The 65,744-nt window shown below is 36.0% G+C and overlaps 8 protein-coding genes across 8 annotated transcripts in view; 4 read left to right on the top strand and 4 right to left on the bottom strand.

Moving 5' to 3' along the window:
• The window catches only part of LOC144571950 (heterodimeric geranylgeranyl pyrophosphate synthase large subunit 1, chloroplastic-like), a 1,305-nt gene extending 308 nt beyond the window's left edge, over positions 1 to 997 (top strand). The window contains exon 1 of the mRNA XM_078321344.1: positions 1 to 997. This exon is cut by the window's left edge and continues 308 nt beyond it. Within this exon, the coding sequence (XP_078177470.1) occupies positions 1 to 827 (827 nt within the window). The 3' untranslated portion in view covers positions 828 to 997.
• Positions 998 to 9,869: 8,872 nt separating this feature from the next.
• LOC144571949 (cellulose synthase-like protein D1) lies at positions 9,870 to 14,664 on the top strand. Its single transcript, XM_078321342.1, has 6 exons — positions 9,870 to 10,593; positions 10,817 to 11,612; positions 12,011 to 12,389; positions 12,622 to 13,024; positions 13,182 to 13,722; positions 13,858 to 14,664. Exons 1-6 carry the CDS (start codon positions 10,061 to 10,063, stop codon positions 14,275 to 14,277), a joined length of 3,072 nt encoding a protein of 1,023 aa, XP_078177468.1. The 5' UTR covers positions 9,870 to 10,060; the 3' UTR covers positions 14,278 to 14,664.
• A 308-nt stretch (positions 14,665 to 14,972) lies between these two features.
• On the bottom strand, positions 14,973 to 19,901 carry LOC144571986 (cellulose synthase-like protein D1). The gene is made up of 6 exons (XM_078321378.1): positions 19,357 to 19,901; positions 18,472 to 19,267; positions 17,948 to 18,326; positions 17,102 to 17,507; positions 16,308 to 16,848; positions 14,973 to 15,580 (listed from the first exon to the last, which is right to left on the bottom strand). The coding sequence occupies exons 1-6, from the start codon at positions 19,899 to 19,901 to the stop codon at positions 15,167 to 15,169; spliced, it is 3,081 nt and encodes a 1,026-aa protein (XP_078177504.1). The 3' UTR covers positions 14,973 to 15,166.
• Positions 19,902 to 21,549: 1,648 nt separating this feature from the next.
• Positions 21,550 to 27,320, bottom strand: LOC144571813 (ABC transporter E family member 2). Its single transcript, XM_078321191.1, has 12 exons — positions 27,058 to 27,320; positions 26,566 to 26,651; positions 26,368 to 26,465; positions 26,149 to 26,266; positions 25,972 to 26,061; positions 25,413 to 25,717; positions 24,623 to 24,818; positions 24,352 to 24,537; positions 23,743 to 24,012; positions 23,025 to 23,270; positions 22,753 to 22,894; positions 21,550 to 21,931 (listed from the first exon to the last, which is right to left on the bottom strand). The coding sequence occupies exons 1-11, from the start codon at positions 27,158 to 27,160 to the stop codon at positions 22,775 to 22,777; spliced, it is 1,818 nt and encodes a 605-aa protein (XP_078177317.1). The 5' UTR covers positions 27,161 to 27,320; the 3' UTR covers positions 21,550 to 21,931; positions 22,753 to 22,774.
• Positions 27,321 to 30,095: 2,775 nt separating this feature from the next.
• On the top strand, positions 30,096 to 30,786 carry LOC144571951 (large ribosomal subunit protein eL27-like). The gene has a single exon (XM_078321345.1). The coding sequence runs from the start codon at positions 30,189 to 30,191 to the stop codon at positions 30,594 to 30,596; it is 408 nt and encodes a 135-aa protein (XP_078177471.1). The 5' UTR covers positions 30,096 to 30,188; the 3' UTR covers positions 30,597 to 30,786.
• A 5,376-nt stretch (positions 30,787 to 36,162) lies between these two features.
• On the top strand, positions 36,163 to 43,007 carry LOC144571839 (ABC transporter G family member 28-like). The gene is made up of 15 exons (XM_078321218.1): positions 36,163 to 36,411; positions 36,487 to 36,563; positions 36,706 to 36,966; positions 37,077 to 37,140; positions 37,498 to 37,644; positions 38,007 to 38,041; positions 38,182 to 38,255; positions 38,356 to 39,293; positions 39,416 to 39,712; positions 39,937 to 40,173; positions 40,542 to 40,754; positions 40,973 to 41,121; positions 41,244 to 41,533; positions 41,808 to 41,932; positions 42,679 to 43,007. Exons 1-15 carry the CDS (start codon positions 36,164 to 36,166, stop codon positions 42,833 to 42,835), a joined length of 3,312 nt encoding a protein of 1,103 aa, XP_078177344.1. The 5' UTR covers position 36,163; the 3' UTR covers positions 42,836 to 43,007.
• A 606-nt stretch (positions 43,008 to 43,613) lies between these two features.
• Positions 43,614 to 49,906, bottom strand: LOC144571277 (putative disease resistance protein RGA3). The gene is made up of 3 exons (XM_078320510.1): positions 48,721 to 49,906; positions 46,223 to 48,324; positions 43,614 to 43,886 (listed from the first exon to the last, which is right to left on the bottom strand). The coding sequence occupies exons 1-3, from the start codon at positions 49,774 to 49,776 to the stop codon at positions 43,763 to 43,765; spliced, it is 3,282 nt and encodes a 1,093-aa protein (XP_078176636.1). The 5' UTR covers positions 49,777 to 49,906; the 3' UTR covers positions 43,614 to 43,762.
• Positions 49,907 to 53,144: 3,238 nt separating this feature from the next.
• Positions 53,145 to 55,057, bottom strand: LOC144571773 (uncharacterized). The gene is made up of 4 exons (XM_078321147.1): positions 54,664 to 55,057; positions 53,722 to 53,952; positions 53,467 to 53,617; positions 53,145 to 53,366 (listed from the first exon to the last, which is right to left on the bottom strand). Exons 2-4 carry the CDS (start codon positions 53,816 to 53,818, stop codon positions 53,255 to 53,257), a joined length of 360 nt encoding a protein of 119 aa, XP_078177273.1. The 5' UTR covers positions 53,819 to 53,952; positions 54,664 to 55,057; the 3' UTR covers positions 53,145 to 53,254.
• Between the last annotated feature and the right edge of the window lie 10,687 nt (positions 55,058 to 65,744).

Consider the following 65,744-nt stretch of genomic DNA (forward strand, 5'->3'; position numbering starts at 1 on the left):
TTCCCGATAGCAACCTCCTGCATGACGCTATGCATTATTCCCTAATGGCTGGAGGAAAACGGGTTCGACCCACCTTATGCCTTGCCGCATGCAAATTAGCTGGAGGCCTTGAGCCATGGGCACTACCGGTCGCCTTGGCCATAGAGATGATCCACACCATGTCGCTGATCCATGATGATTTGCCATTTATGGACAATGATGATCTTCGGCGTGGCAAGCTGGCATGCCACAAAGCCTTCGACGAACCAACAGCTCTTCTTGCCGGTGATGCCATGCTGTCACTAGCATTCGAAACAGCTTCTAACTTGTCATCCTATCCTGCTGACGTGACACCTGACCGTATTGCCCGTGTAGTTGTTGAGTTGGCCCGGTGCAGTGGTACTGGGGGTGTGGCAGAAGGCCAATTGGTGGATATCAAATCCACAGGTCTTAGTGAACCAGTACCATTACACAAACTTGAGTACATCCATTTGCACAAGACATCTGCCTTGCTGGAGGCGTCGGTTGTTACTGGGGCAATTATTGGAGGTGGGTCTGATGAACAAATCGATCGGTTGAGGAGGTACGCTAGAAGTACTGGGTTGCTTTTTCAGGTCGTTGATGACATACTGGATCTGACAAAGTCATCAGAGGAATTGGGCAAGACAGCTGGGAAGGATTTGGCTAATGATAAGACAACTTACCCGAAGCTTATCGGGTTGGATAAATCACGCGAGTTTGCGGAGAAGTTGTTAAGGCAGGCTAAGGAGCAGCTGAATGGGTTTGACTCGGAATCAGCTGCTCCTTTGGTTTACCTGGCAAATTATATTGCTTACAGGCAGAAATAGATTTCAGGTTGTGTGTAATATGTGTGGTTAACTGGAGTGTTGATTTTATTTTGTTTTTCAAGATAGGTTTCCTGATACTAGAATCAGATTATCACCTTTATTTTGAAATGGACAAAAGAATTATTTTGTTTGTAAGGTCTCTGTGAATGCATATGCTAATGTTATATAAGTCATTGATGATGAATAAATAGGAATTAATTTTGGGGAGACATCAACAGCTGCATGAAATCATAATTTGTGCAAACAAACCCCTTTTGCAAATTGCAATTGAAGGATCACATGAAGAAGATTTATGTTCTTTGTGAAAAAGGTTTCTTAACATGATTATTTCTGGCATTCTGTGAAACTTTGAAATTCTGAAATTTTCTAGATGTCTAACTAGGAGGCATTATTGAAGTCTTTATTCATGTTAAAAATTTAGAGGAGTGTGTACATAACAGATGGTATCGTGCCACCTGGTGCAGAGAAGTAATGTACCTGTTCCGACCAATTTGGTGTTATTTTTTATACCAACATTATATGGCTGTAAAACCTGGTGCAGAGAAGTCTTGGTGCCGTTTCAGGTATCTGGAGCCCATAAAATTCAAGCAATACAAGTTGACCAGGTAAGTAACCAAATTTTATCTCTCTCATTATTTGCATAATTTTAAAAGGTATCATCCTAATATACACTACTACTAGAAAGTAGTTGTAGTAGAAATATCAGACTGTCACATCATTTTGAAGTAAATATAATCAGGTTTTGTTCACTAGTCAACTTTGTATATTTATTTCAAAGTCGGACTGTGACATCATTTTGGAGTAAATATAATCACGTTTTGTTCACTTGTCACATCATTTTTAAGTAAAACTAGGGTGTTCTTAAGTTCACAAGGTGTTTGGTGAGCTTAACTCCAAAATATATTATATTGGTTTCAAACAACAAATCTAAGCCGTTGAAATCCATCTAATTCATAAGTGATTAATTTACATGTAAATATTTTAAGTTTTCAAATTATTTTAGTATAAAGTCAAGTGGTCAAAATTAGAAGGTTTATAAATTAATTTTAGTGCATTCAATTTTTTAACACTTTCTGACCACTTGACTTTATATAAAATTAATTCAAAATTTAAAAAATTTTACATGTAAATTCATCACTCGTGAAGTAAATCGGTTTCAACGGTTTGAATTTATTATTTGAAACTAATCTAATAAGTTTTGGAGTTAAGTTCACCAAACACTTTGGTGAGCTTAAGAACAACCTAGTTCTATTCCTTTATATTTGGGACTTCTACAATTTTGCTTTGACTTCTTCTAATTTCGGGTTCTCCTAATTTCAAACTTTCATTTTATTTGACTTCTCCTAATTTCTCCTAATAGATCTCTACTGAAGCAAGAGTGGTTAGAAATCAATTTATTATTTTTCCATTTTGGTATTTCTTGTTTTCTAATTTGTGGTTGGATGAAAGTTTGAAAGTTAAAATTAGAAGTTAGAGCATTATAATTTGTAATTTTGGAATAAATTAGGGTTATATTTAAGGTTAAATTTGTACTCGATTAGCTAATGGGTTTAAATCCAATAAGTTATTTGAATTCGATTTTTGTCTGGCATAAATCCTATGTCTGCAAAACAATTTAAACCTTTTTGGAATATCTGCTGTCTGAAATGTTATTTATGTTTGCATCTAAATTCTAAAATCAAACATTTGAAGATACTTGCAGATAACAAAAACTTCTAACAATTTTTACCTGTGCTTAAGTTATCAATTATTTTGTGAAAACAAAATTTATTTGAAACTCAAGCAAGGAGATTTTTGTTGTAAGTTATATTCTGAGTTTTGTTGAAATGACCACAATCTAATTGGAGTTTGTTAAACATTACTGAGTCATAGTCTTGGCTATTTTTTTTTTTTTTTGCAAATAAAGAAAAACTTTTGAGTATTTTGGTAAAATTGGTAAATTGGCATATGTTGATTTGTAAAAAAATATATTTAATTGCACTTATATATTTACAGAAAATCAGACCGTTGACATTTGATGCTTTTGGCATCGGTAGAAAAAGTCAGCCGATGGTAATGTTTGCTTGTTCAATTAAAGTACCTGTTTAACACTTCTTATATCGGACAATTCAAGTCAACCCGATGGTAATATTTGCTTGCTCAATTAAAGTACCTTTTTAACACTTCTTATATCGGACAATTCAAGTCAAGCCGATGGTGATGTTTTGGTTACTTTAATTTTAATCAAAGCAGCAGCCGCAACTTCTGTATATGAACCGATTCATTTTGAGTTGTGAAGAGCCACTTCGTTGTTTTGAATTGAGCACTGTTTCTATGTTGCCTCTAGACCTTGAAACTTGTAAAAGAGTGTGTGAGAGAGTGCTATAATCTCCTTGTACTTGTAAGACTCTTTAATTTAGTGGATTTGTGCCGTGTACTCCTGTGGTTTTTTTCTGAAAGGGTTTCTACGTAAAATCTTGTGTCATCTCTAATTTCTTGTGCTTACTTGCTTATTGTCTTAGTTTCTCTGGTAATCCATTTATTTGCTAACCTCTATTTTTTTCCCCAACAAGTGGTATCAGAGCCAATTTACACTACTGTCGGATTTGATCGGTGGTTCAAGGACAGAGGTCGCTCTTTCATTTGCTCCGTTGTAGTTTGAGGTAAATTTCTAAAATGGAGGAGGGTAGTAGTAGTAGTACTATGATTAAATTAAACTCAACAAACTACTATATTTGGAAGTTCAGAATGGAGAATATGTTGTTTTATAAAGATGCTTATGAACCAGTAACCGGCTTTAAACCAGTTGATGTTACTGATGTCGTTTGGACTACTAGAAACCGAAAGACTGTTGCATTGATTAGGTAGTGGGTTGATGATTCTGTGTTTCACCATGTGTCAATCAAAACTGATGCCAAGAAATTGTGAGAAAAACTTGAAAGTTTGTATGAACGCAAAACTGTCCAAAACAAAACATTTCTCATTCGAAAACTTGTGTGTTGGAACCTTATTGCTACACATAAACAATTCAATTCTATATGCCACTATTGATCTACCTATGCCAAAATGGTCATCATTCAAAATTCATCAATTCTTAGGGAGCAGACGCAATACCTGACTCCATTAGCGTATTTATGCAAAACTTCTCTCAAAAGCGGTTGATGAACTTATAAGACGGCAAGAAAAACTTCGTGCCGATGTAAAGGTTGAAGCGTTGGCGGCCTCCTTAGTGGTAGGATAAAGCCTTCTAAAGCTACAAGACTGCCCTTGTGAGATCGTGTTCACAATTCCTTAATGGTCTCACCTCTCTATTCTTTAATGGGGAGAAGTAAAGAAGGCCACATAATTGATTAGATGACGGCTAGAAAATTCTGCAACTTTTCGTATATTATTGTGTTTTGGGGACCAACCTATTTATAGAGATGTAGAGTCGACATATTGCCAAATCCTAACCCTAAACCAATTTTCTGGCCATATGCCAACTTAAAAAAGGTATTTTGTGCTATTGCATCAAAAACCGTGCAGTCACATCAAAATCCGTGCAACTGCTGGAAAATCGGTTTCCTTAATTGCAAATTTTAGAATCAGTCCATCAATAATTTGATCTTTGCCTAAATTGTTCTACACATTTGTAGACCACATCCTAATGAATTTGATTGTCTATTTCCTTATTTGATCACTTTAATTGACAACTATATATGGCAGTAAACAATGCATAATTAAATTATATATATGCTCAATGTTAGCATTAAATCCAACGAGGTTAACAATAAATTCAACATTATGAACATGAATTATCTTGAGGGCTCATCTGTGAGTGAGCATTTAAGTCGATTCCAAGATTGTGTGAATCGGATGTCAATTATAAAATTGACTTTGAAAGAAGAATTGTAAGCTTTGATCCTTTCGAGTTCCTTATCGAAGAATTTGGCTAATAATAAGACAACTTACCGAAGCTTATCGGGTTGGATAAATCGCGAGAGTTTGCGGAGGAGTTGTTGGGGCAGGCTAAGGAGCAGCTGAATGGGTTTGACTCGAAATCAGCTGCTCCTTTGGTTTACCTGGCAAATTATATTGCTTACCGGCAGAAATATATAGATTTCAGGTTGTGTAATATGTGTGGTTAATTGGATTATCACCTTTATTTTGAAACGAACAAAAGAATTATTTTTTTTGTAAGGTCTCTGTGAATGCATATGCTAATGCTATATAGGAAATTCTTTAAGCTGTATTGAGTTATTGATGAATCTCCATTCTATTATTAAGCACGTTAAGTGTCCGATCCGCCAACGGCTACGATTGAAAGATGAAACTTCGGATTTGATCTCAACCCTCCAATTACATAATTTGTCTTCTTTTGATTAAATACATCTAATTTATGTATATAAATCTAAATTTAGTTAAAAACATACTCACCACATGTGCTGCCACACAATACGTTACAACTAAAATTGAACAAATATGAAATTTAGCGATATATTTATCAATTTCCTTATTTCTTTGTTTCCATATTTATTCTCTTCAATTAAGAAGACTCCACCTTCCATTTTTTTATTTCTTTGTTTTCTTACTTCTTCTTCGTTTCTATATGGATCACAATGAAAATCATTTTTTTTTATTTCCTTATTTCTCTTTCTTTGCTTCTATACATATTGTTGTGGGCAATTTAGAATATATTTTCAATATATAATATATCAATGTGTGTGTGTGTGTGTGTGTGTGCGTGTATTCTAAATTGGAAACAAAGAAGAAGAAGAATATAAATTGAAAACAAAGAAGAATATAAATTGGAACGTGTGTGTGAATATATATTTCTCTTATAATATGTGTGTGTGTGTGTGTATATATCCTATACATACACACGATAACACTTTTTATTTATGTTTTTTGATATCATTATATGTCGAATTGTTGTATAATATTTGATATTAGATTCGAATCGAGCTATTATTTGATATCACCGGTACTTAAAAATAAAGAATCATCTCATCATCAAATTGTTATCAGAGTTCATGATTTATTAAAAATACAGAATCATATAAATTTTCTATTAACATGTGTCTTAATTTTAGATAATTATTATTTTCATTGATATATTTTGTTTTTATAATATGTCCCCGTTGCAACGCACGAGTATGATACTAGTAAATAGAAATTGATTTTGGGGAGACATCAACAACTGCATAAAATCATAATTTGTGCAAACAAACCCCTTTTGCAATTGATCAGCTGTAGACAGTGATGATGCTTCATCCCGGTCCAATGGGACTCTGTGCACCATGGATGGCAAGGCTGAGATATTGTCACAGTTGAGCGGGATAATGGCACCAGGAACAGGAAGGCGTCTGTTGATGGCTTGAAGGATCACATGAAGAAGATCTATGTTCTTTTTGAAATAGGTTTCTTAACATGATTATTTCTGGCATTTTGTGAAACTTTGAAATTCTGAAATTTTCTAGAAGTCTAACTAGGATGCATTATTGAAGTCTTTATTCATGTTAAAAATTGAGAGGAGTGTGTACATAACATATGGTATCGTGCCACTTGGTGGAGAGCATAGTGACAAACGAATAGTTCGGATTCAGTTCGGCGATGTCAAAAATTTGTGATTCGGATATAATTCGAAAATGATTCAGTACAAGTGTATAACCAGGAAGTAAAAAAAAACCCACCCAAATTTAAATTGCTATACAAAATTTATTTAATTCCTAGACACAAAAGATCTTAATATCAGGACTACTAAATATCACGCATACTTTTTTGAATTTGTATCCTCTGAGATATCTCAAACTTTGCGTGACATTATGAAAAATCTCAACTGTTTAAATACGTTATACATGAATCTCAAAGTACACATAATACTGACCCCCTACATCACCCCCGAATAGGCACCGGACACGTCGGTCACGCAAAAGTTGAGATATCTCAGAAGATACGCACCCTACTTTTTTGGGATCCAATCCTCTATCTGTCAAGAGGAGATCTGAGCAGTTCATTCTATAAATCTCAGCCACTCATCAAAACAGATATCAATCTCAGCCTTTAATAAATAATTTTGATTTTATACATCTGTTTCGTGTTGTCAAACGTGTAGAAATCTAAATTTAGTGAGTTATATCCATGCTACATACAATGCCACACAGAAATTGTATCACTGAATCTCCTTTTCTCTCTTTATTTTCCACGCATTTTCTCCTTTTTTCACGCACCAATTCAGAAACGAAGGAACCAAATCTGCTGCGATTTCAAAGAATCATAGTGATCCTGCGATTCTACATCTACCCTTTCATTTGCTTTGAGTTTCGTGAACAGAAAATAACTTCTCTCGAGATTCATAGATTCCAAAAAATGAATGGTAAGATCTGGAATTGCAGGGACCTGTGATTCTTTAGAATCACAGCAGATTTATTTCCAGCAAATGAATAGGTTGTCAGATGGGAAATGACAAACTTACAAGGAGCTTCTTGTTTTTCTTCTTATTTGCGAAATGATGGATAGTGGCAGTTAGATGTAATTATAGATTTCAATTTATCTTTCCTTTTAATTTAGAGGCTTATTTTCAATTTCTAAGTTTCTCTTTTATGGTACTGTAATTGTTTGAACTATATCGTTTAATGTTTTAGTATTATTTCCTAAAAAAATGTCATGCTTTAGTATTATTTCATTTTATTATATGTTCCGAGTTCTTTGTTATTATAACATAGATTGTTTTCTTATATTATTCATGTAGATTATAATATTATTCAATTGTCTTTTATTAATTATATTAAATTTCAATGTCTCTACTTTCAATTTTTTTTAGATATTTTTACGATGAAATACTAATGTTCTTGTTTGCTTTCATTATTAACTACTATATGATTATGCAATCAATTTTTAAATTAATTATATTTTAAAAAATAACTAAAATAATATTTCGATCCCATTGCAACACACGGACACTTGACTAGTCCCATCAAATAGTCTCTCTAACATGCTTCACTTTTTTTTGTTTGAGCGGCAAGCTTTTTGAGAATTAAGATAGGGAATAGGGATGATCACGTGGCCTGGCAGCAGGCTTTTGTTTTTGATTCTCTCCTCACGTTTCTCTCTTCTAGCAATAAGTCAGACAAATTTTTACAGAAAAAAACACGAATAATTCGTAAAATACGCGTTTTATTCGGTCAAAGGTTCGGTCAATGTATAATTACGTTGTTCGGTTCAGTAATAGCAAGAAAACAAATTATTCACAAATTAAACGCGGACCTTATCACTATACTGCAGAGAAGTAATGTACCTGTTCCAACCTATTTGGTGTTATTTTTTATATCAACATTATATGGCTGTAAAACCTTGTAATCCTACATTCCTCTAAAATCATGAAAAAGTCTTGGTGCTGTTTCAGGTTTTGGGATCTGGATCCCATAAAATTCAAGCAATACAAGCTGACCAGGTAAGTAACCAAATTTTATCTCTCTCATTATTTGCATAATTTTAAAGGTATCATCCTAATATGCACTACTCCTAGAAATTAGGAGTTGTAGAAATGTCAGACTGTCACATCATTTTGGAGCAAATATAATCACATTTTGTTCACTTGTCACATTTCTTACTTTGTATATTTATTCCAAAGTCGAACTGTCACATCATTTTGAAGTAAATATAATCACGTTTTGTTCACTTGTCACATTTCTTACTTTGTATATTTATTCCAAATCCTATACTTTATATTTGGGACTTCTGCAAAACAATTTAAACATTTTTGGAATATCTTCTGTCTGAAATGTTATTTATGTTTGCATCTAAATTCTAAAATCAAACATTTGAAGATACTTGCAACAAAACTTCTAACAATTTTTGCCTGTGCTTAAGTTATCAATTATTTTGTGAAAATAAAATTTATTTTAATCTAAGCAAGGAAATTTTTGTTGTAAGTTATATTCTGAGTTTTGTTGAAATGACCACAATCTAATTGGAGTTTGTTAAACATTACGAGTCACAGTCTTGGCTTTTTTTTTTTTTTTTTTTTGCAAATAAAGAAAAACTCTGAGTATTTTGTTAAAATTGGTAAATTGGCATATGTTTATTTGGAAAAAAATATATTTAATTGCACTTATATATTTACAGATGCTTCCTTAAAAAACCCACTGCTCATCATTCAATGATAATAAGTTATTTCTTTTGTGTCATCTTAATTTATTTTCTGGCTGGCAAACTGTTATTATTTGTTTAGATTTTTGATGTGTTCCTGATCATCTTTTTCCTGTTGTTTAAGAAAAATCTACAAAACGAAAGTGTTTGGGAGTCCGTGTTGCTTGGATTGTTTGCATTATTTCTTTTTATTTTCATGTGATTGTACCTGACAATATGGTCCATGTTATCCACAAGGTGCTCGATGATTTGTCCGAGCGTTTTTTATGGTAACTGCAGAACATATAATTATTATACGACAACAACTCCGCCTGTGTAGTTTCTGCACAGCCTGTCTCAAGTCAAGATAAAGGAGGAGGGTCGTGATAGGCATGGCGAGCCAACGATAGACTAATGGTCGAAAAACAGTTATTCTGTTATGAAATGAAACCCATAGATAATTATTATGGTAGTGAAAATTCTCTAGCAGAGAGTGTGGTCCAAGAGGGATTGCTGTGGAGTATATACTGTTAATTTCTATTTTCAGTATTTAATTTTCAATGCTGTGTGATGTATAAACCTTTACATTCCTGTACCACTTGACAGCCACTGTCAAGTTTCTCAAAAAAAGAAAATTCTCCAATCTTCCTCCTAAAGTTTTTTCTTTTCTTACTATAATGATCAGTAAAGCTGGTATTGTGCTATTCCTGTGCATGTGAAGAAACAATATGTATGGATCGATTATTATGTTAAAAACTTTGTAGCGCACTTGTCGTGAGACAATCTGATGCCGTGTCTTCTTTTGTAGTTGTTTGCTCCCTAATCACAAATCTCAGCCAGTGCTTCCGTCAGCTGTATGAAATCCTTTTTATTATGTAGAAAATCCATTCTCTAAAAAAAGCTTCAGCAAATGAGTTAAAATTAGTGGTTCAGTTCGGAAAGAGAATGCAAAAGTAAAAGTCTCCATAATTGGAAAATAGTCAGCAAGGATTGTCAATGTAATATGGAATAACCAGGCTGTTTCAAATTTCATTGCCCATGAGCTCTTAAAAAAACAAAACAAAGAAATGGCTACAGATCTATCATTTCAAAATCAATGTTTCTCAAATAAATAAAGTTGGAGGAAAAAGGAAACGGTAATCACAATGGCAACATCACCTTCTGGAAAGATCAAGTTTGCAAGGAGAACATCGAGTGGCCGAATTGTTAGCTTGCCACGAGATGAAGGAATTGATTTTGTTCCTGAACTGAACTCATCCTCAGGTGGCCCTTCAGATTATATGAATTACACGGTGCAGATGCCACCTACACCTGACAACCAACCTCAACCAGGCCCCTCGCCATCAGACAACAATCCTAGGACGCAATATGGTTCAAACAATACGCGTGTGATTAGTAGAAGAGGAGAGGGGGAAACTGATGGCCTGGGCAGGAGCATGTCCGTGATGAAGTCGAGTAACATGTCATTGATTAGAAGCCAAACAGGAGATTTCGACCATAACCGGTGGTTGTTCGAAACATCGGGTACTTATGGTATTGGAAATGCATTCTGGCAGCCGCCTGATGGTGGGTACGATGATGAGGACGACGGTGTGACCAGGTTTGACTTCATGGACAAGCCTTGGAAGCCACTCACTAGAAAAATCAAGGTCTCTGCTGCAGTCATGAGTCCATATAGGTATGCACAAACCATAGTATTTGGTAAAATTGAAGCCATTAATATGATGACACAACAGCTTATGAGCCATCAAGCTGATGGAAAAACAAATTTAGAGTAATGTTCATTTTGAAATCCAGTGTTACAAATTCCAATAAAGACCTTAAGACATTTTTTTTAATCATTTTTTAGTGTTTTGATTCTTACATATGATCTTATCAGTGAAAATTATGTAAATGCACAGGTTGCTAGTCGTTATTAGGTTGGTAGTATTGATCTTTTTTCTGGGGTGGCGCATAACAAATCCGAATGAAGATGCAATGTGGTTGTGGGGGATGTCAATTGTGTGTGAGGTCTGGTTTGCATTCTCTTGGCTACTTGACCAGTTGCCTAAGCTCAACCCAATCAATCGCGCTGCTGATCTGTCTGCTCTCCGTGAAAAGTTCGAGACACCCGGCCCTTACAATCCACAGGGCCGCTCAGACCTCCCAGGCCTTGATGTATTCATTTCCACTGCTGACCCCGAAAAGGAACCACCTCTTGTAACAGCAAACACCTTACTTTCTATTCTCGCAACAGAGTACCCGGTTGAGAAGCTCGCAATTTACATTTCAGATGATGGGGCTGCCATGTTGACTTATGAGGCCATGGCTGAGGCTGCTGCCTTTGCTGAGGTATGGGTGCCCTTTTGCAGAAAGCACTCTATTGAGCCTCGCAACCCTGATTCATACTTTAACCAGAAAGGTGATCCTACCAAGAATAAAAAGCGGCCAGACTTTGTTAAGGACCGACGATGGATCAAGCGTGAGTATGATGAGTTTAAGGTTCGGATCAATGCTCTTCCTGATACCATTCGCCGTCGCTCGGATAGTCTTAATAAGAAGGAGGCTCGTGAGAGGCGCAATGCTGGTGGGGAAACTCCAAACAATTCCAATCCACCTGTCAAGGCCATTTGGATGGCAGATTGGACCCACTGGCCAGGCACTTGGGCCAATCCCACACCTGACCACTCTAAGGGTGACCACGCAGGCATTCTTCAGGTTTAGCTATAGCTAATTTATCTGGCAATATACTTATAATTGTGGCAAGAAATATTACAGAAAATTCGTTTGAAATGGTTTTTAATTCACATGAAGCAAAGAATTGGTCGCGTATAAATATAATTTTTTATTTCTAATATTGGAAAATATAAATTGAATGTACTTTCTTAATGAACTACTTCTAATTTCAAGTTTCCATCTGATTCTTTAATGAAACAGGCGGTTGCCAGTGGACCACTATTTTAAATAAAAGAAAGCAAAGTTTGAGAAATTTTCAAATTTAAAATGTTCTCATTTGTCTAAATATATTAACAAGTAATTTTTTACTTATACAAATAATAATCTACATATCAACCATTAAGTTGAGATTTATCTAATATGCATACATTGGTTCGTAGGTTTTGATCAAGACCCCATCCTTTGAACCAGTTGAGGGCATGTCAGGTGACCATCCATACCTCGATCTTACTGGTGTAGATATCCGACTGCCTATGTTCGTATATGTCTCTCGTGAGAAGCGCAAGGGCTATGACCACAATAAGAAAGCCGGTGCTATGAATGCCCTTGTACGTGCCTCAGCCATCCTCTCCAATGGCCCATTCATTATTAACTTTGATTGTGATCACTACATCTACAACTCGTATGCCATCCGTGAGGGCATGTGCTATATGATGGACCGTGGCGGCGACCGTGTCTGCTACGTCCAATTTCCCCAGCGGTTTGAAGGAATCGACCCATCTGATCGCTATGCTAATCACAATACAGTTTTCTTTGATGGTAATCTCAAATATTTTACTTCCATTCTTTAGTAGATACTTGTGCTTAATGTTTGGAAACTCTGATTGTGGTCTTACCCTGTGTTCTGTCGTAACTGACAACACTACAACGAATTTAGTGTTTTCATTGGATAATTAGTGTTGAAGTTCCCTGTATATCCACCTTTTGAGCAGGAACTATGATTGATTTTAGAATCATCTTTATCTAAATTTCATGGGTCCTTTTATAACAGGTAACATGCGTGCACTTGATGGATTGCAGGGTCCCATGTATGTGGGTACTGGGTGTCTCTTTAGGCGATACGCGCTCTATGGTTTTAACCCACCGAGAGCACATGAGTACTATGGATTGTATGGTCAGAATAAAAAACCTGCCTCATCATCGCCTGACAATGTCGGAGTGAGCAAAAAGGATATGGAGATGCTACCCCTTAATGAAGCAGAGCTAGATGCACCAAAGAGGTTTGGCAGCTCAAAGAAATTTATTGACTCTATTGCTGTTTCCGAGTTCCAGGGACGCCCACTAGCTGACCATCCCTCAGTGAAAAATGGGCGCCCTCCAGGTGCACTTCTCATGCCGAGACAACCTTTAGATGCAACCACTGTTGCAGAGGCCGTCTCTGTAATTTCATGCTGGTATGTCTTTTTCTATTGTTTAGCCCCTATATTTATTTTACATGTATCATGCATTCAAGCACTTGAAATAACTAATTTTGTTGTTTGATATATGCTTGCAAACCTTGTCGTGTTGATATTTGCTCATAATCCTACAACAATAATGTTATTACATCAGGTACGAGGACAAGACGGAGTGGGGAGATCGTGTTGGGTGGATCTACGGTTCTGTGACAGAGGATGTGGTGACAGGGTATCGTATGCACAACCGTGGCTGGCGCTCAGTGTATTGTGTCACTAAGCGTGATGCCTTTCGTGGCACCGCACCGATCAACCTGACTGATCGTTTGCACCAGGTGCTCCGTTGGGCCACAGGCTCTGTCGAAATTTTCTACTCCAAAAACAATGCCTTTCTGGCAACCTCAAGACTGAAGTTTCTCCAACGAATTTCATATTTGAATGTTGGAATATATCCCTTCACCTCCATTTTTCTTGTCGTCTATTGCCTCCTACCTGCCCTTTCACTCTTCTCTGGATTCTTTATTGTCCAATCTCTTAATATTACTTTTCTATGTTACTTGCTTCTGATTACTATCACCCTCATGCTCCTTTCTCTCCTTGAGGTCAAGTGGTCTGGCATTGCCTTAGAAGAGTGGTGGCGTAATGAACAATTTTGGGTCATTGGAGGTACTAGCGCGCACATTGCTGCAGTAGTACAGGTATAACAGAGAAATTTAGAAATTAATAAGATACTATCATTCAATATAATTTAACATGCCAAATATTAAATTATAACTTATTTATCTAAATCATAGGCGACTTCGAATTTTTTTTTAACATTGTAAAATTTATAGGGTCTATTGAAAGTCGTTGCAGGAATAGAAATATCATTCACCCTGACATCAAAATCAGGTGGGGAGGATGAGGATGACATCTTCGCTGACTTGTATGAGATCAAATGGACGAGTCTTTTTCTACCACCATTAGCCATTATCACTGTCAACATAGTTGCCATAGTGGTAGGGTTCTCTAGAACCGTGTATAGTGAGATACCACAATGGAGCAAATTTTTGGGAGGAGTCTTCTTCAGTTTTTGGGTTCTTGCACACATGTACCCGTTCTGCAAGGGGCTAATGGGAAGGCGTGGCAGAGTGCCGACAATTGTTTTTGTTTGGGTCGGTCTTCTTGCTATTGTAATCTCCTTGCTTTGGATTACCATTAGCCCGCCCTCAAGCAGCGCAGATTCTTCTAGTAGCGGAAGTATTGAGGTCTAATCCAAAGGTGAATGAGAAGGTTTTGTACAATGCTAATTTTAGAAGAGATAAGGTATGGTAACAAATTGAGGTTAGAATAGCAAGGATTGAATTTGTTGAAAGATAGATTCAAAAGTCAGATGGTTTCAGTGTTTCTTTGCTGAGGTATATGATGAAAATATTATATAGATATTGCAGACTTAGGTAAAAGGTAAAATTTGATATTGTTAATTCACTGAGTTATAATGTGATATGGAGAGCCAAGAGCAGGCCTTGGAAAAATCACTGGTCAAGTTGTTTTTACACTTTTCATTTTTCTGTCCATTAATTACTACTTTTTTTGAATAATTTTCTTTTTGTTAGGCTCATTATATAGGAATATTATCGGATTAATGTTTTCTTATGAATATATATCAGATTACCAACTCCTTGTATGCTCTTTTACGGATGGTTGAAATTAATTTTGGAGCACCAATTAGGCCTACAAATTGGCCATTTGCCAACTAGATATATGTTCACCTTATTTTTCTTTATCATGGATTCTTATGCTTGTAGGTTTTTATTTTAATTTTTTTTTCTCAATTAGGGGTAACTCTAAATGAAGCTTTTATTGAAGATTTTATTAAACGGCAACAGGAACACTATTTTGTTTGATAATTACTCAAAACAATTTGTACTGATGGGAACAAGGAATCATCAAGTTTCATCAATAGTTTCAAATATAATCTTTATTTAATGTCAATAATTAAATGTTATTTACATAAAATCAAGCAAGATATTTACATACACATCCGAAAATTCATATTTACAATAGTTTTGGTGGCCGCATTTAATTTCACTTGCACCTACCTCGTGTCCTAATTAAAAGCCTTCATTTCCATAATTAACATGACTTAAAAAAAATCTATGTTCATAATGTAATAGACCCGTCTCCGTCCTTGCTTGCATCGGGTGGACTAATAGTGATCCAAAGCAGTGAGATAGTAATGGCGAGGAGCCCGCACCAAACGTAAATGATTGTCGGTGTCCGTCCCCTTCGTCCCATGAGCCCCTTGGCGAAAGGGTACATGTGCGAAAGAACCCAAAAGCTGAAGAACACTCCACCAAACAGCTTTCCCCATTGCGGTATCTCACTGTAAATTGTGCGAGAGCACCCGACAAAGATTGCAGCAATATTTATGACGATGATCATGAGAGGTGGAATGAAGAGACTGGTGTACTTAATGACATAGAGATCTGCATAAATGTCGTCCTCGTCCTCTGCGGCAGATTTGGAAGTAAGGGTGAATGAGATCTCAATGCCGGCGATGACTTTCAGAAGGCCCTGTTTGTACCATTGATGTTAGGTTTGCAATTTAGCCATCCAAACTATAGAAGTTCTATAGCCCATTTCCTAATGGGAAATAAATCTGCTGTTATTCCAAAGGGATCACAGCCGTTCACTGTTGTTGAGATTCGGGCACGAAAAACCTTTTCCTTGAGATTTGTGCATGAAAAACTTTGAACGGTTGGGATAGGAATAACAGGGTCCTATGATCCCCTTTGGAATAACAGCAGATTTATATCCTTTCCTAATGACCGTTTGTGTGGAAATTATATACATGACATGTCCCAACTAATTGACCGCTACATATTCTTTTTATTAACCAAAATTTTTAAGTTTGTTTTCATATTAAAAAAAATGTCTATTAGACAATGATCAATAAGAATTTGAAAAGTATTTCATACTATATATGTAAGCAGATGTTTTAGCGCTCTTGTATATATGATCAAACTTTTCTATATATATATCTATGAAATTTTTGACTGACCTATTTTTGGCATATATTTGGAGTTAATTTTATCTTTACAAATATCTTCTACTTTCTAGATATACTTGTTCCATTTTTTTCATTTGAGTTAGGTGTGCACATATGGTCAAACTAAACCATACATGGTTCTTGTTAATTACTAGTTTTCTGATCTATTTCACAAGTTAAAAACAAAAATAAAAAATAAAAAGATAATTGACCAGTGGCAAATTTTTAGGATAGTAGTAAAAATTCTGAAACCTGCAATACTGCAACAAGGTGAGCACTGCTGCCACCAATAACCCAAAATTGCTCATTACGCCACAGTTCCTCCAAGGCAATGCCTGACCATTTGACTTCAAGAAGAGAAAGAAGCATGAGTGTAACTGTGATCAGGAGGAGGTACACAAGGAACATGACATCCAGGGTTTGCACAATAAAATGGCCCGAGAAGAGGGAGAGCGCTGGGAGGGTGCAATAAACAACTAGGAAGATCGATGTGAAAGGATATATGCCGACATTGAGGTAGGCGACACGTTGCAGGAACTTAAGGCGCGTGGAGGCGAGGAAAGCATTGTTGCGGGAAAAAAAGATCTCAACTGACCCAGTAGCCCAGCGAAGTACCTGGTGGAGACGGTCAGTTAAGTTGATAGGAGCAGTTCCACGAAAGGCGTCGCGTTTCGGGATGCAGTATACAGAGCGCCAACCACGATTGTGCATACGATAGCCCGTTACCACATCCTCTGTTACCGAGCCATAAATCCATCCTATACGATCCCCCCACTCAGAGTTGTCCTCGTACCTGTATTAGAGAAGCACGCTCCATATCTCATTTCCCAAATTTATGTGTTTATTCGATAGAAAAGTGATAATTTGAGGGAACAGAAATCAAGGAGATCATTTTCTATTTTTACTTAATGACTTATATATTTTAGTAATTGAGAGTCATTTTCTATGTCTTTATTCTTGAACTTCATAATTACTTTATTTTTTTCAAAATCTGATAAAAGTCATAGTTCGAACCGTATTATGGTAAGTTGGTTGTTTGTACTTACCAACACGAGATGACCGAAACGGCCTCGGCAACTGTTGGAGCATCAAGCGGACTTCTTGGTCTAAGCAATGCCCCCGGTGGCCTTCCATTCTTCACTGACGGGTGATCTGCTAGGGGCCTCCCTTGGAACTCTGCCACTCTGATTGACTCAACAAACATCCTTGAGTTACCAAACTTCTTCGGTGCATCCAACTCAGGAGTCTCGGCTAATGGCTGTACCACATCCTCCATAGTAAACCTGAGACTCCCGGTCGAAGAAGTCGAAATGGTCCTCTTGTGTTGGCCATATACACCTGTGTACTCATTTGCCCTAGGTGGGTTGAATCCATACAGTGCGTAACGCCTAAAGAGACATCCTGTTCCGACATACATTGGTCCTTGCAACCCATCGAGTGCACGCATATTGCCTGTTCAAATAATAAAACTATTTGTTAATATGTAATCTTAAGTCAACTGTACCTTTCAAGTAAGAGTTTACTATTTGTTAATATTTACTCTTTTTTAAAAAGTAATGTTTGGTACTGTTCTAATTAAACTTCAGATGACATCTTGAAAACACACTACTATAACTAGGTTCTGAAATAAGAGTTTTTATCGAAAGAACTAATGGGTAAGGCTACGGTGCTATGGGTTGCATAGAGGGCTACGGTGCTACGGCTCAATATTCGAGTTTTTAAAATCCTAACGGTCGATCCGAACCATTCATCTTGTTCTCCATATTAATATGTGTTTGGAGACCAAATTTTACATTTTTTGGAAATTTTTCACTTTTTTTTAGATAGGTAGAAAATCAAATATCTGAATGGTGCAGAATCTAAATAGTACAATGAAGTTTTATTGATTATACCATCAAAGAAGACTGTGTTGTGATTGGCATAGCGATCAGACGGGTCAATCCCTTCAAATCGTTGTGGAAACTGTATGTAACAGATGCGATCACCGCCACGGTCCATCATGTAGCACATTCCCTCACGGATCGCATACGAGTTGTAAATATAGTGATCACAATCAAAATTTATGATGAAAGGCCCATTAGAAAGGATGGCAGAAGCTCGTACAAGGGCGTTCATGGCACCGGCCTTCTTGTTATGATCATAGCCTTTTCGCTTCTCACGTGAGACATAGACAAACATGGGGAGTCGGATATCTATACCAGTGAAGTCGATGTATGGGTGTTCACCAGGTATACCGTATACGGGGTCAGGTAGTGGGGTCTTAATCATGACCTGTTTGTGCAATGTATACAAAATTGAAGGTAAACATAATTATTTCTCAAAGTTTCATTATGAATATATAATTATCTTGTAATTGTTGAAATTTTTGAACTTATTATCCTCAGAAAATTAGATTGGTTTTTTTTTTTCTGTATACCTGAAGAATGCCAGCATGATCACCCTTGGAATGGTCAGGAGCCGGGACTAACCAAGTGCCTGGCCAATTTGTGCTATCCGCCATCCAAGTTGCCTTAATTAAGGGATTTGAATTATCAATAGAAACAACAGCGTTAACTTCTCTTTCATGAGCTACTTTCTTGTTTAGAGTGTTAGAGCGACGGCGAATTACATCAGGTAAGCCATTGATCCTGACCTTGAACTCATCGTACTCACGCTTGATCCAGCGACGGTCTTTCACAAAGTCAGGGTTCTTTTTGTTCTTGGTAGGATCATTACGGATGGAGAAGTATGCCTCAGGATTGCGTGGTTCAATTGAATGCTTCCGGCAAAAGGGTACCCATACTTCTGCAAAAGCAACAGCCTCTGCCATGGCTTCAAAGGTTAGGAGCGCAGCCCCGTCATCCGAGATGTACACTGACAACTTCTCAACTGGGTATTCGGTTGCAAGAATAGATAGGAGGGTGTTGGCTGTGACAAGAGGAGGTTCTTTTTCTGGGTCAGCAGTGGAAATGAACACATCCATGCCCGGGAGGTCAGAACGACCATATGGATTTTCAGGGGTAGGTTTCTCAAACTTTTCACAAAGAGCATCCAGATCAGCGGCTCGGTTGATAGGATTGAGCTTAGGCAGCTGGTCAAGTAGCCATGAGAATGCAAACCAAATCTCGCACACGATCGACATCCCCCATAACCATATTGCATCTTGGTTCGGATTTCGAACCCGCCATGTCAGGAACAAGATCAACACCACTAATCGAATCCATACTAACAGTCTAAATCAAAATGACAAATTACAAACAAACAAAAATGAGCAAAGGAAACATTTTCTTTTATTTCACTTTTTTTTTTTTTTTCTTTTTACCTGTAAGGGCTCAAGATGCCATTGGGAATCTTGATCTTGCGTGTAAGGGGCTTCCATGGCTTATTTAGAAAATCTGCTTGACTCATTTCAGCAGATTGGCCAACATCTGGTTGTTGCCAATATGCATTACCATAACCATATGTGCCGTGCGAATCAAAAAGCCATCGGTTGTGGTCAAATTCGACCGTCTGGCTCCTAACCAACGTCGACTTGTTGGTTGATCTCATGATTGACAAGCTCCTTTCAGGAATCTTTTTCTCTTCTCCCTTGTTTCCTAGCCTCGAGTTCGGCCTATGGTCCCCATGTTTTAATTGTGTTGCACCTGGTGCATCTGTTGAATCAGTGGCAAGAGGTTGATTGTCAGGCGTAGGTGGCATGGTGACCATGTAGTCGCCATAGTCAGAGGCTCCACCCGAAGAGGTTGATATGTATTCTGACACGTGTGCAATGTTAACTTCCTCTTCACGAGGAAGGCTCACAACTCGACCACTATTGGTACGCATACCAAACTTTACTTGAGGCTTAGGTGATGTTGATGATGCCATTGTTGTTTCTTGGTCCTTCAAGGATTTCAGTTTTGCATATTTATTCATTGATTTTCCTTTTTTGTTTTCTCAAGGGTTTAACAATGTTAAGAGTTTTGGATAGGAACAGAGAGAGAGAGAGAGAGAGAGAGAGAGAGAGAGAGAAGCGGGTCAGGGGTTATAACTTATAAGCAGGAAGTAAAAGGATTGCTAATTTTGGTAGGAAACAGGTCAAGTATTTCACAACAGTTCAGTTCGTTAATCGCGCATTTTTGCCACCACATATTCGGAAATTGACTTAGTTGAGATAACCAAATTCTCAGTTATATACTGAACTGGTACTACAAACGAAATTTTTACAATGAACAAAACGCACAAAGAGGTACTACACAACTATTTTTTTTATTAACACAACAATTTCAAATTTTTTATTTGTATAGACAACTTTGTCCCTCTTTTATTATTGCTATAGCTTGCCTTATTTGATTGTGCAATCAATACTTAATTTCTTTATTTTAATAATTATGATTCATTTTATTTTCAAAATCAAAATATTTCTCTCTAGATGACATTCTTTCCTAAAGAACGAAAGACAATAATTAAAATTTAAAACTCATAATTAACGAGCTGAAAATTCAATTTGCGAATCAACAAAAAGAAAATTTATATTTAAATTAACATATAATAAATTGTAGATTTTATTAATTGAAATGATCAGATTTAAACATAAAATTATCTAAGATTTAATTAAATTATACAATTTACAATTAACAAAAAAATATTGTCAACATAATTTTCAATCAATTGAGTAACATAATTAAAAGTATGAAGCAATTACATCTATAGAAAAAGAAAAAAGAAAAAACTAAGTGGTAATTGGGACATGTTATTTCAAAATTTGATTGGGTAACATGCTAATTTTTTTTTCTTCTTTTCATTGTATAGTATACAATTAGAAGATAACATAAATGAAGGATAACAAATTTAGAAGTTCATATTTAAAAAAATTGTTAATTAAAAGAAGAAATAAATGACTTATTGATTGAGAAACAAAATCAGGGGTAAAGTTGTCTATTTATTAAAATATTTAAAACTTGTTGTGTTAATAATAATTTTTGTCGTGTGAATATCAGCAACCGGAGTTGAGCACGGAGCAAACAGCTGGTTTTCTTGTGAAATATGCTGTTAAAGTAAGACTTCACCCGAAAAAGGTCCATTAATCTAGAAGTCCCATTTTTTTTTTTTTTTTGTACAATTTATTGTCAAGCAATAATTCACTGGCTTCTACAATTGTTTAATTCGGAAAACAATACCAAAACATCGATATGTAAAAGATATTTATTATGCTATTTCTGCAAGGACACATTTTTCATTCCCCCAGACAAACAAAAAAATTATGGGTTTTTTTTTTCAATATTTTCTACTTTTGAGCTCTTTTTTCAAGCACATCGATTTATTAATTGTCAACCATTACAATTTACAAGCAATCCAGCTAACTGTATTTGCATCGATTACCATTCAAACTTGAAACCAAACAGCCACCAAGTTCTAAAAAAATTATGGAGAAGTTCATTGAAATGCACTTTGCGCAACTGACAATTTGGTACGGGGAATTCTTAACTACCCTACTGTTTGAAGGCATTCAAGATAAAACATCTCACAATTCTAAAAAAACTCGGTAATAAAATATTATTTCTCCCGCAGAAAACAAGCACAACAAGAAAATCTCTTCTATTCCGACTAGACCAAGATAGCAAAACGAAAAGGTCGAGCACGTGACCAAAAAAAACTCAGCCAAGGTACTAGACTCAAAACTATAAAATACATCTCCAATGTTTGATAAATTTAATTAAATATCAATTTGCACCTCTTGGTGAAAACTTGCCTCAATGAAAAATCACAGAAACATTCTTCAAAAAGGCAGTGTATGAACAACTGACTAATCGGGCTTCTATTGTATTATACCTCAACAACAGGAATTGATGCAAAATCTTTCTTCAACATAGATTAAGCATTACCTCCACTGCTCAATCATCAAAGGAAGAAAAATCCTACAATCAATACAACCGAATCAACTATTAAGCAATTAGCATAATAGCACAGTTCATGTTTATATTAAAAAAAAAAAAAAAACATTCCAGACCCTAAGAAACACGGTCATGCTAGAGAATGTCTGATACAGGCTTTGAACTTCATTTGGCTCAATCAAGACCCGCATCTATTGCACTATCAATTTCTGAGCTTCTTGCTTAATTCAATTAGTCCTCAACACTTTCAAATATTAGTTTACTTGCTATTAAATAAAATACTTATTAATTACTAGCCCCAAAATCATTAATTAGGATTTAAAACTTGACAATTTACAAGCCTCACATTAATTATACAAGTCATCATGATAATGTTCATCTGATACCAATTTATTAAAAGAGAACCTAACTGAACTATTACTTGGTGGACTAATTGAACCAAGAAGAAGCTCAATAATCAAGGGTCTATATCAACCATGTGCAATAATCAAGGGGCTTAATTGAACCAAAAACAAGTTCAGGTATATGACTGCACCAACTGCAATAATTGAAGGGCCATCAGACTGTCCTCAAAGTAACATGTACAAAGCATGTATGTAATGTTAGGAGATAAAAAGAGTGAAAGATCTTAGTTTGATCATCTTTTGAATAAAATAAGGGACAACAAGGTCACGTATGAAAGCTTCCAAATTTGGAGAGTAAACCTATGAGCTTGGTACATCCTCAACATATCCATGATAAAACCAGAACAAAAAGATAATTGATGTCCAACATAAATTAGCATGGTATAATAACTAAACTAAAAAAAATTCCCTCAGCTAGACAGTTACAAGAAATTATCTGACCTGTGATATATATGTTAGTACATCAGTCGTCAAGATAATAGTAGGATCCAGCAGATTTTTGTTCCCTATCCTTAGTTGATTCCAGCTTGTTTATGCGAGGCCTGAAGTTTGTGGGATCCCTCCTAAATGTGATATCCAAATGCTGCACCAGAAACAGAAAATCAGAAACTTAAAGTCAACTAAATTGAACACCACAAACTAACAAGATAAACGTTATACAAATAGACCAGAGGAGAAAACTCCATCAAACATGATTGAGAAACGACACTTACCGACAAGAAGCGGTTCATCCCAGAGACGAGAGATTGAGGGCAATTGGCAATACAATCAACAGAAGGCTTGCCCTCATACACTATAACCTTGTCAGCTAGGTAAGTTGCCATGATGAAGTCGTGCTCCACCACAAAAGCAGTTTTCTTTGCATGAAGGATGAACCTTTTGATTACCTTTGCTGCTACAATACGCTGCTCTGAATCAAGGTACGCACTTGGCTCGTCTATCAAGTAGATATCAGCGGGCTGCAAGAGTTAACATAGGTATTAATCATTGGGTGCATCAAGTATGAAAACACTATGACAAAAGAGAAACAAACTGCAAAACTGAGGAAAATTAGAATAACCATGAAAAATGATAATCACACTGCATGCACCCACAAAAAGTATGATGCAGCTGTTACCCTTCAATATGGAAGGTGGAGAACCAAACTCCACCTTCCATATAGATTCCAGATTACCCACCCCCCCACCCCCTAATTATATTCTTCACATAAATTAAGAGGAAAAGTCAGTCTTATGTACCCTTAGATTTGTCCTTATTTTGCTTAAAATGCTCATACAACTCTAATAAATCTCAACATAGATGAGAAAAAGGAAGATGATCGACTCGGGCCTTAAAAGAAAATTCAAGAGAGTTCATATAATAGTTCTCTTTTTTGGAATATCAAGTCTTTCTTAGAGAACCGCACAGATGACTCGAATAATTAACACAAACCTTGCCAAGGCAGAGAGTAAGCGCAACCCTTTGAAGCTCTCCACCAGAGAGATTAACCACTTCCTGATCCATGAGCTGCTCAATTTGTAAAGGCTTCATGACATCCGAGGTGAACTGAGGATGCAAGTAGGAGTCACGGATTTTTTGATGTAGCAGGTGTCTTACGGTATGCTGAAATTTCGGGCTTATTTTCTGTGGCTTGTATGAAACATTGAATTCAGGTATCTCAATATCTGTTCCTTCTATGGTATCTGGCTTCAGCAATCCAGCCTGTTTAAGTGCATGGGAACAGAAACATTAAAGACTGCTGAGGAAAAATGGAAACAAAGATATAAATGATTTAGTTAGGCATAAAATTGAACTCAAGTTCCATGTACGTACTCTATTAAGGACACTACACTTATAATTTCTTATCTACAGAGCAGCATTGCAAGAGAACAAGGAAAGATATGGAGGCAGCCAAACAGCTAGTGTAAAGTTAAAAATCAAGCAAGTCGATTCTTAACCTAGGTTATTATTATTACCACACGAAATAAGTATGCAATTGTGCATAAATATAAGAAGCAAATCTAGATAATATAAGAAAAAGATGCATCACGAAAGCATTACCAACATGCGGATGAAGGTGGTCTTTCCAGTACCATTCTCTCCGAGCATTACAATAATCTGAGAATCAGTGAACTCTCCTTCAATGACAGAAAGCTTGAAGTTGCCCTGGGTCTTGCTCATGGATGGGTACTTGTATCGCTGGTACGTTTGGATCTCCTCAGCACTCTCCTGAGGCGTATCAGCCACCTATCAAGATGAAACTCATCAAGCATTAGTACGTCAAGTCAATCACTTTGAATGAGAACATTGCTATTATTGAAATAATCTTTACCTTGAATGTAAGAGATTCATCCCTAAAGCGGAGATTTTCTGTAGGAACAAAACCAGCCAAGAAAATATTGATTCCTTCCCTGACTGAAAAGGGAAGTGTAACCACTCCGTATGCACCAGGCTTACCATACAAGCAACAAATGAAATCCGACAAGTAATCCAGAACACTCAAGTCATGCTCCACAACAATCACATAGCTTTGAAAGCAAACAAGGAAAAATATTAGTCTACCATAAAACTAAATCCATTAGCAAGGTAACTCATCTTGCCATGTAAAGAAGATTCCATTGAATTCTACCTTGTTTTACTAACACTACTGGGACAGGAATGGTGAGAAAAATATACAATGGACAAAAGGAACTGATAAGCAGATTTATTGTTCCATTAATTCTATCTTGCTCTACTAACTCTACCAGGACAGGAATCAATATGTAAACTTTTGGATAACTAATGTGGGCAAATTAGAGACTTCAATTCATTATTGGTTTCCATCTCCTCAATGAGGCTTGGGTACACAATGTAATTTTGTGTTTCTCATTAGAGATTCTTAAGTTGACTTCCCGCCAGATTTTTTCCAAAAAAAAAAATCAACTTCATTTAAAAAACTTCGTGAAATTCCTTTTAATTGACACTGCTTGCCCAAATTTTGACTACTACACTGGTGACAGAGGACATCTACCTCAATCGAACATAAGTACAGTTCTGAAATGTAACACCTCTTATTTTTTTTTCAATCTCTTCTGACACAAACCAGTTGCGCACATATAAAGTAAAAGAGGATTTTGCATTACCTGTTGGGCCGGAGCAATGAGCGAATCACCTGAGCAGCCTTAAGCCTCTGCCTAACATCAAGATAGCTAGATGGTTCATCGAACATGTATATCTCAGCACTCTGCATGCACACAACTGCAATGGCAAACCTCTGGAGCTCACCACCAGACAGATCTCCTACGTTGCGATCAAGCACCTGGTTCAGCTCGAGTTCAAAACACAGGTCAGACTTCTTGTCCCTCTCATCTTTCTGGGTAAGCACCTGCTCTACATTTCCTTGTACGGCTTTGGGAATGTTGTCCACATATTGAGGTTTGATAATTGCCTGTAAATAGAAGATAGTTTTATGCATAAGAAATCAAGGGGATATGTTGTAATTATTACATTGACTCAAGGATCTCTCAGAATCTTTTAGTTTTTCTATTAATAGCTGAATATATTCACCAAATAAATCATTCTCAATGAACATATATATGACATGATGGCTTCAAGTACAGAACAATATGATGATGACAATGAGGAAAATGCAAGTGTGTTTGGCCCTTAAGTGGGTATAATTCTGAGTTAAGCATACAATACCTTCAAATTATCTTCCAAAATACGAGTAAAATAGTTTTGAAGTTCAGATCCACGAAAGTATGTCAAGATTTCTTGCCAATCTGGAGGATTCTACAAAATAAATTAAAGATACATTAACAATTCTGTCAAAAGATCGCTGAAATATATTCAACAGTAGAAGGATGAGCAAGTTCTTACACTGAATCGCCCCAAGTTAGGTTTCAACTTCCCAGCCAGTACTTTCAGCGCAGTTGATTTTCCTATACCATTGGTACCAACCAAACCCAATACTTGTCCTGGTCTAGGAACCGGCAACCTACAGTATGATTGGCACTATTTATTAGATATGCCATGCACGAAGAATATGATGTTATGTACTAAACTTAATGAGAATATAAATAAGTAGTGTTTCTAGACCTATGTAGCTTGAAGGTATTTGGGCCATAGCGATGAGTCGTATCTTTATCAAGATCCTTCGGCAAATTAATGATCTGAATAGCCTCAAAGGGGCATTTCTGTAAGAAAACAGAAAGTTAGCAATATAATTCCCATTGAGGTTACTGGCAAAGATATTAAATACAGATAACCCAACAATACCACAATTAAAAAACTTACTTTGACACAAATACCACACCCAATGCACAATTCCTCAGAAATGAAAGCAATTTTTGATGCTGGAGTAACTTCGATACAGAGCTTGCCTGTTATTATGGCAACATATAAATCACATTTTAATATACCACCAAAGAGAAACATAATGTGGATGTCAAATGATGTCATTGAATTTGGACTTCATGTTAAGAAGGCCAAAAAGAGATCATCAAAGTTTTATAAACCAAAGGATTTAGACATATTCTAACTAATAATTTTGACAGGACTATACTCATAAAAGGAATTCGTTAATGCTGCCTAGATCTCAGGAAGATGAAGAGAAAAAATAAATGCATTGGGGGTGGAAAATATTTTTATTCAAGGCCCTTGATGCTGGTACACTTTGGAAGGGATAAAATTGGCAATTTTCTGGAGCTATTATGAATGTTACGGGTAAGTTTGACCAAATAAATTTAACTGACAAACGAAAAACGCAAAGAATAATTGCTCCAGTACCAGTTTTATTAACGGGACAACTTTTCTTGCATTCCTGGCGGCACTTTTTGGGCTTGCATCGATCCGAGCTGACGATGGCGATACGAGTCAATCGATCCGCCATGGCTTTTCCTTTCTACCCCTTAATTCAAATCAGAAGTGAACAATCTGGGCGAAAGAGAGAAAAAGGTGAGGAGCGGAGAGGAGAGGAGAGCGAGCGAGTGGAAAAACCTTATTTTTTTATTGAGGTGGCGGGGAGAAAAGAAACCCTAGTGACAGCGTAAAAGGAATTGGCATCCTCTGAGATATCTCACATTTTGCGTGACTTTTTGGAATATCTAAACCATTGAAATACGTTCTACACGAATCTCAAAGCTTAATAATACTGGCCCCCTGCTCTGTAACCGAATAGGCACCGGCCACGTCGGCCACGCAAAATATGAGATATCTCAGAGGATACGCACTTGCGTAAAGGAGAGTCGCACAGAACGGAGATCGTATCCTCTGCATCAACTCAAAAAAGAATCTTTTGAGTTAATGAATATTAACCGTACGATCCGCTTTGAGATTCGCGCGAACTAGATCAACACTAATATTAGAGGGTCAGATTGACTCCGTTTAAAATCAGACGGATGAGATGAGTTAACTCAAAAGATGCTCTTTTGAGTTAATGCAGACGATGCGGATTGGAGGGCCGCCGACCTCTTGACAAAGTGCACTTAGGCCCTTGGATTTGGGAGATTCCCGTATCAATCCCCAACAGCAAAGCCGACTTCGGAGTTCGACTCCAGAGTAGCAGTACTTGCGTGAGAATCCTGGGAGTTGCGAATCCGAAATTTTCATATTTATAAATATAAAATAGCAAACCCCAGTTAGAAGAAGAATTTTGTATTTATAGAAAATATTGTAAATAAGAGAGGAAAAGAGAAAGAGTATACGAGTTTTCGAAGAATTTATAGAGTTGTTTTCAATTCAAATAGGAAAGTATTAAAAGCTCGCGGCTCGTGAGCCGTTCAAACTCAACTCAGTAACGAATATGCTAATAACTTGTTTGTTAATAATTCGAGTTAGTCTGACTCAAGTAAAGTAATTCGTTTAATTCACGAGTTGAGTTCGAGTTAGACTCAGCTTGCTCATTACAACTCAGTTAATTACATGTATTCCATATCCCGATTTGACTTGACTCAACCCATTTTATTTCACATTCCACTCAAAATTCACTCAAAATAAAAAAAGATTTCCCACACGCATAATATTTCGGTCATTCAAATTAGACCCGAACCCAAACCCATTCCCATTCTCGCTTGGCAACCGAACAAGCCCTTAAATTGCTATATGTATAATTAAAATTTTGAAATCATAGGAGTGACTTAGACAAAACAAATTGAAATCATGGGGGGTGGCTTAGTCATCTTTGACTAAGTCTTAGATTCACTTCTGCAACTCAAGTCAAATATTTTCAAATTAAATTCAAGTTATCCATAACTCGAGCTAACGCGGCTCGTTAGCAGCCCTAGTTCATTCAAATTTTTGACCGGTAGAAGTTTTATATATCTCAAACCTTCTTTTTTTTAAAAAAACTCTCGTTTCTGTGTTTCTTTGCAATATTTATCCTGCACTACTTTCTTTAATAAATTGTTTTGAGTACGATACTAATCTTTTATACAAGAAGTAATAAATAAAAAAGAAAAAAGTGTGCTAACCATGAACAATTTTAATTAAATTGTTTTGATATACTAATCTTTTATATCACCTAAGATTCTTCGGTCTTTTCAAATGGTAAAAAAGAAAAAAAAATTGAATCGGTAAATAACATCTTTTATAAATAAAAAGTTTTCAGTTAAACATTGGTAAGTTCTAACCATGAACAATTTCAAATAAATAAATAAATAATATTCTAAATAGCGTACTATAGCGACGCAATAGCATTTTCGAACCTTAAATGTTACACTATAGGATAAAAGTGTGCTATTTCAGCTACGACTGCTATAACGGTAATAGCGGTCCGCTATCTGCGTTACACACTACGCGCTATAGTGCACGCTATGCTACATAGACTTTTATATAAATATCCAAACTGAAAATTAATTTTAAAGATCAATTTTTCAAGGTTCAGATTATTTTTTTTTTTGTAGAAAAAGATAGATAGTTTATTCCATGATGTCTATGTTTTTTTTAATAGAAAAAAATATATAGTTTATGTCATAATGCTTAGGTTATTTTGAATAGAAAAAAGATAGATAGTTTATGATATTATTAGTAATATTTTTAATAGTAATTTGGACTTTGTACTGGTTCAATACAAATATTTTAATTTCTTAATCAATTTTGTATTACTTATTGCTCTATGAAATTTTTGATAATATTGATAGTTAGTAGAAATATAAAATATAATTTTTTAAACAAAAAATACTACCTACGCTATTTGCGATAGTTATTTAAAACCTTAAAAAAAAATAATATAAAGGTTCGGTCCATCTAAAAGCCAGAAATTTTATAAGTATGGTATTTCGTGGATCATGATTTAAGAATTCAATCCTTAAAAAAACGCATTACTTGAGTCCAGCCCTCCTCCTTTATATTGAAGTAGAAAATTCTTAGTTTCGGACATGATTTAATAATCGGTTTGTCCACTGGTCAGTTCGGTTCGCTGAAACGGACCTATTCTGAACAGAGTGCGTATCCTCTGGGATATCTCATATTCTGCGTGACCGATTTGTCCGGTGTCTATTCGGGGTGACGTGGGGTAGTATTTTTGCTTTGAGATTCGCGCAGAACGTATTGCAACGGTTAAGATTTTCCAAAAAGTCACGCAAAAAATGAGATATCTCAGAGGAAGCGAATTCTTCTGAACAGGCTTCAGTTATGAATATTACAGAACGGGCCGCCAGTCATGAACATAATTATTTTATTTTGGGCTGAAACATGAACAGGGTCCGTTTTATTTAATTTCTAAACGGGCCAAGTATAAACAGGAGGCCCGTTAATTAGCAGGCTATATTTATCCAAAGCTCAGCCCTCTCAACCGAAAACCCTAGCTCGAGAAACTTCACTATAAAGTCCCAGAACCTTACCTTGCGCCTCCGTTTCCTCTCTAATCCTTGTACCTACAACCCCTCTCCTCCCCTCCTCCGGCGGCTGTGCAAGACAAAATGGTGAAGTTCCTTAAGCCAAACAAGGCGGTGATCGTCCTCAACGGCCGCTACGCCGGTCGCAAGGCTGTGATCGTGCAAGTCTACGAAGGAGGTAACCGCGACCGCCCGTATGGCCACTGCCTCGTCGCTGGTCTTGCCAAATACCCCAAGAAGGTTATCCGAAAGGACTCCGCCAAGAAAACCGCTAAGAAATCGCGCGTCAAGGCGTTCCTCAAGGTCGTGAATTTCACTCACCTCATGCCGACCCGTTACACGCTCGATGTGGATCTGAAGGATGCCGTCACTGGTGATGCGCTCTCGACGCGTGACAAGAAGATCGCCGCATGCAAGGAGACCAAGAAGAGGCTGGAGGAGAGGTTCAAGACCGGTAAGAATAGGTGGTTCTTCACTAAGCTCCGTTTCTAGATGAGTGATCGATTGCAAGGTCATGTTTATGGTTTTGTTTCGTTGGTGTTGTTTTGTGTTAATCAGAGGAATGGATCTGTTTTTTTTCTGAATATTTTAGATGAATTTTGCTATGGACCTGATTATATGTTACTTTTCATGTTAAGGTGCAGTTTTAATTAATGTTAGAATTGATGAGTTAGATATTAAATCGGTATGTTTTGGTATCGGGGTCCTTTGCTAATGCATTTGTGGTTAATGAATTAGCTTGTTATGGTTAACTTGGTACGTCTTAATGCGTTACCATATATGAGAACAATGAATCGGTATGCTTTGTATAAGCTGAAATTTAAGGTATCTGAGCTTGCAGTTCATGAAAGCATACAACATCAGTTAGGTTTAGTTAAAACAAATATGAACTGCTCTCCATATAGAATCAGCTCTGCCCAAACTTTTTGATCTTCACATGGGTTTTTTTAAGTCATATTTAAGTTTACATCATAAAATAGGAACTTCTGGTAGAAGTGATTATTGAATGGTACATAATTCTGTATCATGAAATAAAACATGGTGCTGCTAACTTCTGACATTTGATCATATGTACTCATAATGTGCATTTGATCCATATGATAAGATGAGCTAGAATGTGAACATAGGAACTTATTGGTTGTGTTTTTGTTAATTATCTTTAGTGAAGAAAACAAAAAATAATGGGTGAGTAGCATGTTATTTTAATGATCTGTTACTTTTTTTATGGTGAGAGTTTCGTGGCCTGAACCTAAAGATGCAGTGCCTTTAATAACTTCAAATTCTGAATGAAGAAGACGAACAATTTTCAAGATATAGTGGCATTTAACGTGAAATTTGGTAGTAATTGCAATGTTTTGAATGAATACACAGTGATGTTGTTCAAGATGATATCCATCTAATTTCATGTTAGACTGGTGGCAACTCTTGCTGGTCAGAAATTAAGTGTGAGGATCTACTTCATGTTAGACTTGAGAATGAATGGCCTGTACTGGTACTTGGGACACTGGTGCCATATCTAAGCTTCGTTTACCTCATCTTTATGGATCTGCCAATAAATATTATCGGTCTTACTGATTTTTTTTTTTGTTGAGAAAAATTTGAAGATCTAGCCTCCAGTTTTCTTTTTTTGAGAAAAAAAATGGAGATCTATCTAGCCCCCAGTAAATATATAATAACAAGTAACACTCTTCCAGCAGTCTAGAATAGCATTTACTTTGCTGAAAAGTTGAAATATCATAACTAGTAATTGAGATCACGCCTGCGAGCCTAATTTTTCTTAATTTTTAGTTCTTACACATCCATGTTAATATCATAACTGGTTTTAAATTTTAACAAACGCTCCTCCGGCTAACCTCAGAATGTTAAACCTTTAATTGGATTTTTCATTAGTTTTAGTTGAAGCTACCAATTATATAACAGAAAGTGACTAGCTAGGGTACTCTTAAGCAAGCAAAGTTTAATTAAACATTCCGTCTTATAAGATAATAAGACAAGCGACAAGCACCTGGATAAAAAGTTCTCTCCTTTATGGCGATGATGCTAGTATAGCCCTTTTCTTTCCCTTTTGTTCAATTATGTGAATAAGGTGTCGAGTTATTGCTTACCGATGGTGTTGATGTTAGTGATATTGTCTCCTTTCCCAGACACTCCTCCCTCGTGCTAATCCTTATATTGTCCTCCTACATCTACTCTACTAGTCTTTCTTCTTTCTTCTTTCTTCTACTTCTATGTAACTGCAGCTATGGCTTCTCACATCACAATTTCGTGATTATCAATACCATCTATCGAGAGTATACAATTATGAATTCACTTATTTGCAATTCTGGCTAGAGTTCATCATTCCTCCTGTATAGGATATATGTACTATTTGGTTTCAGTGATGTAATTTGTAGTTCTGCGCTGTAGATACTGGTATTCGGATGACATGTGTTGTTAACTGAATGTATTGTTGAGCTTCAATAAAGCTCTTTATGGTAAGCAAATAAATGATGAATTACACAAGAAATTAAGATAATAAGCAAGCAAGCACAAGAAATTAGAGATGACACAAGATTTTACGTGAAAATCCTTTCGGAAAAAAATCACAGAAGTACACGGCACAAATCCACTAAAATCAAAGAGTCTTACAAGTACAAAAAAGTTAGAAATTCTCAATAACATTCTCTCACACACTCTCTTGTAAGTTTCAAGAAAAAGAGAGCAAACTCTAGACAAGGCCAAGTGAAGAGGCAACAGAGACAGAGCAGCTCTAACTCAAAGTAGCGAAAAATGGCTCAAATCACTGGAACTTTCGTTGCACCTTTGATTAAAAATCAAAGCACCTGAAATCACCATCGGTTGGTATCCTTTTGTCCGATATAAGAAATACCAAAATCAACTGCTTAAATTGAGCGCCTTAATCAAGCACCATCGGTGCTATATTTCCTACCGATGGGAAAAAGGGATCAAAGCATCCTTTTAATTAATACATAGCACCAACGGCTCAATTATTCTACCGATAGCAAAGAAGTCAGATTGCCATCGGCTCTGTGCTTTTGCCGATAGGAAATAAACCAAGCAGCATCGCTTAAACTCAAAACCGATGGCAAAGGCAAAACGGGCTGGATCCGTTAATTGTCTTCAACTCCAACAAGAATGTACTTTATATTTTGTGCAATATAGTCTATGGGTTTTTCTCTAAAAAAAATAAAAAGCAAAATGATTTTTCTGATAGATATTATAAGATTATAACTTGTTTTGCAATTAGAACACAAACAATTCAGAATTTGTAAATTCAAAATAAAATATCAAACATAATTTAAATCTTACAGTTTTGAAATGACGATATTTGGAGTGCTCATTACCAGTTCAGCGTCAGTACCAGCACATTTGAACAACCATGCATCTAGCTGATAGTATATATTATGTATACAAATGCAACAATCTTAAGTGAAGTGCATTATGTCAACTCCCTTTCTGTATTTTAATTGTACCAATTATCAAATTCTTCTGTGATTTCTTTGACAATCACAGAAATTTGGAAATCGCCGTTCAAAATTCCAATTCTTCCTCTAAAAATATACTAATTAATTACACAGCCGGTAGCAACAATGGTCAAGAGTCCGAATCCTCTGCATTACCTCACCGTTTAGAGCTTAAATCTGAACTGTCCAACCAAAATTTAGATCAATCCATCCCGAGTTTGTAATGCACGGAGTCCCTTTAAGATGCGTGCTAATATATAATGAACGAATCAGATTCAAACCGAAAGGATGAGGTAGTTTAGGTGATATGAATTCAATGGTCAAGCGTTTGGTACCATGCATATATACATCTTCCCATCCACCTTGCTCTGAATTTGGATCTCCTCGTTTACCTGACTATGTCAGGTTAGATCTGAATTGTCCGTATGCCTCAACACGAATCTCATAGTGACCCTGTGCATCTAAACAAACTCGTTTCTTTATCCGGATCAGGTGAAGCTCGTTAATTATATGCAATCACTGCAAAGAATACATACTTCATTGTATTAGTTTTATTTTAGGAAGCAGCTAATAGTCCCCCAACTCTAGTCCCCCAAAATCTTCGGATATTTTCAACTAATTCTGTAAACATCAATACTAAATATTGTAAACATCAATACTAAATCCTGTAAACTAATTCAACAAATCCTGTAAACATAAAAACGCGTGAAAACTGTTAAAAACGCGTGAAAGCTGTTAAAAACGCATGACAGCTGTTAAAAACGTGTGATAGCTGTTGGGGACCACTTTTTGTGAACATACACATAATATCCTGTAAACATACACATATTATCCTGTAAACATACACATATTATCCTATAAACATACACATAAAATTATGTAAACATACATATTGTACTTAAAATTATAGCAGTTGAAATTATGGCAGTTGTGGCAGTTAAAAACGCGTTAGAACTAAGCTAAAAAGGGAAAGCTTTTATACACGGGGATTTTTGGGGGACTGACTGAATTTTACTACTCTAGCTAATATCATGATAATTTAGTGAATTTGATTGAATAATTGCTTTATTAATTAGTTCTCATAGTTATTGACTGAATACAATCCCTATTTAATTGTTGACATCAAGAATTTAGAGCCGTCATATATCACCCTAAAGTGAACAAACGGCCGTTATGTTATATTCAATATTTGGTAAAATATCGGAAGAGGTAGAAAAAAGAGCCGAAATTTTTTTAGTTAGCACCTCATTTAATCCAAATTAAACAATTATGATTAGACATTTTTCTATTCCTACCACCCACACATACTAGATTGACGTACCAATGATTTTTCCTTCTTTTTTTCTGTTTGAATTGATGTTATGATCTATTAGATACATTGCACCAAATTAGTAAGAGGAACTGTTGAAAAATTGTACCTACGTGACTAATCATATCTAATTCTATAATTTTGTATAATTTTGTTGTTCGTGACTAATTTTGAATAACGCCAACAGCTACAAGTCAAACAGCTAGAAGGAAAATTTTGTATTATTAGCTATTATACATTGCTTTTCAAATTGTACCCATGTGACTAATATGTTTGAATTAATTGATGTTATGATTTGAAATCAAACTTATTCGGTGTGCCAATTTACTATGCGCATCAAATTGGTGCGCCTTCCCAGTCTGCGCACTAACCCAATTTGGTGCGCATACTAGATATGGATGGGTGGTAACAATTATAATATTGATGATAGGATGGTAATTGTTTAATTCGAATTAAATGAGTGCTAACTAAAAAATTTCGGAGGAAAGAGATATATAGGTGTATTCACATAAATCAAATTTTCGTTAATTCTATATGTTTTGGAATTTTCAAATAATTAGTATATATTTTTGTGGAAAGTTCTTTTCCTTATTAATTTTTTTTAATTAACTTTGTATTAATTTAGATAGATAATAAAGAAAAAAAGTGTAAGAATAAAATAAATAATTGAAGAAAAAAATTTCTCTCACATATATACCGGCATGCCATTTTCACACGAGAGCGTTTCTGAGATTATCTCACTTTACGGTTTGAAATTAAATTTTAACTGATTTGGAATTCGGGCTATCAGTATTATTGGGCATTGAGATTCGTGCCAAGTTAAAAATAACGGTCCAGATCTAGTAATCGTAAAAGATTCCCTTATCAGGTATTGGAGAGGATGTGAATTCATTTCCACACAGTGATGTGATAGAGAGCAGGAGCCAGGAGGCCAACGGCCAACCAACTTTTGTTTTGCACTTCCCTTAATAGTGAATAGGCGCCGTGCTTCTCTCCTCTCCATTCCCTCCTTTCTTCTCCTAAATTCCAAATTTTCGATTTTCATTGTTGTTGACGTCTCTTCTCTCCAACCAATTCTTTTCTTCTCCCTTTTATTTTTCTCGAACGCGAGTTATACATTAATCGATCGGAGAATACAATCATAGAATAGAATTAGATTATTGAAGGTGAAGAAAAGAGATGAGATTGAGCAGCAATCTCATGCATGAGCTATAGCCTATAGTTAGCGGGCATGAGATTGTGCAGGTTCATGCAATCAATTACTGAGAGAGAGAGGGGAGAGAGAGATGATGAGAAGGAAGGCGCGGTCGATGGTTCTCATTTTGATCACGGCCGCAATCCTGAGCTTAGGTAGATGGCCAGTCGGCCAGTGCCAGGCTGAGGCTGAGACTGACAATGACGATGATTATGATCGGCGTGCAAAGACGGCATCGAATTCTCTGGTGGCGAGCTTGTTCTACAGCAAGATAAGGAATATGACTCGCAGTTTCTCGCATGACACGGGCCAACAACTCGACTATTGCATCAAAGATTCGTGAGTTCCTCTCTCTCTTTTTCTTTATTTCCCTAATGAATTAATTATAATTAATTAATTGATCGACTCGGACAGGGATAAGGACTGGAATGAGGCCTTCAATTTCTCTTCCGATTTGACATTTGTTACCAATTGCATGAAGGAAACAAACGGTACTTTCCTTGCTTTTCTCTGCATGCATGTATATGTTACATCATTGTTGTTCTTCGCACCAGATAAATGTCTGTGTCGCAATTCGTCAAGCGCGTGATGTGCAAAATACTTTAGTTTCTCTTACTCAACTAAACTCAACAGGAGATCTGGGGCAGCGCGTCTGCACAGCGGCAGAGATGAAGTTCTATTTCAACAGCTTCAATGAGCAACAAAACTACTTAAAGCCGAACCTTAACTGCAACCTCACGTCGTGGGTCGAGGGTTGCGAGCCCGGTTGGGGATGCAGCTCTGGGGACCAGAAGATCAATATGCAGGATTCAAAGACTATTCCCTTACGCACTCTTGATTGCCGTCCCTGCTGTGCTGGCTTTTTCTGCCCCCACGGCCTCACTTGCATGATTCGTAAGATTTATGAATCTTCATAAATTAAAATTATACATGCACCAACATCTGCACATACAAGATATATTTATCTAACTCTTTTTCTTGTAATATTGTTTGCATGCACGAAGCCTGCCCTCTCGGGTCATACTGCCCCAAGTCGACCCTAAACAAAACCACTGGCATCTGTGACCCGTAAGTGCAACCCCTCCATCTTTTTCATTACTTGCTCTAACTGCAAGTACGAACTGAACAATTAATTCTCATGTTTTAGTCCTGCCTATTAAAGCCTCAAAGGGAGAAGGGATATAATCGGCATCTTTATTAATTATTAGGTAGTTTCGAGGGGATGTCATGTCTTGTCTTATAGAAATATGTTGAATAGTGTTTCTTATTAACTTTGCAGGGGAATACAAGATATTCTGAAATGTTTTACAATATCCTTAGCTACATTTTTTTTTGCAATATATTTGTTTTTCATCTTTTAATTAGTCCTTCAGATGATAGATGGCATGACATATACATACATGTGTGTGCATAAATTTATTACAGGTATAACTACCAACTGTCTCCTGGGAGACCTAATCATACATGCGGTTCTGCTGATGCGTGGGCTGATGTAGTCACAACCGGGCACATATTTTGTCCCGCGGGATATTACTGTCCCAGTACAATTAAGAAGATCTCTTGCAGTAGTGGGTACTTCATTTTTCTCTTAATTTTAATTTGTCCCTTCATTTGTCTTTTCAACTATGTCCATTTCCTTTCTAGGTGGAAATCTATGCAGGAACACTGATAACAAAATTAAAACAAGTTTATAAATAAAAAGTAAATATTGAGGGCCGAGTTTTTGTGAATTTGAGGTGTACCATTCTTTTCTATACAAGTTAGCATGGTCTGACTGAAAAGCATGATGGTTCAAAATGGAATATATTGCTTGCACAGGAGATATTTTGAAAGATTTTCCTTTAGAAAACAAGCAAGCAATTAAGGTTGTTTTTGAAAATTTCTTGTGTAATTTGTGAGCCATATTTTCATCTGTAATTGCTGTGACCTTGCAGGTACTACTGCAGAAAAGGCTCGACCAAACCAGCTAGTAAGCCCATTTTTCATTTGATCATCGCCAATAATGTGTACCAATGTTAATTGAGAAAGGAAAAGAAAAGAGATCTGTCTTTCTTCAGCAAACTTCAGACAAAATAACAAGAATAAATTTATCACTATTTAATGTTACAGAGTGCATTTGGAAAAGGAGTTGCAAGGAGAATTCTGAGAATCAAGATATTACCATATTTGGTGTCTTGCTAATTGTAATTTTTCTGGTCTTCTTCTATTATTATAACCTAAATGCTAGTCTACACTTGCATATATCACAAACAATGTTACACATGCTCCTTATAACCCATGCAGATAATCATGTCAGCATTTTTGCTAGTCATCTACAACTTCTCAGGTCAAATCCTGACGCAGCGCGAGCGGCGTGAAGCCAAGTCTCGTGAGGCTGCTGTGCGCCGTGCTAAAGAGAATGCTCAGTCACGCGAAGCACGCGAGCGCTGGAAGACAGCCAAAGATGTGGCAAAGAAGCATGCTAGCGAACTACCAGGACAGCTGCGCCGCACTTTCTCCCGCACTCTCTCTCACAGCTTGTCCCGCGCGAAATCAGTGCGTGACCAGCCCAAGACCACAGGCAGCGGATCTGGGTCCACCGAGGCAGCTGCATCTCCATCGAAACCACCCACTGCCGCTGGTTTGTTTGGCAAGAAAAAGGATTCAAATAGTAATAGTTTGACTAACTTGGTGAAGTCTATTGATCAGGACCCGGATAAGCAACAAGGGCTAGATGTGACCATTGGAGACAAGAATCTTAAAAAGAACATGCCGAAGGGGAAAGCGATGCACTCAAGAACTCAAATCTTTTCGTATGCTTATGGTCAGATTGAAAGGGAGAAAGCGATGCAAGAACAGAACAAGAATTTGACTTTTTCAGGCGTGATTTCGATGGCTTCTGACATGGATATCCGGACCAGACCTTTTATAGAGGTTACATTTAAGGATTTGACATTGATGCTTAAAGGAAGTAAGAAGAGGCTTTTGAGGAGTGTGACAGGTCAGCTTAGGCCTGGCCGGATAGCAGCAGTTATGGGTCCATCAGGGGCTGGAAAGACCACCTTTTTGAATGCTGTAGCAGGGAAAGCTACTGGTTGTGAGACTTCGGGTATGGTGCTCATTAATGGCAAAATAGAACCGCTTCGTGCTTATAAGAAGATTATAGGCTTCGTGCCCCAAGATGATATCGTTCATGGGAACTTGACAGTTGAAGAAAACCTCTGGTTCAGTGCTAGGTGCAGGTACATTTGTCAAAAGCATCGTAGCAAATTCATTCATGTTTTCGCCATACGGTTCCAAGTTCCAACTTCCAACTGAGCAAATCCATTTGACATATCTGAAATAAACCTCTCTCATCTGGCAGGCTTTCTGCAGACATGTCAAAAGCAGACAAGGTCCTCGTGGTGGAGAGAGTAATCGAGTCGTTGGGGCTACAACCAGTGCGCGACTCATTGGTTGGTACAGTGGAGAAGCGTGGTATATCAGGTGGCCAGAGGAAGAGGGTAAATGTCGGGCTGGAGATGGTGATGGAGCCTTCTCTTCTGATATTGGACGAGCCAACGTCAGGCTTGGACAGCTCATCCTCTCAGTTGCTGCTCCGTGCACTCAGACGCGAGGCCATGGAAGGGGTTAACATTTGCATGGTCGTCCACCAACCCAGGTTGGTTTCTTTTTACTGTTCATAATTGTAAAACAGTGTAAAAGTTGCTTGCATTTTTCTGGGGTTTTTCATCAGCTAATGATGGATCCTTTCTTCTTTCTTCTCAAAATCTTTACCATTTCTTCCAAATTTTTGCATGCGATGATGGGCCGAGATGCAAAATTCTTCTCCTTAAAAAAGGCCATATTTAATTAAAACACATATTGATCCCATCACCTTTCCAGCTATGATTTGTTCCAGAAGTTTGACGACCTTATCCTCCTTGCTAAGGGAGGCATGCTGGTTTACCTTGGTGCGGTGAAGAAGGTCGAAGAGTACTTCTCTCATCTTGGGATAGTTGTACCGGACCGCATAAATCCACCCGATTACTTCATTGATATTCTAGAAGGGATCATAAAGCCTAGCGCGAGCACTGGTGTGACTGCCAAGGAGCTCCCACTCCGTTGGATGCTCCACAACGGGTATTCATTATTAACCAGCAGATTTGGTTTGAATGCTTGCTTTTAAGAAAGGGCAGACTGGGCAAAATATGGGCAGCTCATTTATTCAGATTTGACTTGAATGGTCTTTAAAATGGACCATTCGAATCTGTCTGGGGCTCTTGAATGATTAACGTACAATTGTAATTGAGCCGAACCTGGTACAATCTTTCATACTGAGACTCAGTACCTGCATGTTGGTGTTTTTTAATTGTTGTTTTGATAGAAACTCTTGCTATAACATTGTCTTGTATCATATCATGTTGACCAATTAATTTAATTGCCTGCTTCAAAAGACTTAAAGCTTGAGGCCAAAGATGGTATTGTTATTGTACGGTCTTCATTAACAGGTACGACGTGCCGCGTGATATGTTGGAGAGCTCTTCAGAATCAGATTCGATTCGTGGAATTGAGAAGAGCACCTCGGAAGATATGTGGGACAGCATGAAAGATATGATGGGGCAAAGGAAAGAAGAATATCAATATCAGTTTGATAAGTCAACAGACTTGTCAAATAGGAGGACATCAGGTCTCCTGCAACAGTATAGATACTTCCTTGGCAGGTAACTTTAATATGTACGGCTTCTCTTTATAGTTGTCTGAGTTTTTTGTGCACCTCACTTGATAATTATAGCACCAGTTATCAGTACCAAGTACCAGTCTACAAGATTTCTGCAACATAAATCAGATAGGTACTGGCACCTCCTAAGTTCAGCTGAATGGAATTTTAGATTTATGAATATTTTCATGGTTATGGTTGTTCTTGTCGTTGTTTGTACAGGGTTGGGAAACAGAGGCTACGAGAAGCAAGAATACAAGGGGTTGATTATCTAATCCTATGCCTTGCTGGAATATGCTTAGGCACCCTTGCCAAAGTCAGTGATGAAACTTTTGGGGCTCTTGGTTACACGTACACTGTTATTGCTGTTTGTAAGCTCATTTTTAGATCAGCCCTTCCTTCCAATAGAAAAGAAAAAATAAAGTTATAAAAATAAAAATAACTACACGTGCTGAATTCAATCATTTTTAATTATCTCATTAATTAATTTCAGCTCTACTTTGCAAAATTGGGGCATTGCGGTCATTTTCGCTGGATAAGTTGCACTACTGGAGGGAGAGGGCATCAGGCATGAGCTCACTGGCGTACTTCCTCTCGAAGGATACAGTCGATCATTTCAACACCTTAGTCAAGCCTATTGTTTATCTATCTATGTTTTACTTCTTCAATAACCCCCGGTCCTCCATTTTTGCCAATTATTTAATATTGATTGCGCTTGTGTATTGCGTCACTGGGATTGCCTATACCTTTGCCATCTGCTTCCAGCCTGGCTCCGCTCAACTGGTATGTATGTCTTATCCTTCTAAGGCTATATTTACCTTTGCTTGCTATCTGCATTACCAATTTTGAATTTACCTTTGCTTGCAAGCAAAGGTAAATTTGCTATCAGACCTCTTAAGGCTAAAAAGTTGCTATCAGATTTGCAAATGTATATATATATATATATTTTTTTTTTTTGGGTCATCAATGTTCAATGGTGCATGGTCTTATATTTCTGAATTTGAAATTTATATATTTATTATTTGCTGATTGATTGATTTATTGATTTCTGTTGTAGTGGTCTGCTCTAGTTCCTGTTGTGTTAACACTTATAGCAACACAGCAAAATGCCTCAAAAGTATTGGCAGATCTGTGCTACACAAAATGGGCTTTGGAGGCTTTTGTCATTGCTAATGCTCAGAGGTTAGTACATAGCCAGTACCTACATTCTCATTTGGTTTCCTTAATGTAATCACTACAGAACACAGATTCTCTGTGGTGGATTCTCTGAGGAAATTGTATAGCTAGCTAGTCAATTAGTAGGCTGGATGTCCAAAACCTCAAAATTATCCACATGCTGTTAGATTTTGGGAAATGTCTCTTCACACTCAGGGGTGGATCCAGGACTTTCGTCAGAGGGGGTCAAAAAAATATCGAATCGGATTTAAACTCATTAACTAATTGGGTACTCGATAAAAAAATAATGTTTTGACTTATATTTTTCAATGTTCTGACTTGTAATTTCTTATGCTTTAACTTATAATTCTAATTACTAATTATAATTCAAGAAATTTATTTTGATTTTAACACTAAATTTAATCTGAATTACAAATCAAACATCCAGAGGAGAGAGGGGAGGAGGGGGGAATTTCAGGAAGAGACAAAGTCGATCAGTACCGATAAATTACCACTAAAACTCAAAATCCAGGGAGGGCAGCCTATTACATACTGGGTCCACCCCTGTTCACACTCTCCCTGCCCATTTGATTTCTTCAAATATTATTGCCTGAACCAGCCATAATCACTCTGTTATCTTCTTTCCAGCATTTTTATGTGATGATCAGCAGTGTTATCTTCTATGACAGTAAACCTGGAATCACACAAGGGGCATGATAATTTTTTTTTGTTTTTGAAATAATTCTCTAATTTGTCTGTTCTACACACTTCAGGTACTCCGGGGTGTGGCTGATAACACGGTGTGGCTCGCTTAAGAGTAGCGACTACGACATAAATGATTGGATTTTGTGTATAATTGTTTTGGTTGCATATGGCATAGTTTTTCGATGTATAGCCTTCTTCTCCTTGATCACCTTCCAAAGGAAATAACTACCTGGGGGAAGATATGAACCGATGCAATCTGACCCGACCTGTTCTCTCTGTATTTAGCTTGCTTTTGTGCATACAAACTAACTCGACATAGTTCACGGGTGCTTTTGAAAGATCACCTGAGATTTCATCAGTTGTCAACGAATCTCTTTAACTTGTAACTCCATTATATTTGAAGTAATATATCTTTTATTGATTTCATATTTGATAGTTAATTAGCAGGGGGCTGACTGTTTGTAAAGAGATTTAGAAGGAGAGAAAGAAAATAGAAACTAATTATCTGGAGTTGGTTTCTAATAGAAGTAGCAATTCCTGAAAGAGCTCACAAATTAAACAAAAAACAGTCTTTCTACGGCTCCAACAGAAGAATTCATTAATTATTTAGGTTCAATAAATACCTTTTGACATAGATCGTATTTTAACTATGTCACATAATACAATATATATTGTACAGGTGTGAGGATAAATTGAAAGATCAGTCTCTTTGGTGTTAGAAAATAAAAATGATTCTCCATTTCTGAAGAGTGGAAAAATAGTCAATTCGATTTTTAAACAAAAACTTGATAATAATTAGTAATTACAACAGATAAAAGGGTACAAAAGATTATAATTGATAATGGACATATTATATTTTAATATTTAGACGGGAACAGTTGGAAATTTTGCGTCTTGGAATTTGAAATTTGATCATTATATATAAATTAAATTTGTACAAAATTAAAGAGAAATTTAGATATATACACATGATAACTAATTTTAAAATTAGTTATTTACCCATCTAAACATAACTATATTATAAATATACCCACTACTCAATTATATAAATTAAAAACACTGATTAATAAAAATAAATAAAAGGACAATTATACCCCTTTTAATTAATTCACTGCTATGTCTCTCATCAAATATGACAGGTGGGACCCTTTTTTATGTCTCAATTAAATCACTGCTATGGCTCTTCCTGAACTCGAGGTTAATGCCCCCTCTTGAATTTGTTTCCTGGCGCATGGAACACCAGACTCCTGAATCAGGAGTCTCCTTCCTCCTTCGTCTGCCAAAGGGAAACAAAAAACGAGATTCGTGAATAAGAAGGAAAGAACAACAATGAAACTGGAAACTGAGAAATTGGGCTCTTTTGATCGATTCTTTGCAATCAAGGTTCTAAATAGCGCGCGATAGCGGTGCTATAGTGCCGCTATAGTGATTTTGGATTATAAAAGCTATGGCGCTATGAGCGCTATATGGCCATAGTGCCATTTTTTTAACCATGCCGCTATGACGCGATAAACGCTATTTAAACCTTTGCTTGCAATTATTGAATGAGGAGGATGAGGAGAGCACACTGGTGCTACTAATTTGTCCTACGGTTACAGGAATTAAGAGAACACCTTAGTGCTTCTCGGGTTAACTTAGTCAAACTGAGCAGTTGAGAACATAGTGACAAATTAAAAGTTCGGGTTCGGTTTGGCAAGTTCAAAAATTCGCGATTAGGGTATAATTCGGGAATGATTCAGTACAATAAGTAAGCCAAAAAAAAAATCTCCAAAGAAAACCCAGCAAAAAAAAATTCAAAAAATTTCAAAAAAAAAATTGGGGGTTTTTTTTTCCGCGAATAATACGTGACTCGCGTTTTATTCACGAATAAAATGTATTATACATTTTTTTGTGTTTTAAATGAAGTTTGGTTCGAAAACGTAAAAAAAAACGTTTTATACTCAAATTAAACGCGTATAAAACGCGAGTCATGTCACTATGGTTGAGAACACAATAGTTTAAATCACTTATGCAGGGAGAATTGTGACACTCATACAAGACCAATTGGACGACCAATTTGGTACTCAACGGTAGTAACAACTAAATACATGAAAAGAGTGCCCGACTAGATCACCATAAACAGAATGCCCAACGTCAGACCACTACCCTGTCATATTTTCTTTTTCAAAACCTGATTATAGTAAAAGATATTTGGCATAATAATGATAGAGTCATAGAACCAGATTCATTTGAAAAGAAAGCTTAATATAAGGATGACACTATAAAAAAAAATCCAAACCAATTTAAAGTTGAAAAGAAAGTTTCATATCAGGATTTAAGGGCTGTATGTGTCAGTCAAAGCAATATGCTAAAAGATGTAATAAAGCTCAAGCTCAAGAACTGCACAGATGACTTTCGAAGAACACACAGTACCACTTACCAAAATAATAACATAGACACTTTGTTCAAGTCAAAGTTTCTAGGATCTTAGTGTATTTTTGTACAATTTGGTAACTTTTTTTTCATGTGTTTTGTGTAGTAGTTTTGATTTTTCCATGATTTATCCGGAACATCACAAATACCGTTTAAAAGGGCGGAGGCGTAGTCATCTCAATTTGTTTTTTTTTAAATGTAAGGGCATAATTGTCTTTTTATTTTTGTTATTATTATTAATCAGTATTTTTATTGATTTAGTTGAGTAATGGGTATATTTATAATATAGTTAAGAGTAGAACTAGGGTGTTCTTAAGCTCATTTATGCACTAACCAGTATATATTAAAAATATGGAAATCCAAGCAACGGTTCACAATTAATCTCCTTTATTTTACCATAAAAAAAATGGAAAACAATCAGAAGATAAAGGCAAGGATAAACCACAAAAAAAACAAGCATAACCAAAGTAGATAACAAAATAAAAAATTAAAAACACCCATTTACATAAAATCACCTTCCGAATGGTTTATTTTATACCCTCAGCACCACTCTTTTTGCATATATCTTGAAAAAGATAAATCAGTTTTATAGTTCTGATACTTGTTATATACTGTGCAATAATTCTTTGTTATGTAAAAGCAATATGCTTTGCTTGAAAGATTCTAAAATTAATCTTTTCTGTTTTTTCTTCGTCCTATATACTAATAATTTGTTTCCTGATACGTTATATACATTAGATAGTGATCTATATATATATACATTATACATACATTAGATAGTGATCCATATATATATACCTCAACTGAACGCAAGCAATGTAATAATTAAATAATACTAATAACTCATTTTTGTCATATTTATTTTACATGGATACAGATTAATTGTCATCAACTAAGGTGCTTAGAAGGACCAATCTCTCAGCTTTTATGGAACATTTACCAATTTGTTACCTTTGGATGACAGCCACCATAATTTCTTATGCATGTTATGAATCAGATAATTAGGACAGAAAGCAATTTGATATAACCAGCAAGAAATGGTTTTGCTCTTTTTAAATGAAACCTCATTAAAATCAGCAATCATAACATACAGAAAGGGGCCAAAAACAAAGAACTCAAGACCGTACTGGTATGGTACTGATGGGGTTGCATTGGTGCTATTTGTACTAGAATATAAAAACTTATTAAATAGCTACTGACCTTATGCTTGCATTGGTGGTGAAACTGAATGGTGTCTTCTTGTAAGTAATGTATAAAGATTCATTCGGTGAGTAGATAGTTACATTGGGAATGTGTTTGAATATGCTCCACTCAGAACCACTTTTTTCTTCTCTTGCAATCTTCAGCAACAACTTCTCACTACACCCGACTGTTAGCTTTTGCAGCATTATAGTTGCCAAGTAATCCGGGAGGGTTTCCATTTCAAAATCAACTAAAACCATTATTTGTAATGCCTTAAGGTCCTCCAAAGTTTGTAGGTTTGGGCATTTTTTTATTAGGATATGAGAGATGCTTGATAAATTTGAAAATCTCTCCAGGATTAGATTGTTAGAAACACGAATTTCTCTGATTGATGGGAGTTTCTCCACGAAAATTAGATTGTCAGCACCATCAATTTTAAGGAGCTCTAAAGAAGTAGCATGGTGCAAAAGGCCCTCCGGAAGAGATCTCAACTGGGGACAATCAATAATTAACAGTTTCTTTAGCTTGGTCATGGCTGGCTGTCCCACATTCCACTGCCACTCTTTCCATTTGTGCAAGTTATAAAATTCTAGTTCACTCAATTTGGGAAATGCGGGCTTGATAGGACAACTCATAGCTATTACATCTTTGCTTTGGATATCACTCCCCAAGAACTCTTCTCCCACACTCACGACTGAATATAAACCTTTTATTCGAAGAAACACCAAATTGGGAAGTTGGCCTAAAGGAGCAAGCTCCTCAAAGCAAGCACAATTATGAATAACAAGATAGTTAAGGTTTGGAAGGGCTGCTCCGAAGTTCAACCAATTAGGAAGGCATCTGCCAAAGTAACCTTCAATTGAAAACTCTTCTAGAGAACGTGGAGGACAAAGCTCATTTAAAACATCCTCACTTACCATCTTTTTCTCGTTAGTTTGGGAAAGTTGATCTATTTGGCTCAATAAAGTGTAATAGAGGTATAGTTGCTTCAACTGATTCTTGCTCCTAAGGTTAGCCTTCTTTGCTATGTTCCTATCAGATACTCTCTCTAAGCCATCTAAACGAAGTTCAATGAGTTGAGATAGAGATTCTAACCCATCTAGGCTACTAAATCTCTCAAAATTATTCTTGTATGGCTTGAAACCATGTAGAACATTGAGCTTTTCTAGATTATTTAATCCCGTTGGGATTGCCTCGACCTTTGTAAGTTCAAAACCAAGACACCTCAATTCTCGGAGATTACAAATGCTTTCGGGGACCTGTGACAACTCATTACAGTTTGTACACCATAAACATGCCAAATTTCTCAGATTTTCTATGGAACTTGGAATACTTCTTAACTTTGAAGCACTGACATCTAAGTATCTCAGATGCACAAGGCCAAACAAAGAATCTGGTAGGCTTGAGATACTGGAATTGCATAGATTTAAAATACGTAGGTTACAAACAGTTTTACACAGATCATCAAGTGTAAAATCAGATTTTTCACGAAGTACTAATGTTCTCAACCCTTTTTCCTTTTTAATTACTTGATTTACTTCAATATTTACCTCAGATGCTTCTATTGATAACCGCCTTACTTTCAGTGAATCATCAGACTTGGATAAAACTTGTCCCTTCCTTAAGACATAGTTCTCATCTTTTCCCAATTGACGGGCGAAAGACCACAAAAGGTCATGCATTTTGCATGAGGATTTATAGCCATGACAACTTTCCAAAAGATTTCGCATAATTAACTCCTTGTAATACGAATCTCCCAACTCCCAAAAATCTCCCTTATCGTGCAAAAAGCCTTCTGCTAGCCACATATATAATAAATCTACTTTTACGATGTCACAATCTTCAGGAAAGAGGGAACAAAAGATGAAGCATTGTTTCAGAGGTGATGGAAGGTCCTCGTAGCTCAAATAGAATGCACGATGGACATCTCCCAATAGCCCATCCATGGACCACACATTGCTTCGAAGAATTGCTTCCCAGTTGCCTCTCGTGTTGCCTTTTGTGCGAAGTACACCGCCTATGCTTTTGATGGCAAGAGGCAAACCATCACATTTTTCAACAATTTGCATTCCAATTTCCATCAAATCTTGAATCTCGCTCTCAACCCCATTTGGCGTGACCTACCAAATAATTATATACACATGAAGTTAGTAACTTCATATTAAAAAATGAACAATTTTATGGTAGAAAATTAATGTCATTGGTATATTTGCATTCAAAATTAATGCCATTCATATTAGAAAATTTAAGGTAGATCGTTTACAATTATACAGTAAATGAACAATCTAATTTAGTTGGCCATGATCGAATGTACATTTTTAAAATGCTACATCTACTGCATTTCTTTTTCATCAAGTAGATGTAGAACTATAGTTTTAATTAAGCTAGATGCTGCTCTCTAGTTCAGACAACAGTAAGTCGAGAAAAAAAAAAAAAAAAATAATAGCAAGTTAACCCATCTAATTATGTTAATTCAAATTAGGAATTGTCAAAATCATCATAATTTCAAGTAATACCTGTTTAATTAACAATGACCAGCCATCCACGTCAGATAACTTATCGACTTGATGATATTTTGCTGCCCTCATTACATTCGCAACTTTTTGATCTCGAGTGGTGATGAGTAACCTACTCCCATGTGCTGCACCACTCATGGGAGCACGCAATAGGTCATCCCAAACTGCTCGACTCTCTTCCCAAACATCATCGAGAACAAGCAGGAACTTTTTCTTCTGAACGGTTCTCTCAAGTAAAGGCACCAACTCTGATCTTTCCTTGGAGGCACCGTGCTCACCTCCTGCCTCCCGTATCATACACTTTAGCACTTCTTCTCCTTTCACCTCCTTTGAGATGCATACCCAAATTTTTAACTGAAATTCATCTCCAATTCTTTGATCATTAAATATCCTTTTGGCTAAAGTGGTCTTCCCAATTCCACCCATCCCCACAATAGCAGCAACACCAATGTTTTCTCTCACATCATTCTCTTCTTCAGTTAGCCACTTCACTAGCAGCTCAGTATCATGTTCAATCTTTTCTCCAACAATATCAGCTAGCACAACTGCGGGATCAGTCTTGTGGCTGATGATCGAGTCCACTCGGCTAACTCGAACGAAAGGTTCAGAAAAGATTGGTGATTCGATCAAACCCATAGCAGCCTTACTCTTGGCAATCTCTTGTAGCCTTGAATTTATATCTTTGATTTTGTGACCGATCTCATGTGCAAATAAAGGGTTGCGAAAGCAAGACAACAAATGGCAGCCATAGCGAGCATTTGTTGAGGAATGGGAACTGGAGGCAGCAAGGCGCTCCTTTACCTTGATCTGACAGAGGTCAATGACGTCATCGGCATCGTAAATGACATCCTTGAGCTGCATAAGCCAGCGCTCTATGGCATTGCCCTTGCTCTTCTTCTTCTCAGCATCGGCTAGGACGCATTGTATGTCACGAACGGTCTTGTTGAGCTTCTCTATCTGGCCAGGGATGCCTAGAAGCATGCCCACCTCATCCTGAGCCATTTGCACAAGAAGCTCGCTAAACTTTGACAGAAAGGCATCGAGTATCATCACCATTTTTGTTTTGGACGATAGATACAACTAGAGCTCAGGAGAAAGAGAGATTAGAATGGGGATAGTTGGAGAATGTGGATCTAGAAAAAAAGAGATATTAGATTAATTATTCCTTTCTTTCTGTTGTACCTCTTCATTTTCCTTTTGATTTTGTATATTTGAAGCTTTATTATTCCAAACAGGTGGAGCATATATAACGACAATACAACCAAATGGTCCAATGCTTTTGCTTTGTGCAATGTGGACGTACACCTATAGATTTCATTCTTTATTTACTTTTTTGATTATATGAAAATTTACTGCTTGAGCGACTAGCCATTTGTTAGTATTTACAAACATAGTTTTTCTTGGCTGGGTCTTTAATTACAGTAATGTTATAATAATATTTGATCATTAATTAATTCCGTAAGATTTCAAGAGCTATTGTTTTGATTGTATTTAAATCATTTATTCAATTAGCTCAGGAATGACATAATTTAAGCAAATAATGTTCGTTAGTTTCGGAGAGTATATATACAATGCGCGGATCGTTACGTGCATTAATTGGATTCATATCTCCATCTTCAAAGTTCAAATAGTTGATTCGAACCACTCAATATTATTATCATATGAAAATATACCAATAAACCAAATTTTATATTTTTTTTTGAAACATTTTTTTACTATTTTTTGAGACAATTAAAAAATCACTTGATCTAAAAGTTCTAGACCATCCGAAAGTAGTGATTTTCTATACCTACCAAAAAAATAATTAAAAAATCCTAAAATATATAAAATTTGGTCTCCAAGTATATTTTCATATGATAATAATATTGAACAGTTCGAATTGACTATTCAGGCTTTAAAAATAAAGATATAAATCCAATACACGAAATAATCCGCGCATGCATTGCAAAGTACCATAGCCTCACTCAATAATTAATGTTCATTATTTCGAAGAGCAATTTTGTTACGATGAGAGAGTAATTATTCTTTTCGTTATGTTGTACCTTATTTTTTATTTTCTCTTTTGTAAATTTGAAGCTCAATTATTCGAAAGAGATGGAGCATATATAATATGGGATTAGATATTTGACACTTAATTGTTGATCAATTTATACATAAAATATTAGAGATCCCCAAGCATTATAGGTGTGGGTCAGATTGGCTCCGATCCTAATCAGACAACCAAGATGTAATAAACTAAAAAAATTCTTTTTTTTTTTTGAGTTAATGCATAATATGTGAACTCCCCCTCCTTCCAACCAACTCCACTCTTTCTACTTCTTGTAGTCCTCTTTCTTGACACAACACCTCTCATTTCTCTCAGTTCTACATTCTTGAGCAGAGAAGAGAATGAGAGAGAGAGAGGAGGGACTGGAGCTGAGAGTGTGGTATCATCGGAGTTTGAACCGTAGAGTCCACGTCTCGATTGGAGCTCGACGATGAGTAGATTCAGTCGTCGTTGGAGCGCGATGATAGTCAAAGAAGCAGATTCGGTCGTGGAATGAGATGGCGATTAAAATATTAGGGTGATTAACATCTCGATTAGAGTGCGACAGTGAGTAGATCCGATCGTTATTGGAGCACAGCAATGGTCGAAGAAACATATCCGATCATAGAGCGAAATGAGAATGAAGATATTAGAGTAATTAAGAATATGCATAAATAGAAATATAATTAAGAGTGTATGTATATAGAATTATAATATTATAGTAGTTTAGAGGATTTTACGAGAATACAAGAATAGATATAGAAATAACGGTTATTTGACTGATTGTAAATATTGTTCTATCAATAAATTATCAGTAGACATTTAAAATCACTGACTTTCGAAAAAAAAATTATTTCTTCATGTTGTAGCTTTTTCTTATTGATTTGGTCTTCTCTTTTGTAAATTTGAAGCTTTATTATTCCAAAGAGGTGCAGCATATAATGCAAAAGCAACCAAATGGTGCAATGCTTTTGCTTTGTACAATGTGGATAGGTACTTGTAAGTTCCATTCTTTATTTACATTTTTATGATATGAAAATTCATTGCTAGAGTGATTAGCTATTTGTTAGTATCTACAAATTAACATAGTTTCCCTTATCATATAGTAAATTAATGAGCTCCGGTTTGGTATAGTTTAACAAATAATTAATGTTCATTATTTCGAAGAGCAACTTAATTGAGAAAAGATTTATGTCCACTGAGTTTTGTCTACTATCTGTCCACAACTTTATCCAACTTCCGTTTTAACTGTCGGTCCCCACCTTCTTCTAACGACTTTGTCTTGCTATTTAAACACCCGATTCCTTAAATTAGAATTCTCAAAACTAATCGCCTCATCTTCTCTTCTCTTTGAATCAAATCGGTCTCTTATCTTTGAATCCGATCGGAGATTGATCTCGAGAGAGATAGCAATACTTGTCAGATTGATCGAGAGAGAGAGAGAGAGAGAGATTGATCGGAGATTGATCTCTTTGAATCTCAATACTTGTCAGAGAGATCACACGAGATTTCAAGACAGATTTGAGGTCTCAGAGCTGGTTGCAGTGGTGCTCCGGGAGCAGCGGAAGCGTATCTGTCGGGCTGTTCACATATCGAAAACAAATAAAAAATGAATTAGAAAAATACTCAAGGTTACACTTATTCTTATAATTTTCTGTAGATTTATGATATTTTGAAAATTTTCTTTCTGAAATGTTACGATTTTTGTGATTTTCCAATTTAGATTTGGAATTTTGATATTTTTAAAATGTGAAGTACATTTTTTGTATGATTTGTTATTTAAGTTACAACATTGAATGGTGAATTTTACAGTATTGGTGCATATTAAAATGTTTTCATATTGTACTGTTAGTTTTGTGAAATTGTGCATTTTGCAATATGTTATGAAAGTTTATGGATGTTTGAAAATTTGAATGACATTTTTATAAGATTTGTTATTTAAGTTACAGCATTGAATGATGAATTTTACAGAATTGGTGCAAGTGAAATGACACTTTTTCTTTATGTTTGAAAATTGTTATTAGATTATTTTACATACACTAGTACAAAAAATACATTCACTGACTGTTGAAATACCCCTATGCCGACTGTTATAGCGGCGTCAGTAAAACCGGCGCCAGTGAAAGTTTCTTTTACTGACTCTTTAAAAACAGTCAGTACTGCTGGTCAACACTGACTCTTTGGCAAAGAGTCAGTGTTGGTGCTCAACACTGACTCTCTTCAAGAGAGTCAGTGTTGATATAAAATTTTTGGCATGGTTCTGTTTATATTTGGGCTAGCCTCCATATTTTTGCTAGCCATATATTACTATTTAACATTTATTGATGTTAAACAAGATATCATACAAATAATTTAGACAACATAACATATTCATTCACCAAAAAAACACAAGATAATAGATTCACTCACCAAAAAATTTACATGGCAAATATGAACAAAATATGCAACTAAAATATGAACAAAATATGCAAATATAACAAAATTTACAAAGCATTACATGTCTTGTGATTAGTAGTTGTCCAAGAAAAATCTACACCATTGTCTTGTTATTGCATGATTTGCTCCAATGAGATTTTGATGGCTGCTGCCTTCCCCTACCACACCTTGCTTTTCACAAACCCTACAATTTACAAATTTTAGAAAAAAAATAGTTAAAGGGAACTAAATTGAAGGCAATTAACATGATTCAACAATTTCAACAACTTATGGTGAAAATACACCTCGAGTGAATGGCAGGGTTTGAATCCATCTTTCGGTTCTTTTTCTTCTTTTTCTTCCTTTTCTTCTTTTTCTTCTTTTTTTGTGGTTCTTCCCCCTCACTACTTGATCCATCAGAAGAATGTAAAGGATTGTACTCCTCTACATGCATATCTACAATTACATAATTTAATAGGTCAACATATAATTTGGTGTGATTACCCTCAACAGGCTCTCTAAATTAATTTCACAAAAAAAGAAAAAACAGAATTTGGTACCACAATGATTTCGAGGGCTGCTGCCTTCTCCAACCTCACCTTGCTCTTCACTCGACATTTCAACCCTTCTCTTCCTCGTTGGATCAATCTTCTTCATATTCTATAAACCGTTGACATCACGTGCGATTGTGTGAATGCCAAGTTCTTTCATCCTCTCCGTATTTGAGTTGATCCTCTCTTCCCTTGCCTTTTCGATGCTCAATGGAGCTTTTTCCATCTTGACCTATTAAACTTTTAAGATTTTCAAAAATTTGTTAGCCCCAAAACAGAGGCTTATAGCATGCATCTCAAAAGACTACTTGCATCTCAAAAGACAAAGCTTGCTGCTATGTTCTTGCGCTACATAAAAGTTACCTTATAGCTGTCTCATTTTCGTATTAATTAATACCTCATCATAGGGCAGAAGAAAATAAAGCAAGATAAGGAGAAGATTGAATGGCTGGTACTGAATGAAATACCGAAATAACCTACGACAACCTATCTGAAAAATGAAATCTGCATCCAAAAATGAATAATCATGATTACAGTGGCCAATTTTCTTAACAAAAAAAATACATTGATTACAGTGGCCAATTTTCTTAACTAGCACTCTCAGTCCCTCACTATATTATAGTGGCCAATTTAGGATGATTCCTAGAAAATTTGACAGATTTTTGGGTTGAACTAAAATCCAGCAAAAGGGACAGTAAAAGCACTCTCAGTCCCTCTCAAGTTAAGCCATTGACTTCTAAAAGACAGGGACAGTAAAAGGGACAGTATGCCTGTAACAGTGAAGGCAAATCGCAAACCCCAGTAGCCGTACCAGTGGCTAGAAGAAAACAGTACCCATGACCCAATGAAACCAGTACCAGTATCCAAAGGGAAAAATGGGAAATCAGACCAAATTAGTGTTTGTAATTACTTTCTTGTCCCCACGCCCTGTCAATTAATGAAATTAATTACCTTGAGAAGCTCAGAGTTAACGTGGTGTTGAATATCGGTTGAAGAACACAACTGCGTGCTTAGTACTCATGTATCCAGAGGTGAGGCGGGGTAGGCTGAGGCGGGATAGGGCCTAGTATGTGCTCGGGGAGAGGGAGGCTGTGGCAGGGTAGGGCTTGTGCTCGAGGCGAGGGAGGTTGAGGCGGGGTAGGGTTTGAGCTCGGGGCGAGGGAGGTTGAGGCGGGGTAGGGTTTGAGCTTGGGGCGAGGGAGGCTGGGGCGGGGGAGAGACAGCAAGGCGGAGAGCAAGGGAAGCTGAAGCTTAGGCGGAGTTCCTTACCGTTTTTGAGGCGGAGAGAAAAAAAGCTGGAAATTTAGAGTTGTATATATGCTTCGGCGTTTTTAGAGTGAAAAGTTGTACATGTGCTTCGCGGCTGATCGAAATTTTGAGTTACAAAAAAATTACAGTGTTGCTCATCAGAAATCACCGACGGCTCCACAAGAGTCAGTGTTGGCAAAAATCACCGACGGTTCCGAAAATAAAAAACAAAACAGTCAGTGTTAGCGTTAACACTGACTGTTTTTATAAACCGTCAGTGTTGAGTACTAACACTGACTGTTTTCATAAACCGTCAGTGTTGAACACCAACACTGACTGTTTTCAAAGCGTCAGTGTTGGTACTCAACACTGGCGCTTGAAAAACAGTCAGTGTTGGTGTGCAACACTGACTGTTTTTTGAAAAACAGTCACTGTTGAGGACCAATACTAACTGTTTATAAAGCGTCAGTGTTGAAGAACAACGCTGACTATTATTTAATAAAAGAGTCAGTGTAGTATGAGCAACACTGATGCTTTGCTTAAAACAGTCGGTGATTAAGGGTCGGTGAAGAGGTTTTTTGTACTAGTGATAAGTTACAGTTTCGAATTAGGAATTTTACAGGATTTACGCAAGTCAGTTTTACATGACATATATTGTTATTTTTTAAATGTTATATATATCATTTTATGTTATAAATGGGTTTGGTTTACGGTATAGGTAACAAATTTTACAGTATATAAGTAATGTTTTGATATGCACTTTGTATTTTTTGTTATGATATGTGCATGTTACATTTTATATTAAGTAATTTACAGTATATAAGATATACAAATACAGTGTTACGAATACATTTTGATCTACATCATTATATTTTTCTTTTGTCTAACATTTTTTAGTATTGATTTTTGGAAGCGTCTAATTGTCTACAGTCTTTTGTCCACTATTTGTCCACAGCTTTGACTTGCGCGAATACTGTAAAATTACTTCTACATGCTGTATAATTATACAATATATCACATAAAATATATCAGTTAATCACAAAACATTCAGCAACTATTTGAAGTGGTTCCATGATAGTTAGAAAAAGATTGCAACGAGAAAAGAAATGTACTCTCAAACTGTACTTTCGGAAATTACAGTTATAGAAAATTATTGGCAGTTAGAGTTAGTTATTAGCGTCTGCACTGAGTTGAATCTTGTATAGTGTAAAATTGAATCTTGTATACTGTAAAATTGAATCTTGTATACAGTAAAATTTTCAATTGAATCTTGTATACTGTAAAATCTAAACCATAAAATAATACCATGTATACTATAAGATAAAATGTAAAAAATGTTACATTTCAGCTTAAACTACAACCTGCAAAGAATCATGTATACTGTAAAATTTCAAAATATAAACCATAAAATAATACCATGTATACTGTAAAATTTCTAAATCTATACATACATCCATCATATGTTCAACAAAAATCTGTTCACCACACACAAAATCTGTTCACCACAATGTTTGACTCTGCTGATTCTTCAATTCCTACATCTCCCACAAAATCGGTTTCGGCATTTAAATCGATTTCTAAAATCCTAATTTCTGCAACACTATTCATGCTTGAATTTTCACTTGTCAAATCTTTATTCAAATCAAAAGCCATTGGGACAAAACTGTAAAAAATCAATATAAAAGGTTTCTATCCCTAGCATTCTGTCCACATTTTGTCCACAGTGCTATTTTCGAATAAGCCTTCTAACTGTTTTCCGAATTGCCTTATATAAAAACTTTTCCGGCTTTCTCTATTTTTTTTTTTTTTTGCATTGGCGATCTTTCTCCCATCTCTTTCCTTTTTTTTCAATTAGCGAAACTAGAGATATATCTCTCCTTTCTAGATTAGTGAAATTTCATTTTTGAATTGACGATCGCTTTGAAAATCTAATTGAAGCAGGAGGATGTTTTCTCAAGAAGCAGTAGGATCGTGTTTGAAGCAGGAGGATGGCTTTGAAGATCTGATTGAAGCAGGACTCTACGGTCACATACCACAACGAAGCAACTAGTTGCCATGATGGCCGCGATGGCAGTGACAGGAGGGCCATGCTCGACTGCAGCGACGGCCGCAATGACAATGAGATGATGCCTTATCCCCACTTTGTGGATCTGGTTGAAGAGAGATCTAACATAACGCGATTGATTGAACAAGAGCCAGCGAGATGATGAAAGGAGCCAAGCATAAGTTTCAAACACTATTTTGCTCGTAAGATTAAAGTGAAATCTTGATTAAAGCATGTGCATATTAGTGGATTGCTATATAAAAGAATTGCATGCTAGCTGATTATTTGCTACATGTGCTGATGGATTGATTTATAATAGATCTCGCATTATCTCAATGTCTGATTTGAATTTTTTTTATCTAAAATTTGATATTTAAAATCAAAATTACATAAATCGTTTTCTTAATGTTGTTGATTTGAATTGTCGGGTGTAAGAAATTATAGGCTTTGATATTTTATTTTACAATATTAATTCGATTTCACTTTTGAAAGAAGAACATGACTGAATTTGGATTGATTATATTCATAACTTTCGATTTGGATTGAAGGCTAGCAACAAAATCTAAATTCAGTGAGTTATTTAATGATTTTAATTTACATGATTCATCTAATAAATTTAAAGGTTTTAGTCATTATTTTACAGGTTCCATCTGTTAGGTTAAAAGGTTATGTATATCTTTTTTTAGGATTTGTTTTATAGTTTTACAGTATATATCAAATATTTTACATGATCTTGCATTTTACTTCTTTTCATTATTTTACTGAATATGTTTAACATTTTCCAGTATATATATGCAATAGTTACAATATTTGTTGAACAGTGTTGCAGATTTAAAATTTCTAGTATTTATCTAATAGGTTTATATAATATATACAGTGTTTTACATGTCTATGTAAAATTTACAAGTTCTGTTTAACAGTTTTACTGATTTAATTTTTTTGTATTTATCTAATAAGTTTACAGGATATATACAGTGTTGTACATGATATATTAATCATGTTTAAAGGTTATGTAGAGTATTTTACATGATATATTTAACTGTTTTACAAGATATATGTAACAGTTTTCATGATTTATGCATTGTTTTCCTTTTCTTTTTTTACATGATTTGTTTAACAATTTTACAGGATATAGATCATATTTTAAAGGATATATACATATGTTTTACAAAATGTAATATACACAATTATAGTGGTTTTATTACATATTGTTATACTTGAATATAACCTTGTTTATTTTATTCTTTTTCAGGATGATATTTCAAAGAAAAGTGTTGTTTTAGTGATGAAGCTTGTAACTCATTCAAACAATACAAAACAAAGGGTTATGAAGTAAAACTTTTTATTTAGAATGTTGTTATTTTTGTTAAACAAAGTGTTATGAATGGTTTATGATTTTGAACAGTTAGAATGTTGTTGTTTCTGTTGAACAAATGTTGTTGTTTCTTAATAGTGACAGTTTATGCTTGTGAACAGTTAATTGTTGTTGAACAATGTGGTTGTGAATGGTTTATGTAGTGATATTTTATAGTTTGCATATGATAATTTTACTGTTCACATCTTCTATTTTTGCAGTACTGAAATTTGCAGTGTGTATATGTCTGTATTACTATTTACATCTTTTAATTTCCAGTGCACATATGTTTGTTTTATTGTTTATATCTTCTAATTTTGCAGTATTGAAATTTGTAGTGCACATATGTCTGTTTTACTATTTAGATCTTATAATTTTACAGTATTGAAATTTGCAGTGCATATATAAATATTAAGAATTGAAGAAAAAAAATTCCAAAAAAAAAATAATAATTTTGCATAATTTTCAGGTTTATTTTGAAAAAAACTACAAGTTTGAGAAGTGGTACGGTTTTAAAATATTATAGAAGGTTTTAAAACTGTTATTAACTGTAAGTTAGAGAAGTACATTAAGTGGTCCCGCAGCAAGTACAGTTAGTTTGGCAAGTTGTGCAAGTTGCAAGTACATAAAGTGGTTCTGCTGGATATTAGAATTTTAAAGTGTGTTTTGTATATGATTTGTTATATGAGATTATAGTATAAAATTGGAATTTTACAGTATTCGTGCATGTTAAATGATAGGTTTTTTCATGAAAAAACTATGGACAACTCATCGTGGACAATTAGATGCTTCCTATTCTTTTTTCCTTTTCCTTTTCTCTTTTGTAAATTTCAAGTTCAATTATTCAAAAGTGATGAAGCATAATATGGGATTGGATATCTGACGCTTAATTGTTGAACATTTTATACATAAAATATATACAGATAGACATAAAATTAACGCTTATGACCAATCATGCGTTGTGGACGATAAGATGCTGAAAATTTCTAAAAAGATAGAGACAAAAATGATTCTATTGTAAATGTAAGTTATCGGCTGTTGCAAACAATTCCTTGATACATATATGGTGGAATTCAGATCCAGTGAAGTAATTCAATTTTTGAGCTTTGGATTAGAACCGTCCGATTTGAATCTGTGATAATCTATCTGAAGTGGAGTGCACATGTCCTGAGAAATGAATTCGAATCATGAAGCAATCTTGAGCGACGAATTCGAATCAGACTGTCCTGATACAAGCAAATTTGTTAAAATTTTCAAAGAGGGTTGCGCTGGAAGAGGAGGATCACGTCGGATGGAGAGTCACCGTGTGAGAAGAGGAAGGTCAAGCAGGATGGGAACCGTGTGGGATGGAGGGGTCGCATAGGAAGAGGAGGGTCGCATGAAGGAAGATTGTGCTTGGGAAGAGGAAGGGTCAAGGGTGTTTTAGCGATAATAATTCTTAGGGTAAAGTCGTCAATTAACATTTTTATTTTTATTAATCAGTATTTTAATTAAAAAAATAGAAAATGAGGATACTAATAAAAATGAGTAAGTTTTGATGGAGAAATAACTCATTTTTAAGTTTGGATGGGTAAATATCTAGTTGAAGAAGTTATGATGGATATATATCTAAATTTCTCAAAATTAAATTGATAGAAGGAAGTTATCCAAAATTGCGTTAACGGATCCAACGCGACTCTCCAGTCAAGTTTATAATTTGTTGTTGTTATATAAAACACTAAACAGTAACGTTGCAGTTTGTTTAGCATTAATAGAGATTGATTAAGGCCTCAAATACAAAAATCATACGCTATCAAGTTCAATATATCTAATTAATATCTTCAATATCTTCGCAATACTGACCAATAACGCAAAATAAATCCCATGAAATTTGTAGTCAATCCAAGTAAGCCGATGAACCGCAAATAATTTTGGATCCAACAGATCAAGCTTAGTATATTCATTTATTTATTTTTAGGAAAAATTTCTAGTGTGCCCATGCAAATTTTTAAAATAGCCAATTTCTCCATCAAAACTCCATAATATCCAATACACCCATAGAAACTTAACATTATATCCAATATCCCCTTTTATTTATTTAACAGTCTATTTAGTTATTTAACAAAATAAATTGACAAATATACCCTTTAAACCTCATCTGTCATTTGTTATATTGAAAGATCATTCTTCCCTTCATCCGTTGAATATAAAATTTCTGAACTAATTAAAGATGAACTTGATTAGACTAATTGAGTAAACCTAGTAGAGCTGGAGAAGGAAACGACGATTATAATTATTTTTCATATTTTGGTTTTGGTATTCAATCAGTAGTCTGTTTGAACTTTGTCAATGGAGTAGTGCGATTTATCAACCTTATAAGCATGCTCTATACTCCCAAACTTCGCTGTAAAATTAAAGGAAATTCGTAATTAGGAGATTTCGTGTTCAAAATTCATTGAAAATAGCACTCGTTGTTGATTTACCAGAGGAGCAGCAAAATCTCTCTTTTCTCTTTCATCCTGTCGCTTCTGTAATTCAAACAAATATAGCCACGAGGCCCATGTTATGATTTCCTTTCTTTTGCTTAGATTAATTTGATTTACGCCTTAGATAAATCAATAGCGAATGCAATCATGTAAAGCCAATTTAACTCAGCAAATTTGAACTGAAGATGAAAATCATGCAATGCCTCAAACCAAAGCAAGGAGGTACCGCTCGGAGTCTGGAGAATATTTTGGTCGAAGTATTTTGTCCAGTGTTATCAGAACCGGACCGGACCGGTCGGTTCGACCGGAAAAAACCGGAACCGGTCTCTTGTTCGGTTTGGTTCTTATGTAGAATCGTCTGTGTAAATAAACCAGCCGAAACAGGTTAAACCGACCAGTTTTTATTAAAAAACGATGAAACAAACCATCCGAAAAAACCCGGTTCAAAACAGATTCTTCCCAACTCTTTCGCACCGTTCGTAACCTCCTCCGTTGCGATTTGTCTCTGTTGATGAGTGAAGACAAGGCAAGATGACTGAAGGGAGAGAGGAGAAATGTGCGAAATAATAAGCTCAACAAAAATAATGGTTTCAGAAATCTAGAATCCAAAGATAGGAGGTACTATGAGCTTCACTCATGTATGAAGCTGTGGCTCCGTCTTTTGACACAAGATAAACAAAATAAGTAGAAAAGCAAGGGCGAAGCTTCCTAAGAGCATCTACATCTCTGAAACTCTTGGAGCTTCTAATCTGATGTGGCAGTTTCTAAATCAGTTTCAGGGATACAGATGAATTTCTTATTTAGCAACTTTGCTCTAAAGTTTCTTAATAAGAAACCGTTTATAAACTCTGATGTGGCCAAATAATTCGCTGAAATTCTTTTCTCCTGTAATTTATTTGCTGATGTGGCAATTAAGAAACTCTAATTTTGAGTTTCAGGAATGTGAGGGTTTAGAAACTTTCAGAGACAAAATTTCTAAAAATTAGTTAACAGTTATTTAGAAACTCCAAGAGTTTCAGGAATGTAGATGCTCTAAGCCGGATAGAATTGATCAAAACAATACTGCTGGATTATATAAGAAAATTGGTTTGATTTTTTTTTTTTCTCAATTTTCTGATCTCCTCTCGTATGCACAAAACCATTACTCATTCTCAAGGTTTATTTTGAAACGAAATTACAATAGAAACTGTCGAGATCAAATACTCTAGTTAGTCTCATGTAATCAATGATTAAATTGATAGAACACTTGAAAGGTTAATATTTTAGTGGATTTTATTGAATAAATCAATGCACTTAAGGTGTTTGATGAAATGCTCAAATCAAAGTAGAATTTTTATGATCGGCAAAATTATTTAGAATACCTCATCTAAAATATAAATTAAGTACACAGTAATAACAATCAATGTTTAATGAGTCAATTTCATAATTTTTTGAGGATTTGCCAGAATCATTCTTAGAAAATCATATATGAATCAAAGTAAGTACACTGATTAGATCTCCTACGAGCTGCAACTTTCGCTTTAAAGATGTTTAACTGACACTAATATTAAGTTATAATTGTTTTAAAAAACCAACAGTTGAACCAATTGACCCATCGGTTCGACCACTGAACCATTGACCCGAAGCTTTGCCGGGTCGATGCCCGGTTTGATTCTGATAACATTGATTTTGTCTCGTCCAGTGAAGTTATCAAAGGGGGGACGGAGAGGACAAATGAAGTTGTGACATGTCACAGTTATTGATGATTTATCATGGAATTTAGGTGGGATTTAAAGAGGAGAGATAATTTAAAGGGGTATATTTGTCAATTTATTTTATTAAATAACTAAACAGACTGTTAAATAAATAAAAGAGGATATTGGATAGAATGTTAAGTTTTTATAGGGATATTGGATATTATGGAGTTTTGATGGAGAAATTAGCTATTTTAAAAATTTGTATGAGTCTATGTTGCATGGATACGGGTACGGGTGTCGTGTCGGACACGACACGGGTACGGCGATACGGCAATTCTCAAAAATCAAGGATACGACACGCCTATTATATTATATTATTAGTTTAATAATACTTGTATTATATAAATTAAATATCAAAAAATCTGGATATACATTAAATAGAAATGCTACAAGATTATATCACCAAATGTGAAGTAGTGCAGTGGTTAAGCCATTTGGCGCTCTCAGCTGAGACCCGAGTTCGAATCCTCCTTGGAGCAATGAAATAAATATTTTGGCGCGGTTCACAGGATGCTGGGTGCACTGGGAGCAGCAACTAGCGGGCGGTCCACTGCAGGTGCGGTGCACAGGAGCAGTGATGGACCATGCAACGAAATGTGCAGTATTTATGGCGTATCCGGACGCGTCAGAGCAGTGTCCAGGCCGTATCCAGATGAGTCAAAGCGTGTCGGAGACCGTATCAAAGGACTAAGGATACGCCACGTAAGGCGACGCGCCAACTGGCGTGTCTGATACGTATCGCGGCCGTGTCGGAGGCGTGTCGATGTCGGATACGTGTCGGACACGGGTACGATGAGTTTCTAGGAGTGTCAGGGTAACATAGGTATGAGTATACCAAAAAATTTCCCATATTTTTATAATTGGTAGCCCATGCTACTTGTTTCCAGCAATACTCGGCTACCTATTCGAAGAGTAAACGGGCTCAGCTGTTATTCCAAAGGAATAACAGGAACCTGTTATTCTGATCCCAGTCGTTTATTTTCGTTGAGATCCGTGCATGAAAAACTTTCTTCTTTAAGATACACACATGAAAAAATTTAAATGGTTGAGATCAGGATAACAGGTTCCCTTTATTCCTTTGGAATAACAGCAGATCTATTTCCTAGCTGTTACTAAATCAAAAGACAAAAAGCACGAAATATTGTAAAAACTCGCAAATTGAACTCTCCAGTTCTTATTGATCACAATTAAATCATGAAATTCAACAGGGAAAAATAATTTTATTCAAAATCAGAAATCTTTTGGTGATTTCTCAATATATAAACTCAGAACTAACACCAAATCCCCAACCCTACTCTCTGTCATGATCAAAATCATTTTCAGAACCATACTCGCAATCAGGATCCTCGAAATCCGAGTCCAATAATTCATCGTCACACTCGTCGCCATTACCCATCTCTTCATCATAATCATATTCATCGTTAATATCAGATTCAGAATCGCAGGAATTGCTTTGGCGACCGCGTGCGTAACCACGTGTCAAGTCGAGAGTCGGAAGGAACCAGCGAATCGCCGGTTCAGAAGAGGTGACCGGACCGGAGATGAACCGGTTGAGGAGCCGCGGCCGGGAGCCAGGTGCTACCGCGGTGGTGGAAGGCACGAGGAGGCGCCTCAGTCCGAGAGATGCAATCGCAGCCGTCCGTAGCATCGTGAGATCTGCGTTGATGGAAATTTACTAATTTTGGGGCGGCTGCTAGAGGGCTAGGGTTTAAGAGGGTTTAAATTGGGTTGCCTTATATATATAAATGGAAGAGACTCTGGAGAAATCGAGGGTGCGTTGAGTACGTTCTTGCGGTGCCCTGTTGACCGCAATCCGAGAAATTCTAGAAATTGCATCTGTGTGGGATTGTGGGCTAATCCGAATTTCGCAGTTGTTGGGCTTAGTGTACAGCGGATTGGTCATATGAAACGAGCCTAATAAGTGGGACTAGTAATGGCCCGAGTTTTGATTTAACTAATCTGGTATTAGGAGGAATACTGCTCAAATTGTAACCTTCTTATACTTAAGAGTGTAAACGGTCGGATGCGGATCAGATAGTGGTCTTATTGTATTATTATCCGTTATATAATTTTTCGAATACAGATACGAATCGGATATTGGACGGATATGAATATTTTTCATAATTAGTTTGTTGGTTACAAAACATCTATTATATTATTAACGAGTTAGGCTAATATGACATTGGTGTTATTTCAAACTAAATAACACCACATCGTAAACCGTTAGATCTGCTTTAGTATTTGTACAAAATAAAGTGCTTGAACAGTAAAAGCATATTGTACGAATATTAAAGCAGATCTAACGGTTTACGATGTGGTGTTATTTAGTTTGAAATAACACCAATGTCATATTAGCCTAACTCATTATTAATATATTAGTCACTAATTATGTCAGAGTGTTATCATCAAAATATATATTTATATGCAATTTGATAAATTATTGGTATAACTGACAATTTAATAAATTAATTTAAGAATATATAGTAAATTTGTTGTTGTTTAAGAGTGTAAATAATCGGATACGGATAGCTAAAAGTCTAATGTATCTTTATCATTATAATTTTTCGGATACGGATCAAATAATTTAGGTAATTTTTTAAACTTGGACAAAATTGGATAATATCAGATCCGTTTACACCCCTACTTATCCTGCTTGAAAATGGAAACAGAGAGATGATACAATCAAACAAAATATTACCTTCGTAAACCATTTACAGCATTAATTATGTGTTGCAATAACCTCGCTGAGGCATTTTACCGAACACACATTTCTTGAGCTTGAGAAATCCTCCTTTTCCAACATATATACAGTCCTAGATTTTGTACCTGGGTTTATGAAATTGTATGTCAGTAATTACCGGTAATTAAGAAACTTGGTACTAATCCAATATTTTTATCGTCTTACATATTAATACATAATGAATTGAGTCTTTATCTTTGCTTTCGAGGAAGAGCCCTCCTGCATTTTCCAAGACTTCAACCGACTGACACACTGCAATTAGTACTCTCTATACCAGCTACCATGTGTCAAGTCAGATTTAGCTATAAAATTTACCAGCTATTTAATCCTTCAATATTTGTTTATGTTTCCATTTGAATAATCCTTTGATAATTTCAGAGTTATAGAGCCCCCCCCCCCCCCAAAAAAAAAAAAATTAAAACGAAACAAATAAGAAATGGGAGAA

This window comes from Carex rostrata, chromosome 19 (genome assembly GCF_964058835.1).
Source record: "Carex rostrata chromosome 19, lpCarRost1.2, whole genome shotgun sequence".
Classification (NCBI taxonomy): domain Eukaryota; kingdom Viridiplantae; phylum Streptophyta; class Magnoliopsida; order Poales; family Cyperaceae; genus Carex; species Carex rostrata.

Coding starts and splice junctions, on each gene's coding strand:
- LOC144571951 (XM_078321345.1), top strand. CDS start 30,189: ATGGTGAAGTTCCTTAAGCCAAACAAGGCGGTGATCGTCCTCAACGGC.
- LOC144571839 (XM_078321218.1), top strand. CDS start 36,164: ATGATGAGAAGGAAGGCGCGGTCGATGGTTCTCATTTTGATCACGGCC. Junction 40,174..40,541: donor CGTTGGATGCTCCACAACGG/GTATTCATTATT, acceptor CTTCATTAACAG/GTACGACGTGCCGCGTGATA. Junction 41,534..41,807: donor AGCCTGGCTCCGCTCAACTG/GTATGTATGTCT, acceptor TTTCTGTTGTAG/TGGTCTGCTCTAGTTCCTGT.
- LOC144571949 (XM_078321342.1), top strand. CDS start 10,061: ATGGCAACATCACCTTCTGGAAAGATCAAGTTTGCAAGGAGAACATCG. Junction 12,390..12,621: donor CAATACAGTTTTCTTTGATG/GTAATCTCAAAT, acceptor CTTTTATAACAG/GTAACATGCGTGCACTTGAT. Junction 13,723..13,857: donor ACATTGCTGCAGTAGTACAG/GTATAACAGAGA, acceptor TAAAATTTATAG/GGTCTATTGAAAGTCGTTGC.
- LOC144571813 (XM_078321191.1), bottom strand. CDS start 27,160: ATGGCGGATCGATTGACTCGTATCGCCATCGTCAGCTCGGATCGATGC. Junction 26,466..26,565: donor GGTGTGGTATTTGTGTCAAA/GTAAGTTTTTTA, acceptor GTTTTCTTACAG/AAATGCCCCTTTGAGGCTAT. Junction 26,267..26,367: donor AATACCTTCAAGCTACATAG/GTCTAGAAACAC, acceptor ATCATACTGTAG/GTTGCCGGTTCCTAGACCAG.
- LOC144571277 (XM_078320510.1), bottom strand. CDS start 49,776: ATGGTGATGATACTCGATGCCTTTCTGTCAAAGTTTAGCGAGCTTCTT. Junction 48,325..48,720: donor GGTCATTGTTAATTAAACAG/GTATTACTTGAA, acceptor ATTATTTGGTAG/GTCACGCCAAATGGGGTTGA. Junction 43,887..46,222: donor ACCACCAATGCAAGCATAAG/GTCAGTAGCTAT, acceptor TCCCTTTGGCAG/ACGAAGGAGGAAGGAGACTC.
- LOC144571986 (XM_078321378.1), bottom strand. CDS start 19,901: ATGGCATCATCAACATCACCTAAGCCTCAAGTAAAGTTTGGTATGCGT. Junction 18,327..18,471: donor ATCATGCTGGCATTCTTCAG/GTATACAGAAAA, acceptor TTGCACAAACAG/GTCATGATTAAGACCCCACT. Junction 17,508..17,947: donor CAACACAGTCTTCTTTGATG/GTATAATCAATA, acceptor TTATTTGAACAG/GCAATATGCGTGCACTCGAT.
- LOC144571773 (XM_078321147.1), bottom strand. CDS start 53,818: ATGAAGAAGATTGATCCAACGAGGAAGAGAAGGGTTGAAATGTCGAGT. Junction 53,618..53,721: donor CAGCCCTCGAAATCATTGTG/GTACCAAATTCT, acceptor ATGTAATTGTAG/ATATGCATGTAGAGGAGTAC. Junction 53,367..53,466: donor AACCCTGCCATTCACTCGAG/GTGTATTTTCAC, acceptor TGTAAATTGTAG/GGTTTGTGAAAAGCAAGGTG.